This window comes from Antrostomus carolinensis, unplaced genomic scaffold (genome assembly GCF_000700745.2).
Source record: "Antrostomus carolinensis isolate BGI_N321 unplaced genomic scaffold, ASM70074v2 scaffold9183, whole genome shotgun sequence".
NCBI classification, from domain to species: domain Eukaryota; kingdom Metazoa; phylum Chordata; class Aves; order Caprimulgiformes; family Caprimulgidae; genus Antrostomus; species Antrostomus carolinensis.
Genome location: NW_010303104.1, coordinates 1 through 61,571, shown reverse-complemented (window position 1 = coordinate 61,571; position 61,571 = coordinate 1). Strand labels below are relative to the sequence as shown.

The following is a 61,571-nucleotide window of genomic DNA, read 5'->3' as shown; positions in this document are numbered from 1 at the left end:
GGATGTCCAGATTGCTTAATTGGTCCCTATCAAAATAGAAAGGCAGTTGGTGAAGCTACCCTGGGACTTTAGACAGTTCTCTCTAAGGGCCCAATTTACTCAACGGTCCAAGTGACAAGTTGGGCTTTCAGTCTTTTATTGCTAAATTGTATGCATGAAAATAGTAAATGAAATTCACCATTCTCTCCTGCACTTCCCTCTCAGCTGTGTTCCTGAAGCCCTGAAAGCATCAACTTTGTATGCTAATATTACCAGGGACATACCTGTGCCTTGGAAGAGTTTTTTAAGCAATGGTAGGTTGCCTCTTCCACTGAAGTCATCTGCCTGATCAATCAGAGCTTCTTTCACAGCATCATAGCCATACAGCACCACAACCTTTTTTGGGCCTAAATGTATTGTGAAGACAGGACCATACTTCTTGCTGAGCTGTAGGAAAGAGGAACACAAAGAACACCACATCTGAATGTTAATCATGTGAAGGTTGTAGTGAAAGGGTCTGAGGGGTGGTGTGGCATTGACCCTGCATTGCTGAGATGTGGCATTGATTATCAGCAGTGCAGGGATCTTTCAACTAAGAATTATAGCCAGAGGGAGAGGAAATTGTGCAAGAAATAGGGGATGTGAATGGAAATTGTGAGGTGTCAAGCCCAAATCCCAGAAAATAAAGTAGTTCTTTGCAAAAGTAAACTAGCTGTAGTCCCAGGGGTTTTATGTTGGGAAACTGAATCACCTAGTGCTCTGAAACAAAGTACAATGCCCGAGAGTGCTCCTGATTCTCAATGTTGACAAGTACCAAGGCAAAAAGGAGCTCATATGGGTATGTGTGTGTCCAATGATACACATGGTGATGTCAGCCGTCACCACAATTTTGCCCTGAGGAATCCAGTGACACCCTGCCTTCCCGTCCATCTGCCACCCTCCCATCACAATCCCTTAAGGACCAGGCACTCCCGCTGAACTCCTTCCGCCTATCCCCAACCAGACCTTGCAACATATAGGATTTGTTTGACAAATGCATGACATCAGCCAGGGGAGGGAACAGACAGCACAGTTGAAACATTTTTACTTCAACTGCATCACTTGCTACTTCCACTCCCAGGAGATCCCACCTATCTGCTAGGGAGCAGAGGTAGCAAAATGGAGCAGGGTCCTCCCCAAAAAAGGGCCAAGCCATATTGCCAGAGTGGTGAGGAGTTGGGCACAGGAGGAACATGGTGAATATTGCAATAGCATCGGTGCCTTGATTTCAGATCCACTGCAAATTGCAGTACTGCTGTGAGGTCAGCACAGGACTCATCGTTAGTATGATTATTGCAAATATATAGACTTAGACTTGCAATACAGAGACTTAGATATATAGATTGTTGCAATATATATGCTTCAGAAGCATGTATGTCTGGGAAATCTTTTGTGTCTGTTTGAGTCTGACATTTGGTCAATGTAAATAAAGCTTGTGAATTATGCTGAGGCAGTCTGGACTGGACTTTGTTTTATATGCAATAGAGAAAACATACAAAAGAAGGATTCAGTCTCTTACCTCTTTCAAGCTTTCAGGCAAGTTCTGTGGGTTCAGCTGGATTATGTTTCCAATAATGGGGAGCGCGATGGGACCAGGAGGCTGCTTCTCTTTTTGCGACATGCTTCTCCATGTGGCAAAGAGAAGAAGGCATGAGATGCAGACCAGCAAGAAAATAGTGGTCATTCCCAGGAGCTCCATGATGGGCTGAAGAAGAGAAGTCAAGTGTCAGAAGAGCTTGATGTTGGACCTGTAAATCCATGCTAATTTATATGCTGTGATACCAAAGCAGGTAGATTAAACTAGCCAATAGTGTCCTGCTGAGATATGAGATTACTTATTAATCTGCTGAAGATAAGAATGAACAAACTAGGGATGAACTCCTTGTTTGCATACTAACTTTTATGTCTCCAGCTTGTTTTCCTTTGAGTAATCATTTATGTAGGAAATAACGTTCTAATGCTGTCAAACAAACTCAAAATACAGAAATATTTGGAGCCTATCTGCTACGTATATGCCTAAACTCTAGCTATTTGCCCTTATGCAGAGGTTGACATCTGCCAGCCACTCTGAGCACAGTGGAGGGAGGTGTTGTGGTTGAAAAAGGGCATCACTCCAAGTTCCTCCTAAGCATTTCATCTCAATTTCTGTAATGCAATTATGAAATTGTAGCCAGGTGTCCTGGTTTCACTAGGATAGAGCTAATTGCTAATTTTCTTCTTAGTAGCTAGCATAATGCGGTGCTTTGGTTTCAGTATGGGAATTGTTAAGAGAAGAATGTTGATAAAGTGCTGATGTTTCTAGTTGTTACTGGAAGATGAAGGACATTTCCAACCTCCATGTGTTTTACTAGTCTGCAGGTGCAAAGGGCTGGAGGGGGAAGCATAGTAACTAGCAAACCCAAACTGGCATTTGGATATGCCAATGGGATATTCCATATCATATCACATCATGTTCAGTATATTAATGATGGTTAACCGGAAAGCTGGGAGATTCTCTTGGATCGCTCAGGCTCTCCGTTCCAGAATTGCGGTTTTGGATTGTGGTTTTTTGCCTCTGCTCTGGGATCACTAGTTGGGAACAGGCTGGGCATTGGTCGGCAAGTGGTGAGCAATTGCACTGTGAATCACTCATTTGAATATTCCATTGTTGCTATTATCTTTCATTTTTATTTCAATTATTAAATTGTTTTAATCTCAACCCATGAATTTTCTCACTTTTCGGCTTCTGATTCTCTTCCCCATCCCATCTGGGAGGGTGAGCAAGTGGCTGCTTGGTGTTTGGCTACTGGCCAGGCTAAACCCACCACACCAGGTTACACAGACAGCTTTTAAGGAATATACTAATATACTCAGCTTGTCCTAATCAGATGTTTTAACCAGACAAACCATGCTGTCTACAGCATTTGCATGGTCACAGGCTCTCCCCAAACCACAGATCCCTGCAGCAACCTGCAGCCTCCTTCATTTCATGAAGTTTCTAGAAACTAGTTGAAGACCTATAGGTGTGAAGATTCATGAAAGGTAAAGGCACCCTGAACAGAGCTCATTAGAATGATGGGTTTAATTAATGTTGAGTATTCAATAAAATGTAAAATCTTTACTTCAATATTACGCTTCCTATTACTTTTTCCCTACAGGAATACAAAACCCTATAAACAGGGAGAGAACTGTGTGCATTTTCTGACAGAGCAGTAGAGCACAACGGTGATTCAGTCACCCAAGGCTGAAGAGCTGACCCCAGGACTCTGTTGCCAAATCTTATCTGTACATCACACATAGTGTCTGTAAAGTGCTATCAATCAAGTGTAAACACTGTATGGAGACTCCTACAGCACCTGGCATCTAGTGTGCCTCCCCTGCCATTTCCCCACTTTCCACTCAGCCCCAAGTGCAAAGCATGGCATTAGGCTGTATATTTCCTTTTTATGTGCCTTTATGTAAGGAGTCATTGGTCGTCTCCTGGCGCACATTCAAACACTGTAGCTATAGCAAGATGACTAGAGCAAGCCGGGGAAGCTTGGAGGAAACATCACTGTACAATAAGATGTGGAAGGGGCTAGGCATTCAGGCTTGCTGCTAGCCAGGCCAGCATGGGTGGATGATGTCTTCTTAAAACTAAGTATGGGAAGGAGTCTGAATAACAGATACACCTTTCCTAAACTAGACACATAATTACTAAATAGCCTAGCTCAGGTTTCAGGAAATCTGTAGTGCAGTAAACCAGTGAAGTAAGTAGATGTACAAGGTAACACAAAGGAGCTTAGTAGGTGCAAAATTATACTTATTTTCTGACACTGCTTAAGTGTCAAGAGCATGAATTACTCCTTGGTTATTAAGGTTAATGAATGTTACTAAACTTGACTTTTGTGAGTCATGTAATAGTCCTAATAATAGTCCTATAGCAAAGTTAATTCAAATCCAGTGAAGTCTGAGTAGTGAAACAAATAAAGAAGGAAGAGGACACGGGATGTAGAGAACAGATGCTGGTAACAACTGCAGCTTAAGGAAGGGAATGGGAACATTCCTGGGATGAAAACCAATTAGTTTAGTCACTGAAGGAAATCTTTGTGTACTAAAAAAAAGACATTAAATTACCCTTAAACTCACTCTGAATGAGAACCAGTGCCAAAGGACATATTATTTTCATGTTCATCTCTGATTAACAAAGGTCAGATATTTTCCAACTATGAAACTGGTGCTCAAAGACAATGCAGTGGATAAAGCTGGCAAGAAAAATGGAGTGAGCCAAATGGAGTTGCTCTGCAGCAAAATCTCCCTGGACAGTTCTATTTGAAACAGCTTGCTTTTCTTTTTCCTTTTTTTTTTTTTTTTTTCCCCTTTCTTTTTTTCTCCTCTCCCTGTTGCTGAGAAGCTGTTTGTTTTACAGCCCCAGATCCCCAGCAGAGCTGAGAAGTCCCCATTTCTATGCTCCTTTGATGGGTCTTGCCCCACAGAAGAGCTTTTCCCCATCAACCCATGGGATCTGGTCACACTCTGACCACTCTCCTGCTCTTCAGCTCAGACACCCAGGTCTCTGCCCTGCACCTATCGATATCAGGTGAGCATCAAATGGGTGTCAGCATCCCCTGGCAGTGCCTATTTCTCTCCACACACTAGAGAGGGAGCTCATCCAGACTTTCAGACAAATAATGTCAGATGAGACAGATCCTACCCAAACAGCAACATCAGGGACAATTTCAGTTCCTCTGAGCCAGTGAAACAGTCTCTGCCACCCACCAACACTTAGCCCATCCTATTACAACTTTTGAGACACCTAGCCAAAATGATACTGACCCTTTAGGTGGTGTGACACTGGAAAGAAGTGTTGAAAACTGGTATATCCTTGTGTATTCTCATATATTCTTATATATCCTATATACAGATATTCTTTTTTACATATCTAAGTCTCTTATTTGTCTCTCAGGTAATGGTAATGTGCTGTGAAAGGCATTTTCTTTCCTGCACCAACTCATTGGCTTGGAACTTGAGTCCACATTGGTTCAATCGGTTTTTGAGTACTCAACTCCAAATGAAGCTTCAGGAGACATACAGATTTACCTGTCTGAGGGCTAGGGATCTGTTTTAAGACAGGTGACTTATTCTCTGCACATATCTCATTCTCCTAATGATATTTTTTATCAGCAACAAATTCTGGTCCAATGAGCATTGCTCTGAATATGGCACACCAAGGGTATTTAAAAACAGAAGTGGGCAGATTAGTGAAATTGAAAGGAGCCTTCTAGGCTGTGTCTGGAGGGATGACTATATCACTGAGAACAGTCAGTTTTATTGTCATCAAGAAAAAAATGAAGTTGTTTCATTTTCTCTTCCTTTACTTTTGTTGATAAGGTGTCTTGTGTTCCTCTATAGGCAGCCCTGAGGGTGAACAACTGCTGTGAAGCCTAATGCACTTCATGAACATGCAGGGCTTTGCTCACAGTATCACTCACACATATGGACATGGCGTTTTTATTATTTATCTAATCAGTCTTCTGGTGGGAGGTGGTGAATCTTTGCATCACTTGTGGGGTTTTTTTTCCCCTTCTCTTTCGTTAACTGTCTCTATTTTGATCCAGTTTTTCACACTTTTACGCTTTCAAGTCCCTCCCCCATCCTGCTGCAGAGGGATACAGAGTTTCCACAGTGGAAAGCTGGATGCAGTCTATTAACTGGTGTCTACTCCCTGCCTTCCAGATACAAATAAAAGTAACGATTTTCAACATTTATTTCGCTAGAAACATTTACAACATCAGAATATATACCTTCTGGCTAATCATGCACTGGGGACTGTGATGGGTATCAAAGGTTCTAAGAACAGCTTTACATAGGATGACCCTTACATAATTACATGCATACCACAAACAAACTGAAATGAGATCCAGTTTCTGAAAAGGACAGCTTCACCCTTGACCGCCAGGCCATGGGATGTTGTATGGTAAGTTGAGAGGCAAGGATGTGCAATCAAATTTTTAGCATCAATACCCTTAATAACATGCTCTAACTTAAGTTCAGGTTTGAAGTGGTCAGGCAGTTGGACTAGATGATCACTGGCTGGCTTCAACAGGCTTTGTTGGGGAAAGGCCTTCCTCATTTCATGAAAACTGTAGATCAAAGTGCAAAACTATCAGCAATATTAGCATCTCTTTAGATAGGTCAAATTTCCCATCTTTCCTTAGCCTTTACAAGGACAAAGCCTTTCTACCCTTTCTCTTTGCTAGGAGGATGCTGGGAGGTGCTTGGGAGAAACAAGATGTGCAAAAGAAGTGAGATGTGGTAGCCCCTGCCTTCCTGCTGCTGTGAGGGGCAGCCCTGCGACAGACAATGCAAGAGGCTCTGCAACTGATGAAGCCTAGAAAACTGATAGCACCCCTAGAAAATGTCCCGTACTCTTTGGGTTTTTGGCAGACCGAGGTCATGGAAGAGGAGACCACACCAGAGTTTCTATTCATTTTGTTTTCCTCCATTGTAGGCTGGATATTAAGGGGGCTCTATGCCAAGTAGAATGCCCAAAAAAGCAAATCAAGTATTAGGCATTATTAAAAAAGGAATAGAGGACAAAAAGAGCTCTTATACCACCATACAAGCCTATGGTGGACTTTTAGCTGGAATTCTGTGTGAAGCTGCAATTCCAAAAGGATGGAGTAGACTTTGAAAAGCCTTAGAATAAGGCATTTAGGATGACCTAAAAATCAAAAAGACTAGTTAAATGGACTAGTCCTTCCAGACGGCTCAGGAACCATTGGATACTGGAGCAGTCTGAAAACATATTCCTCTGTAGTTGCCATGCTTGTATTCTGTTCCTTGGGAACTAATTTTTATTACTATTGTCACGATCCATCCTCAGGCTCCTATGTCCTTATGTTATAACATGACATTTCACTGAACTTTTTTGTTGAGCACGTTAGCAGAATAGACTGTGGAAATAATTTTGCCTGTTCTGTTGTGAATAACAACATCTCAGCTCCTAAACTCTTACTACTTTCAGATAGGACTTTCCTCAGCCCCTCCTAGAAAATCATAATATCAACCTGTGCCTTATTTCTGGCAGCAATTTGACAAAGAATCTGCTGTGATCAGCAGGTGTTAAGGTTCAGGCATAACTTCAGCATTCAACAATTTGTGTAACACGCATATTTGTAACATGCTACACAGATAGTACTAGAGATAAGATACAAACCACATCATTAGTTTTCAGATCACACAAATGACATTTGAACAGCCAGTTCAAAAAGCTTGGTTAAATATTTGTGTATGAACTCACCAGACCCAAAACATAACTCAGCTGAAAAAGGATGAAGTCAATGAAGTTCATTAGTCATGTGCAATACACAGTGAATTGCTTGTTCAGTCTCCAAAACTGCAAGGAAATCAAGCTGATAACAGCCTTCTCATGACCTGTACTGTGACTCCACCAACAGTAAATCACTATGTTGCTTCTATAACCCATCATCTTTGAATAAAGCCAAGATGCTTAGCTCTAGACCAGTCAGAAAAAAAGTCAGGAAATGGGGAAAAGTCGGTCCCAGTGCTATACACGGAAAAGAGAGGCACAGAAGTGAAGGCTGCCAAATTTCAAATAAGATGTCTCAGCTTAGCAGAGCTCCTGAGATTGCTGCTCCCAGCTGCCTGCATGGGCAATGGAGCTCCTCCTGAACCAGCTGCAGAACCACTATGGTGTGCAGCATGTCATCCAAAAGGTCCATGCCCTGTGACACGAAGAAGTGAAGGGGCAATTTTATCAACTGTCCCCAGCTATAACACAGTCATCATGAGGCAGAGTGCCCACCCTGCCTTTTCAATCACTGAGCAGGGAATTTGCAGTACAAATGGGACCTGAACCCAGGCCTGCTGAAACTCAGGCTAGGGCAACTAGAGGCATTCAGCAACTTTAAAAAATTATTTATCATTATTGAAAAAGATCATGGAAACATGTAATTTGTTGATAGCATGTATGTTCTGAAAACAGTGCATATCATAAAGAAAAATTATGATGGAAAAATTGACCATTTAAAATTCGAGAAAAATTTGTCAATCATCAAGTAACAAAACCTTTTTTTACACTTTGTGATATCAAGTAACTACAGTGATAAGGAAAACAACAGATGAGAAATAATGAATTTAAAAAATGAAGAAAAAAGTAACTGATGCTCATGCTATGTGTTATAATGTATGCCTTCACTATGCCTTTCAATCCTGACAGAGACAGAAGCACAGAGGTAGCAGAGAGGTTTGGGAAGTTAAAGGAGGAAAACAAAGAAACAGAACAGCCCTAAGATGTGACCTCCACCACAGTGGCACAGCCAGCACTGAACCGTTCCAGCAGGAGGATGTGGTGGAAGAGGATTCTTCACTGTGGTGACACCATGTCCCTGTTGACTGTGTAGAAAGTCAGGCTATAGCAATTTCCTCCATATTATGCAAGAAACCCCTAGTGCGATACAACAGCAGTGTCTGCGGGAGAACACGCTCTTGGCTATTCTGCTCATCATCCTGGCCTTCCAGGCAAGTTCCCACAGATGGATTTACATGTTTTCTTACCATTTGGGAGGCTTCAGTTTTTGAATGGAGAAAATTCCAGAAACCAACAGAATTTTAACTTCAAATTTACAGATATTTGTATCTGTCAGTCAGCTTTTCTCCTAACCACGCCAAAATACAGCAAGTGCAGTAAAAGTGTAAATCATGTTTCCCTACTCTAAATAGTAACTGAGGAAATGTAGAATAACTTGAGAAACAAGGACTGTGTCAAAAAACTGAAGAAAGTGAGGGAAGTGTGTTTAACATACTACAAGACAAAGAGAGTGTGCAGAGAGCCCAGGGCAGGGTGGAGGGCACTGCCTGGGAGGGACCTTTCTGTGTAGAAGTCAGTGCCAAACTAGTGAGTATGTAGTGGGGCTGTGGGCTATAAGGACAGAGACAGATGAGACAGGGAGGACCAGTGGTTGTCTTGGCCAAAGAGCCCAAGTCATTCCCTGCATGAGGACCTACATCAGCCATATGGTGACACAGGAAAAAGGAGAATTTGCAGGGTCAAGAGGGAGTTTCTGGGATGTCTTTCCTACTCATCACAGTGGAAGCCAGTTATGAAATGTTCTGGCAGCAAATTGTGAACTGACACCATTCATGAACTGCATCTCACGAGGAACAAGAACTTGCATGAACTCACAAGCAGTACCTGGGTAGCAGATGAACAGACAGTGCTTTCCTGGCAGGACACAAGCAGCAATGGCTTGGCAGGCAACATAAAAGATGAACTTGTCAATGAACCAAAGCCAGAGTTCACTCAATTAAAACAAAACATATGTGTACTTCATGCTGAAGTGAGATTTTCTAAGCTAATCATTGTATTGGAGTTTCATTTAATGTTTGATAGTGGTTGGTTCAGAGTCCCCAGGGACCATTCTCTTCTGTGGCAGTTGTTCAGTTTCAGGTCTTGATTGTCTCTCCCCATCCAACAGCTAAAGCATGTAACAAGCTCTTCCAGTTCTCTCTCACTACAGGTTTCATGCATGGAACCACTGGGTGAACAAGGTTCAGGTAAAGCCTCTTCTGCTGCAGCTCTCATCCCTGCCTTCCTTAAGTGTTAGATGTGGCCCATCCCCTCCTCTCAGACATTGTCTTCTCCTGCACACATCACCTCCACTGGAAAAGATGGTGCCCAATGTTTTCTTTCTCATAAACACGAAAGATGTCTCCTATCCTTTGGCTTAAGCTCATTTGTAATAGTGGAAGAGAAGAACATCAACTATGAGAACATCAACACTTGAGAGGTGTGAAATTTCAATGAGAAATTGTAAATTTTGAAAAAATCTGGCTGTGTACCTCTGCCTTCTTCCTATGTGACTGTCAAATAGTTATTAACTGAAGTAAAGATCCCAGTACTGCTGAGGCCACAGATGCACAGTGATCCACATGAGGTACAGTACAGCACATTCTGTTAATATTCAATAGCTCAGATGACATAGCCGCTGGAAGCAAAAAAAAAAAGTAGAAATAAGAACTAAGCAGATACATTGCACAACCTATCTGATATTTTGCAACAACCTGGCAAGAGGGATATTCGATTTATCAGTGCAAATGGGTTGGTTAAATGTTTCTTAATGAACTCAGTTAAACCAGGCATCAGCTGAAAGGATCTAACATCAGACTTTCTAAATAGCTTTCACTGAAAATGAAGAGTGAACTCCCATGACCTCTTTCAACGTACCATGACCTCTTTCATTGTACCTTTCAATGTAAGGTACATTGACTCTTCAGACTAAAAGCTATTGAGGAAGGACTATTGTTTATTATTTGATCCAGGAGTACTTGAAGGGACCTATATATCAAGTGAGGGTGAAGGTCTGTCTGAAAGTACTTCAGCCTTAATAAAATAAAACTAAAAAAAAAAAAAAAGAAGCACATCACCATCTTCTTTTTACATAATAAAGTGTTTTCCCTATGTCTGAATTGAGTTCCCCCAAGCTCTAGTCTCAGTACCTTAACTGGATTCATCCTTATGATATTGTGTCTTGTACAATAAGAGGCAGAGTAATTTGTTTTGCATGCCATGGGTCATCTGAATATATTTTGCAGACTGCAGACTGCTGCCTTAGGGAAAATGAGACTTTAAGGCAGAAAATCATCAGCCCGACTGCTAAGTGCAGGTCCTGAATTTTGAATGGCTCACAGACTACATACTTGCATGCGAAGAGGAGAGGGGCATGTAGGTAAAATATGACCCCAGAAAAGCAGCTTCAAATAGTACAGGTCCATTGTCATTCCCTGAAGGCGATGTGTCAGAGGCAGAGATCTTGAAGTGGTGTTGGCAGGAAGCCTCAGCACAAAAACCTGGTCAGTGAGCAAGAACTATCTGGGTAGCAGTTAGACAAGGTTAAAGAAAATATGTAGCAGAATAAAGGCAGGATGAGGACGCATCCTATGAGCAGCAGGTCTCTCAGGAGGGCAGTGGCTCCAGTTCTGAGAGTCTGCAGGGAACTATGGGCTGTAGAGGAGGAAGAAGTAGGGAGAGATACAGGTAGGTGTCCAGTCAAGGGTTCATATTTAATTCCTTAGACCCAGTCACACTCTGCTACTGGAAAGCAAGGGATTTACAAAGGTCAAAGAGGCACTTCTGAAGCATTTCTCCTTCTGCCATAAAATAAAATATATCTTGTCTAATATAAAGAGCAGTTGAAAGTAATGAACAAACTTAGATGAGATGAAGAATGTACAGCTATCTGCATAATTTATAAACATGGTATACCAATTTTAAAAGGATTTAAAACTACTTACCTCATCCATTGTTTTTTCATGTAATTTTTGATTACTATATATGGTAATTTGCCACTTACTTGTGTCATGGATATAAAGCCTGACTCTATCAGTGTGATAATCTGATAAGTAGTAATCTGAAAAATTGCTTATGGCTGTGTTAGGTTAAGTAAATTCTCGGCAAAAAATAAGAAGAATCAAAAAATAAGTACAAATTGCTTTCTTTATATACCTCTCCTCTCACCCCTCTCCATTTTTTTATCAACTCTCCACTGGAAAAAAAAAAAAAAAGAGTCTTTTCTTATATTTAAAAAATTAAAATTACAGACTCCACAGCCTAGATGACTGTCTACATGCCCACTAGAATTAATGGAGTCAGACAGGCACGTCTTGGAGGGGTTGAGTCATGGGTGAGATTAACTACACCCTTTAAATGCTCATTTATGATCACTCCACTGATGACTATAAAACTAAACCATCAGTATTTGCATTGAGATATTTTTGGTTCTAAAGGTAGAGTTCAAAACCTAACAGGAACCAAGTAATCATATCACTCTGAGGGTAACTCTGCAGTTAACCACTTTTTCTCCATTTTAGTTTAGCAGCAGTATGTTGCTGCTGGGAGTAAGGTCTAAAGAAAGGTAGACCAAGTCATACACCCGCAGCCAATGGACCACAGCAGAAAAAAAAAACTTTAAAGAACCCTGCCTAGGAATTTTCTTCCAATATTGTCTTGTATTGGTCTGGGAGAGCTTGGCGTGATGTCAGTAGGCTGCTGTGCTACCTCTAGTTACACAGAGGAAGGCCTTCCTTGCAGTGCATCAACATCAGACCCATCAGTCATGCTACAGATATTTGCTTTCCTGATCCTTTCTTGCTCCCTGAAGGTTCTGGATATATTTTTATTTCCCAGACCAAAAACCATAACTAAGAAGCCCCAGTGCAGGTGGTGCTGCACAAGGATATGTTACATTTTTCCCCTCTTAAATGAGAAGAAATACCCTCAAGGATCTGCAGACCCAAGCCCTACATATGCATCAAGATAATCTCCAGCATGCCAAGACATTTCCGGGGCTCTGATTGCACTTCTTATAAACCTAAAGATTTGTTTGATCTATATAGGAAAGTCCTGTGTCATTGTGTAATCACAGATCAACACAATGCTCCCAGATTGAGCAAGAGATCTGGGTAGCAGGAGAAGAGAGCAAGGATAAGTGGAGTGGAAGGACTCCTCATACTCTTAACTACTCAGAGACACAAGTCACCAGTAACTGTCACTTTGAGAGCTGGGCTCCAAATATCTTGTAACCCTTGTGACCACGGCATTTGGGTGGAGTCCCTAAAACAGGGAGAGATTAGCTAGGGGTTGTCTGGGACATTCCTCTGATCCTGCTCTATTGTTAGCTGATTGTATCTCATGTCCAAGGAGAGCTACTGAGGTTCAAATCATCATGACACACAAAGAAATCCCTCCAGATCACTACTCACCAAGAAAAGGTTCGTGCTGTAGAAGAGAAGGTGCTGCAAACTTGCTGCTTTCTCAGATGCTTTGCAGAGCCTCTTTCTTCCCAGGCCTCTGGCTGAATATATTATTTGCCCCAGTGATGGCACTGTGCGGTACAACCTAACTGGCCACATGCAATCTGATGACATCAGTGGAGGAGGGTCGCATGGACCATATCTGACATAGCTGTGCCCGCAACATTGTGATGTATTCAGCATGTGTACAGCAAGACTACAGAAATTTGGACAAATCTGTGTGACATTTATCTACAGCTTGTGCTAAACATCATACAGTCCTTGCCAGAGAAAATGTACCAAGAAATTGATTGTACTGCGCTCATTGAAGCTGGACGACTACACGGATGTTGTAACACCTAAAATCCATAAATTTTTATTTCTGTCATACACACTGCTCCTTAAGACAAGCAGGTCAGACAGCAATTTACCTTCAGGCCAGTTCTCAGTGCTGCCATCTAATGCCAAACAAATCTTTGTCTCCTGTTCAACCCAAGAATTACCCCCTTAATCTCATGGACTCATCAATTAATCTCATCAAAAGTTACGCAAGTGAAATTTTTGCTCAGCTCCCTCACACAAGCTCAGTCTTCTCCTCATCCCCATCCAGGGCTGTGACTAGAGGGCTGAGGAAAGCCTTGTCCTTCCTCCCAAACTCCACCTTTTTGACTCTTTGACTGTCAATACAGAGCATGTTGGAAGCAGCCAGAAGTGTGTGCCATATGCATTCACATACTCAAATGCTCCCAGCCACTATCTAAGACAGGCTTTGGCATAGAGGGAGCATTGGTCTGACCCAGGCTTGACTGCTGGATCTCCTTACACTCTTCCGACACACATTGCCAGCTGTGTGTTGCTACACAGTTTAGGATGTGTTTAATTCTCCTAATGACAGAGCTGATATAGTGGAAGGACAGAAGTGTAACTCTCCAGAATTCTGGTTATGTATTCTAGTTTTCATCCAAATCCACCAACATTTTTTTGAAAAACAAAAGCAAACAAAACAAAGCAGCTCTGTTTGTTATCATAATTGTGTTTCAGTAAACAAAATCACCCAGTTTTATTCCAAAGGTTATGTACTCATATGTTAACATCAAAAACACTTTTTAAAAGTGAAGGGAAGTTATGTCCTTGCAGTACAGTTGTGGAGCTACAGTTTATGGGAGGTGTCTGGGTTCCTGATGCATTCTCCTTGCCAGAGGAGAAATAGTGTGGAACAGTGTTTGTAAACAGTATCTATTAAACAGCCCATTGAAAGGCTGGTAGGTGCACTGTGTCAAAAAAACCTCCCACCCTTGGTGGAATTCTCTGTGTTAACTGATACTGTGTTATTCTGAGAAATGAACAACTTCTGCTGCTTGGCTAGTTTGTTAATAATTTCTGATCAGAATGGGAGGATGCAGAAGAAAGGACGTTCTTTTGCTGTTTGGTTCCACCAGTGATTGTGTAAGGTGTTCAGGCTCCTCCCAAGTGTTATGAGATCCCAGTGTCCTCTTCCGGCTGGTGCTGGACATGCTGGGATTTTCATCTGCCACAAATCAGAGATTTGCAGAGGTTCAACATCTTGCTTTTTCCTTTTTTTTTTTTTTTTTTTTTTTAATAATGCCAGTTAATGCCACTATCATCATACCATCCAGTCTCCTTGAAAGTTGTTGGACTCCTGTCTATTCCCCTTTTTGCCTCAAACTCATAAACCATCTCTCTCCATTTGTCTTTCTTGGAGAAATAAAGATCATTCCTTTCTACAGCTGAACTTGGGTGGGATCACCAAGGTCCAATACGTTGCCAGCAGCCTGTGGGAGAGGAGGGTCTAACTCTAGAACCATGTCATAAATATGGCTGAAGGAGTCCTCCTCTGGGGCTTTGCTCCCAAAGTAAACAGAGTCATAGTCCTGGATGTCAACATGCACTGCTGCAAGCCTGGCAGCCTCTGATTCCCTTTGGAGAAAGGAGAGAAAAAATGATGCTTACCCCCACCCTTCTGCTGGGCTGTGATTACACCAAGTGCCACCTCATTACCCCAGAGGAGCATTCAGCATCAGAAACTATCATTTACCTGCTCTCAGCACAAAGCAACACATGATTCCTCCTTGGTTTGGGAAGCCGCAGGATGCTCTGGAACTAGTGTGTGCCACACACTGCCTCAGTGTTGTGCTGGGCTGACTGTGGGTGTCACACACAGCATGAGGTCGATCATGTGGAGCTGTCCTAACCTCACCGCAGCAGCCTTGCACGCTCTTTTAGCTCGGGGCTTCCTTTTTAAGGTCAGAGGTGTTCTGCTGTAGACAAGTCTCTATGTCTGCCTTCCATACCCTGCACTCAGATTTTAGGAGGTATTTTCCATGAAAAGCACAGAGAGAGACAAGCAAAAATCTTTATAGCTGTCCATTAGGTTAAAGACTTCCTCAAGCAGGCAGCTCCGCAGGACTTTGTTTCATGCCCATGCCTTAGAAAATACATGTTGAAATTTAGCATATTTTAACATTTTGAAACTTTTAATGAAGAACACTTGTGGTATATCTGCAATGGACATCAGATCTCTTTCCTGCTTAAGTGAATGTCCGAATTCCCCATGATGTGGCTGAGACTGGTGTTTGTCCTACGGAAGGAAAGTATTTCCCTTTTGGAGCTGTGTGTTCCGCAATGACTCTGTGAGCTAGTGAGTGGAGGAGGCTGGCACCCATTTTCATGTTGATTTACATTACTTTTACATAGGCTAACAGGAAACTATATAAACTTCCTAGGAAGCAGAGAGCAAGTCTCTGTGCCTTGGGGAATTTGGCGAAGGCAAGTGCAGCAAGTGGAGCCATTCTAGGACAACTTGACAATCTGACAACAAAGTATCAACTCCATTATTATACTGTTGGCATCTGAACAACTCTCCTTCTGCTCTTCCTCCTCTCACTGAGAATTTGGAACAAACTTTGGGCAGATAAGGCGAGAAGCCTCCATCCAAGTGTTTTGCAAAAATGCATGGTTTCAGAGTGCACTGGGGATGTGCGTGTAGGAAGGCACAGACCTCCCACCACACTGGGTCCAATCCACCAAGACCTATGCAGAGCTCTGCACAAGCCAGGCTCCCTGCCTGCTGCTCCTCTGCCGTAATGCTGAGTCTGTGAGACAGCACAGTGATGCCCAAGGAACCACGAATCTGCTCTCCTACTGCAAGCAATTACCACAGTAATATATGGCTCTGTGCTGGCTCATTTGTCTTCCTTGGACATATGTGTGGTGTAGAAGACTCCTGAGTCTTGATTAGACACAAGAGAGTTCATCTAACTGTTCTAACACAGCCCTACCCAAGACAGTTCTAGCTCCTCAAAAAATGCCAGCCCAAGCACAAAAGGGCACTTGTATAAAATTGTCTTCCCTTTCCTCCTCACCTGTTCCTCCCACACAAATTAGTTCTTTAGCAACACAACTATTCCAGCAAAAAAATCAGTATTGGCTTTGACTGAGGCTGTGAGCTGAAGGCTGGGAAACTTCCCTGGGGTAAGAGCAACCCTTGTGGATATTGCTAATCACTCACCAGTGGGACTGAATGTCCAGTTACAAAGCTGTGCAAAAAAGGAGTAAGTGAATATTATCACTTGATTGCTTGTATTTCCTATTTGACCATCTCTAATGTTGGCAGAAAATGAAGGTCTTCTGGTGGGGTTGTGATCTCAACAGGCTTTCAAACAGCCAACCAGTCTGACAAGGTTTGAAAAGCCAAAATCACCAGGGATACTTCCTAACTCCGTGAATTTTAGAACCTGTTTTCATTTCTCCAGGCAACAAAAACAATGTCACATTAGCTTTCTAAGAACTGGTGCCTGGATGTGCAACTTTGCCCCACAACAAACTTGCTAGCAATAAAAATGGTCAAGCTTGCACTGACTTGCATAATAATTGCATAACAAACAGTAATTTTTACATGTTAAATGAAGTTAGTAGCAATAAACAGTTCCTTGAAAAGAGGGTTTGTATGTCTATTGTGTAAATTCTTTAGCACTGTGTTTAAGTTTACACTGCATCTTTTTATCACCTGAAGGCAATAAACTGTACTTCTTTCCTCTGCAGTGGGATTCGGTCTCCAAAAAAGTTGCAGGAGCCTAATAGCACTGAGATTGATACTCAGCCATCACACCCAGTCAACAGGTTCAAAAGTCACTGTAGCAGAAGACGGGACCGGGATGCTGACAAACCAATGGGCAGACAGACAGCGCAGCATGATCAAATAAGTCTCCTGCCCTCAAGACCGGACTAAATGCATAAGCAGGGAAGGAGAGAGATTCCCATGAAGCCTGAACACAACTTTCATATGAGAAAATGTATATGAAGAGAAGAATAGATTATGGGCACTTTTCTGTCTAAGAAGGAAGTCCCATGACCAGCACTGCAGATGTTACACTCAGAACATGGTAGAATATTTCTCAGTCAAAATACTGACTGAATTATGGAGAAAATAATGACCTCCTGATAAATGGCAACATCCACACTTGAGGTGGGGGTTTCTTTCCACACGTGAAAGAGAAAAATTGGAAAATGGGTCTTCCCATCCCTAGAAATGTCAGAGTTATAGACTGTTACTGAGTTTTCCCCCAAAACACTCTTACCATCCTTACCTCTCTACTGTTCAGTGAGTGACAAGGTTTCAGTGGATTGTACATGTGCAGGTTGGTCAACTGTGCTATTAAAGCTTCCCATATCATAATCCCAAAACTAAAGACATCTGATGCTCAGGAATAGAGCCCATCATGCCTCACTTCTGGAGCAGCTCCGTCAAAGAAATGAACAGGTTATTGGTCTAATGTGTTTAGGTGTACTAGAGAGCTGGGGCAAGGCAAAGCAGCCCATGCTTTTCACTGTGGATCCAGCGACCTGAGTTCACACTTTGCATTAATGGCTATGGCTAACTGATTAAGTAACGGAAGAGAAGTGGGGTGACAATGGTGCATCATGGGACAAATACCTAAGTTACTGAGGTTAAAGGAGGCACAAGGCACGGCAGCATTTTTTTTCCATGTTCAGAGTTACAGGAGAATTCAATTTTTGCCAGAATGTCCAAGTTTTCTGCTAGACAAAAAGCTACAAGATGGTTTCTCTGAAGCAAAGAAACAATTACTTCCTGCTGTTTGGACAGGTATAAGGTAGAATAGGGAAAACACGACTTTAAGATAAAATCCTCAGCATTTTCTTAGGAGCTGTCAGAAATGCATGGATACTGTGAAACAAGATGGTGACTAAAGCTGTGGATGGATAAGGTAGAGTTTATGGCAGGAAAATAGGCAGAAAAGAGAAGGGAAGTAAAACATAACAATGCCCTTAACACTTGGCTGCATAATTTTGTGCATGTAAGGCTCAAAGAGGTTGTCATCTGTCCCTGGATATGGCAGACAGACTGCTCTTCCCCAGCAACCAACTTTTGCCATAACCTTTCAGAAGACAAAGGAAAGAGAGAGGGGATTTAAATCCACAGTATTTATCCACTCTTCAGCAAAAGCAGCAAGAACTCAGTAGTTATAACTGTGCAGGGCTTGCTGGAGAGTTTATCTGTGTTCTGTCACCAGGAACCAACATCACTGCTTCCCAGTTCAGGGATGAGTAATGATGGAGTGACCTGCCTTGACACTCATCTAAGCTAACCTTTCAGAAGTTCAGAAAATCGATATAAGCTTTTTATACAGGCATCTCCAGAAAACACTTAGACACTTCTTGCCCAGGAACTTCCCTTGGCATATGATGAATCTCTGGGGTGATTGCATTGCCACCTGATTAAGAAAAACGACTAAAGTTTTTGTAAACCTCCATGTTCTAATGTAACTAAAAATGCATCCTTCAATATGTGACAAACCATCTACGATGGTAGTGCTATGCTCCTTAACGTCCATCTGTGTGTAATTTCCTGCTCATTTGCCGAGGGCGGTGTATCATCCTCCTGAAATGAAGATATGCCATGGCAGAAGCAACCTGCTCCAGGCAAGTGAGAAGTTTGACATAATCCATGCTAGGACTTGCAGCAACTTCTATTAGGGACCCTGGGTTGTCATCAGGAGGCTGGGAGATCTGCAGAAGGGTTACATGAGAAAATTAGGGAGAGAAGTCAAAGGGAAAATACTCGCTAGCAAGTTGTTGCAAAAAAAAGCAGAGCTTTACCTCCACATGTGCCCCTCACAGCAGTTTCCCATCTGCCAGGAGTGAATAGTAAGATGCTGTATTTTGCCCCATATCTATGTGATTTGCACACAGGTGCGATGCGCAGAGGTTCTTGTGCTAGATCTGAGTGAGCCACGGGCAGAGACCAAAGCTGTGCAAGCTGAGGGAACACACCCAAGTCAGCATAGAATCAACTTGACTGCATTCAGGAGAATAAGTTCAGTGTGGCAGAGTGGGGATGATATTTCACCCTTACCTGATGGGATTTCAAAACACCCTCCCCAGACACTGTGAACAGTAGCACAGTAATCACAACCGTATGCTGTAGTAGTGCTTGATGAGGGCACCGTCTTGCCAAAGACTGAGAAGACACAAAATTGGGATGAGATCTCTGACTCACAGAGTTTACAGCCCATTAGCTGCCAAACAACCCCTTTTTTCAATAGTTCACTCACTACATGCAGCTCTTTCAGTCTCTGCTGTGGCTAAATGCTTTGTAAAACACTTTACAGAAGCTGGCAGCTCTATCCACTGCTGTTCCACTCCTTGAAATGCATGAATGGCAGAGTAGCCAACAGCCATTACCATGAAACACTTCATGCAAACACTTACAGCTGCATGGCAATTTCCCTACTCAAGTTCAGACTCAGCAGCAGGAAGACTGCAAAGATAACAATCTTGTTCCTCTGTCTACCTAGAAAGCTCCTTTCACACATTGCCCAGGATCCCAGCTCAAGACATGAAAAACCTAGACATCAGATAATATGTCAAAGAAAATCTTTGTACAGAGAAATTACTCTTTCCTTCACCACCCTGGTATAAATAATGTAGATCTTCTCTTGAATACAGAAGAATCACTCCTGATTAATGTGGGAGTGAATAAGAGCAGAATTATGCAGTAATGCCTTCATCATCTGCAAAAAGACCTCTCCACGGTATGATAACTGATTTTCAAACTTGGCCTGGCAGCCCCCTGGGAAACGACAATCTATGATACAGTTCTGATGTGATTATGAAAGTCAGTTAATTACAGAGAAATAAGCCCATTGATAACAGGTTGAAAATCATTCTGCTGTGGAGTTACACCTCCCTTGCTTACAGAAAAAGTAAAAAGCACAGAGATAACTAGTAGCTCCTTATTAGCACAGTGAATATTCCTTTTCTGAGATCTCCAGCTCTGCTTTCAGAAGGAAGAAAAAATGACCTTTCTCTACCTGCTTTGTGTTCTGACCAGGTATTTCACAAGGGCTCTGCACAAACACAGCCTTTCTAACAGGAGCAAATCTTCACTTTGTGCATCCTTGAGCCTCTCATTTCAGTCACCACACACACTAATGTATGCACACTTGCCATTATCAAAAGCCACACAAAGGGAGTAGCAGAAGCTTGCAATTGCGAAATGTGAGAGATGCATGTAGAGATAAAGCTTAGGGACTGACTAGTTCATGACATGATGTGCCTGGAGAGCACTCCTGTAGTCATAGAGCTTGGGATAGACCCAAAGGCCCTGCGCTGAACTCTGTACCTCATAGCCACATCACTGCTGCTGTGGGACTGCTTTTATCATCACCCATGGGGGTCTCCTTTCCCTAACTCACTCCAGAAATAACTGCTCTGGTGTTTCTACTGTGTCTGAGAAAGGAAGAGAGTCTTCTGTGTGGTTGTACCTGGAGGAAGTGCTGGGGATAACTTTAGCAAACATTACCAACATATTTTATGATCTCAGATAATGAGGAGTCAACAGGTTTCATCAGCAAAAACAATGCTGTATCCACCCAAGGCATAGGAATGGTATCTAAAAATGACTCTGTTTTTATGCTGATAACCACTAGTGAGAGATGAAGTCAGTAGCAGTCAGCTACGTAAAGCCATCTCTGTGTGATTATAACTAGAAAAATCCCTGGAGAACATCAGGCATGCCTAGGCAAAAACATAAGCTCCTGGAAACTCTGAATCTGAGCTCAGAGCTGATTCCAAGGGAAATCACTAGGGATAGCTCTAAGACTTGCTGAGATGTAAAGAAGGGAGATCTCAGTGCTGTCAGCAGTAAAACTCTATCACAGAAGAAAATCCTACCGACAAGCTTACACACACTTTCTTGGAAATACTGTGGTGAGATGCCAGAGCATTCCCTTTACCACGCAGTAAAGATTTACAATGTTGGCAAAGGACAAGATCTATCTCTAAACATGCTTAAGGTGATTACCATGATGTAGTAGCAGCAGAGGGCACCAGTCACAATGACATCTGACTCTCTTATCTGCCTTCCAGGTCTGACTACACAGCTGTCCCCCGCAGGCAACCTATGCACGGGAAGTCAAGCCAAAGACACCGCTCACTTGGTGACACAGAGTGCTGGCAAAGCTCTCACCAATCATGCCTGCTGCACTCACCAGTGTAGTAGTCATGGGGAAGCAGGGCATAATTTCTTTTACCAGCAGTATGTTCTCATAGTGTGTGAAAGGCCATCTTGATCATACGGCTCATTCTGAATGACACCAACTCACACAAGCAGTCATCCTGTAAGAGAGCCTGAAAATCAACCACTAGTAGCAGCAAGATGCTTATGGAGAAAAGGACAGAATTTGAATCTTACCTGTTATGGCAACAAGGAGCCAAGCTCTTAGAATCATAGAATTGTTTTGGTTGGAAAAGACCTTTAAGATCACTGAATTCAACCATAAATGTAACACTGCTATGTCCACCACTAAACCACGTCCCTAAGCACCACATCTCCGTGCCTTTTAAATACCTCCAGGGATGGTGATCCCATCAAATCTCTGGGCATCCTGTCCCAATGCTTGACAACCCTTTCAGTGAAGAAATTTTTCCTAACATCCAATCTAAACTTCTCCTGGCACAACTTGAGGCCATTTCCTCTTGTTCTATCTCTTACTACTTCGAAGAGACCAACAGCCACCTTGCTACATCCTCCTTTCAGGTAGTTGTAGAGAGCAATAAGGTCTCCCCTGAGCCTCCTTTTCTCCAGACTAAACAACCCCAGTTCCCTCCTCATAAGACATGTGCTCCAGACCCTTCTCCAGCTTCGTTGCCCTTCTGTGGACACGCTCCAGCGCTAAATGTCCTTCTTATAATGAGAGGCCCAAAACTGAACGTAGTATTCAAAGTGCAGCCTCACCAGTGCCAAGTATAGGGGGAGGATGACTTCCCTGGTCCTGCTGGCCACACTATTTCTGATAAAAGCCAGGATACCATTGGCCTTCTTGTCCACCAGGGCACACTGCTGGCTCATATTCAGCTGGCTGTCAACCAGCACCCCCAGGTCGTTTTCCACCAGGCAGTTTTCCAGTCACTCTTCTCCAAGCCTGTAGCATTGCATGGGGTTGTTGTGACCCAAGTTCAGGACCAAGCACTAAGCTTGCTAGACCTCATACAATACTGTCCAGATCCCTCTTTAGACCTTTCCTACCCTCAAGCAGATCAACACTCCCACCCAACTTGGTGTCATCTGCAAACTTGCTGAGGGTGCACTCAATCCCCCCATGCAGATCATTGATAAAGATACTAAATGGAGCTGGCCCCAATACTGAGACACCAGTGACTGGCCACCAACTGGATTTAATTCCATTCACCACAACTCTTTGGGCCTGGCCGTCCAGCCAGTTTTCCACTTAGCAAAGAATACATCCATCCCAGCCATGAGCATCCAAGGAATATCTGTATCAGTCCTCAGATTTTTAAATAAAGCATGTTTAACTCTCCACTGTGGCTGAGTCACACAATCACTTCAACAGAACACACTCTTGCAAAAAAATTACTCCCCAGGAAAGTAACTTGTTCAGAGCAATCTCCCACCAAAAGGACAAGCCCCCTCCTCCTCTCCGTGGTGTCCTATTTCCAGCACAGCATGTTCTGTCAGCTGAAGGAAATAGGAACAGGGAAACTTAGCCCATGCAATGAGGTTGCACTGAGTATTTCTGAAAGCAGCCGAAGCCTTTAGACAATGACCTGTTTGTGACACTCTTTATTCTCATAATTTCTGAGGTCTTTCAGGAATTGATCTCACAAGATTTCAGTGTTTATTAAGTCTTGAATTCTTAGTGTTGTCCCATCATCTGTACTGTAGTCAGTACAGTACTCCTTTGGCAGTTTCTCATACGCTGGGTTAACTGCTGAAGCATAGATTCCCTTTTCATGATTGATAACACCTGTTTTGGGAGATTTTTCACATAAACTGTTAAAACCAAGCAGAACTTTCATCCAGAACTCATCCAGATTGTGGGTGAGCTGCTAACCTATCCCCAAACTTGCATTTCTGGATACCCATCTGTATGACTCTGAAAAACCTTACAGAAAGACCTTTTGTCATTAGATGCTTGGATCAATTAATACATCCAAATATGATCCAAATCTGATCCGTTACTCCAGCAAAGCCCCTGACCTTTCTGTGGGTTACAGCCCAACCTGCTCATTCACTGCTCTCTTCAGCCCTTCCTGCTTCCAGTACATGCATTTTGCAAAGCCTCCTGCATCCTCCTATTATAACATCTGTTGATTTCCTCTTGAGACACAAGTACTGTTAAGAAAGTTTTCTTGCCAGAAACATTTGTCATGCATGCTTTGAGAACACTAGTTCATAACTTTGCTGTCAAGGTTTCCCTGTAAAACAAAAGGGAGAAGAAACGTAACTAAATCTTGACCATTCTTAGTTATTATTTCTGCTTAATTCCATCTACGCAGGCAGAAATACCAGAACTCCCACTTTTAAATCACATAGCATTCATTAGCCTTTGAGACCTAACGATGCCAGAAAAACCAGGTTTCAGAACTGCAGATCCTGGGAAGGAGAAGGCTTCTAAATGGTGTTTCATTCCCTAAATGAAAAGCCTGCTTTGAAATGCTGCTGCTAGAATAGGTTGAGCATACTGAAACAACCCAGGCTTAAGTAGGATCCCAGTGGTGTAAATCTATTGCTTTTAGGTTAAAATTTAAAACCCATTTTTCTTCATGTCTGAAACCAATCTGATTTTCTGGAGTTCACTATCAAGTCTGTTAAATGGGCACTTTTACACTGGGCGAAGTGCAGTGGCCAAATGAAAATAAGGCAACACTTACACGCTTCCCATAAACATGTGGGAACAGCAAGTCTGCTCCTGACCTTTTGTGTTGGGTTTGTTTGTGTGTGTGGGGAAGCCATTTTTTTGGTAGCAGGGAAGGTAACCTTATGAGAGTGAAAAGCTCCCCTGGCTCCAAAAGCTAACCCCCACCAGCCCAGGCTGGGCCAATGAGCACTAGAAGAAACCCTCTGCGAATCCATATCTGTGAGGGGAAGGACTGTCCTGAAAAGAAGGTGTGGTACCTGGAGGAGAGGCCATTGACAAATAAAAGGACGACCATCAGCCTAAACAAAGGGAGACCACAGAGAGGTTCTTTGCCAGAAAGAAGGACAAAGATCCACACATCCAGTTCAAGTGCATGGAGCAGGAGAAGACAAGAGGAAAGCCCCATGCAGCCCATGGAGATCAACGGTGAAGCAGAACCCATGTATAGGCCATGGAGGACCCACACTGGAGCAGAGAAGTTCAGCCTAGGGCAAGTGTGACTGAAATTGTCACCCCGAGCCAGAGCGGGCAGTGGGGACCCCCAGAGTGGGAGCTGGGAGCTGAGCCTGAAGAGGTCAGTGACTCCATGGGAAACTTGTGCTGGAACAACTTGTTCCTGGACTTCCATGCCAGGAAGAGTGGCAGAGGTGAACTGACTGAACCCCCATTCCCTGCCCCCTGTGCCACTGTCGGGGGAAGGTGGAGACATTGGGAGCAAAGTGATTTGAGCCCGGGAAGAAGGGAGGGGTGGGGGAAGGTGTTGTAAGATGTGGTTTTTTTGTCTACTCAGATGGTTTGCAACGAATTAAATTGTTTTTTCTTCCCCAAGTTTGAGTCTGTTTTGCCCGTGACCATAACTGGTGAGTGAGCCCTCCCTGTCCTTCATTCCTAATCCCGTGTCCCCTTTGTTGTGCCTCCCATCGCATCTCACCGGGTGGGGGGAGTAAGTGCAGGACCGCGTGGTCCCACTATGGGTCAAACCACCACACCTTTAGTTTCACAGGGCCAGAGAAACCAGATCTGCTTGGTTTAGGCCTGACCAAACACAACTTTCCTCCCATTTGTAGTGACCAGGCAAGTGCTGGACAAAGCCAGACTGTTCAAAGCTTTACACAAACACTTTGTGAGACTTGACCATCAGAGTACCAGGCTGGCTTTCTCAGCATGTGTATCTGCTTTTCAACAAACATGTCCTCCAGATAGACCACCCTGCAATTTTTAGGACAATGATTAATGCTGATTATTGATTACTGATTAACACTGATTGCTACTAGCTATTAGTAAATATAATGTGTGTAGCAGCCAGTACCATAGACACCATGCTCTAGAACATGCAAAAAAGATATTTATGAAGCTGACAGGTCTGGAAAAGTGACTAAGCAGCTTTGGCAATTACCCTTATAATATCTTCCTCATAGATGGGAGAGAACTGGTTCAGTATCTCATGTAGCTTGTCCACATCTGACCCTAGAAAAAGAATATAAAGGCTAGAGTTTGTATTTGATACTACCCCAGCCCTGAGGGCAGGAACAGAGCTCCCTTTGCTGTCATGGCTGTCGTATCTTTGACACAAATGATATGGCCTAGCTTGTTGCTGAACGGAAACAAGAAAATCTGGCTAAGAGCTGCAGGCTGCAACCAAAGAACACTGTATTATAGATAAGGTATCTAACAGTCATTTAAGTGAGATGAGAGTCATCCATATGCTTCAGCCCCACCAGAGATGGTGGCTTTTATATTGCTGTATTTCCAGCACAGATGAAAGGACTCAGAGGCCGTGCTGACAAGTCTTCAGGAAGACCAATGTACCGCTTGCACATGAAACAGATCCCGAAGAGGAAACAACTGGAGCGGGAGGAACTATGTGTGACAGATGTTAGTCTGCACATAATGTTGGACTGTTCATGTATGTGAGGAAGGTGCTCAGACAAGGTACTGAAAAGTTAATGAAGAGCTCTACAGACAAACACCAAATTGGGAAAGAAATGACTCTTCAGTGATGCGTAATGAAAGGATGTTCTCAGTCTAGTTCCCACCACTGACACAAACTGTGGTACTTACATTGAGTGTAAGGCATGCCTCTGCTGTATCTGGGCAGGGCTGGCTGGTCAGACTGCCCAGAAACTTCTGCTGTATACTGGTATATGCAGGCAGCCAAAAGCCTGAATTAACTGTAGAGTGAACCCTGACTAAGTTAAAAACAGCTTAAATATTTCTAGCATCAGAGGCTGACCTCTATTGATTAAAATGTCTTACAACTCCTGAATCTAGGGGCTGTAGCAGTGACCACCAGAGAGCAGAAACCACCACGGGCATGTTCCCATGCTCTGAGTGAGTACTGTGAATAATTACAGGAAATGTCTAGGCCCCTCCAAAGACTGAGAAGTTCCTCTGTGAAGAGGAGACTCAAAACCACTCCCAGATGTGGGAACAGATGGATCCATCAGTGTGCTCTGTAATGAGGGAATTGGACCAAAAGCTGGGAAAGGACCTCTTGACTCTATCTCTGTAGGGCTGTTCCAGGCTATGGTAAGTGTCAGGTTGTTGACATCATGCTCTCAAAATTAATTGTCATTAATCAGAGGAGTCTCTTATTTAATAGCTTCTGTAATGAAAGAGAATTAAACCAGGGAGCTAAAAGTGTTGTTAGCTCAGCTGGAAATCATTAAGACCTAGGTAAGTAATGATGCTGAGACAGATTTGTATCCCTCTGACTATGCAATTCACTAGGTAAATGGGATATATGAAGTCAAATTCCACTACTTAAAAACCAAGGTCTCACTGCAGAAAACATGATAAACACAGAGGTAGATCCGAGCCTTCCCTTGAAGGAGAGATACCCAGAACACAATGGAGTACAATCATGAGGCAGGATTGGTGGAGAAGTTTACCCAGACCCTGACTGCATCAAAGAATAGAGAATTTATCAGTCAGGTGTATTATGCTGCAGAGAAAATTGTATGTCCCACAGTTTCAGAGGAATCAAGTCTGGTCTTTGTGCCCTGTGCCCACTACAGATCCAAGAGGGGAAAACAAAGAAAAGGACAAACCAGTGATAACTGCAGCTGAGCCTAACTGCAAAGCAAAACTGCCCTGGACAATGCTTATCCTACTATCTTTTTGCATTCCATGGCCAGACCGGAGCCAGGGAGGAGGATCAAGCCTGTAGACCTTTGTGTCTTTTTGGAGGGGACATAAGATCGGGTCCTACAAATATTTATGGCACCTTCCACTGCCATAGGAGGCTCAGTTTGCCTTCCCCAAGAAGCACTGGTTAGGGTGGTTTCAATTGCTTTCCTGCCTTGCTTTGCAATTATTTCTTTACAAATATTTGGGTGGTAACTTTCATGTTCTTGAAGATATTGGCATGCATCTGTACAAAACATCCAGGAGACAATGTTCTGTTGTTTTCATTCACAACTTACAATCCACATTTCTTCCAGAACAGAAAAGCTACAGAACAGGACATAGCAAGCAAGGTGGGCCTTTTCCTTTTCATCATCACAATAGGATTTATCACTGCTACATTTGCAGGTATGCTTGCTACTTTGCCTCAATTTCCTTTTACAACTGTTAGCCACGCTGCAGCTGGAAGGAGTTTTCCCAGTAGTCCTCCCTCCTCTTACTGGGATCAAGGTTTATTAATATGAAGCTCAAAATTAAATAGAGAAACTATCCAACTGCCTCCTGCTGCATCCTAGTCTCTAGTGCACAGGACTTCCTCACAGCTGCCTTCTATTCCCTCCCCACCAGACAGTGCCACTCCAGAGAACTCCCTCAAACTGTAGCCAAGGCCACCACAAACTCTTTGCCTAGAACAGCTGATTTGCCTTGCTTTGTTGTACCACACCTCACCTCTTCAGTCTCTACATTTCTCTCTGTGCCACGCCATACCACACAGTTTCTGGATACAGAAGAGGACTAATTACAGGAGTAACTGAACTGAAAACTCATTTAAAAGGCCAATATTTCTCTATGATGTTCAGCATGTCAGAAGAACAGACCAATCACTATAAAGTCTAATTCCTGCTTTGTAGGTGATCAGATGCTGCATGGGTCCTCTTTGGGTCTACAGGAATTTTCCACAAGTCCTTCTATGCAGAATTTACCAAATTTCAGCTCCCACTAGTTTTTAGTGGATACTGAATGCTTAATACCTGTTGGCAGATTAAACAATCCTGTTCTGCTCAGGAGCCAACACTACATGAATCATTTCTATTAGCATTTCACAGAACTTGTGAACAGCCAGGGGACATAAAACATGGTTAGCTTCCAGGAAGGACACATTTTGTAGTGCAGTTTTTGAATGTGAGCAATGTATTGTGAGCATCCTTGTACTCTACACAATCACTTAGCAACAATATGCATCCAGATATCACTGAGTTTTGGAGACTACCCCATCAGACACAGGCTCTGGTCTTAACCACCACATATATCCCTAGCCTAAGCAGTCAATCTTTAGTCCCAGCCTTCATGCAACTGCTCCGGCTTGGCAATGTAACAAGGTCAGGTAGAGATCTTACTCTGCCACAGGCTAATCAAGGACACTTGTATCACGTTAGTTTCTACAAGTGTGTTTGTTTGTTTGCTTAGGCATGTGTGAAAGATAACCATGGGATGTGAGAGTAGATACATACGTTACTTCTGAGAATAAAGACTTCAAACCCAAACCCCAATGGTTTCCTGTATGTTGTCTCATTGAGCCCAGTCTGGAATGAGAAAATATATGTAAAGATGGAGACCCTGAGAATGTCAAGAAGACTCCAGGAGTTCCGGAGCATCTCTTACCACATCGAATCCCACTTATCACTTTCTCCTAGACAAGTTGATTCCACTATTGTCCTGGAAACACAGGTAATATGAGGGAGCACTAATTGCTTTTTCTCATGGTTTTCTGTTTCTGAATGTTATTTCCAGTCAAGTAAGCAAAAAGGAGAGAAGAAATCTGCAGACACAAGGTCTGCCATTTATAGAAAGGAAAAGACACTTCAGGAGCGATGTCTGCAAAATAGATCTAGCAGTAGATAAGTCTGAGGAGGTGAATTCACTGTTAGCAGTAACTAATAACCCATCTGCAACTAGGAGGTTTAAAACTAAAGATAAGCACAGCCTCTACCAACAAGTCCCTATCTAATTACAATGGGATCTCTGGCTGAACCTGCCAAGAGTCTTGCCTGGTGTCATTCTTCCAAGCACTTTTGTCTTACAGTTACCAAAGGAACACAACAGCAGCTTGGATTTGGGGAGCTGAGCCAAACAGTGCAGTTCATCCTGCAGGGAGCATACCAGGAAGGAGGAGGAAAAAAAACCAGCAAAGCCAGAGACTAATTAATCTTTTCTATAAAATCACTGGGGAGTTCAGTGGTTAGGATAGAGTTACATGTTTTACTGCTTCCACAAGAAATAAAAGTGACATTACTTACCACATGGTGGTCACAAGTCCCACCAGGATGTCTGCTCCTTCCCTTTCTTATATCTTGAACAAAACATCCTTCCTGGTTTCTCCCATTTCCAATTCCCTTCCTTCTTCCCTGTACAAACCCAAATCCCTCTTATCTCAGCAGGTGCCTGGGAAAGCAGTGGAAAATGCTGATGTCTGCTAGCAGATCCGCCAGAGGCTTAGACCCTGGGGTATCTGGTAAAATATTCAGGGCTTACCTCTCTTTTGAGGCATGGCTTTGCTCTTATTTCAATTTTTTTCACCCAGTCTTGGTGGCAGCCCAGCTGATTATTGTAAGAAATGGAGATGTGAACTTTGCATTGATACATGAAGAAGCTCAGTGCCTTGTTTCTTCCCGCAACAGGTAAACAAATCGTGGCAGGCCCACTCACTGTCTGGTGGTGCTCCCTTGATTTTGTCAGAGGTCTTCCAAGAAGGAAGCCTATGAACAATTGAGTTTACTGACTTCCCACATAACTTTTTATTGGTGTTTTGTGTTGTTTTGTTTGTTTGTTTGGTTTTTAATGAGGTGATAAGTCAGCTATGCAATTACAGATTGAGCCTAATCACCAAGTACTGGATTTTAAAAACTGCAAAACTAAAGTTAAAAGGCTGCTGGATGTACAGTTTTAGTTGTGCTCACCAGAGAAGCTGAATCTGAAGCTGGATAGAGACCTGCCAAAGCCCAGATGTTAAAACTAGGGTATTAGGTTCCAACTCAACTCTTACAAGCAAATATTTGAACAACAGCTCTCTTAATATTCCTCTCACTGTGCTGAAGGTATTCAAACATTGTTGACCACTTGCATATGTATAAACAGGAAATTTGTTCAGTAACAGAGATAATTGCTGTGTGTGGATTGTGAAGCAAAACCAACTGTCTTTCTAGTGCAGGACACAATCCCAGAGGTGAACAGTAGAGAATAGCTCCAAAGGAGGCACTAAAAACCCAAGAGTGGATACATTGCTACCCTACTTATCTGACAATTTCCTCTTACATGGGTAGTGACTATCTCATGCCCTGAAGCTTGGACATAAGTAGACAGATGGACCTGAGCTAGAAAATCTGACTCTCTCAGGATTTAGAGGCAGAATTACCAAAGCCCATGACAGTTCAGATCTAGTTAAATTCTGTTAATCTCATCCAGCCTTTTACTTTGAAATTACCTAGCGGCACTACTCTCTGCAAGCCAAGAAAACATACCTTCCTTAAATGAAAAAAGTAAGGGTTTGGCCCCTGACCTACTGAACCAAATGTTGTTGCTAGTTATAATGGTAGCGTTGTTGAGTCACCTGTTGAAGTTGACAGTACTTAATCCAACTTGATATTTCCTGCTCTCACTGGCTGGGGTGTAATCCCAGGTTTTACGAAATTTACTGCAATTTTCCTCGGACCCATGGAGTGTTTAGGAAATCTAATCTCATACATTTTTCTCTGTCACTTAAAATGCTGCAGTCTTACTGTTTTGGCCTTGCCTGCCTCAGAGATCTGTCTTTGTTTTATATGAAATAGAAAAAGCTGAAGATCTCAAAGGTCTGCTTTCCAGAGAGAGATGCCAGATAACCTGACGAACATCTAGTCTTTTCCTGGGAAATCTCAATAGCAGGAGAAGCACTGGATAAGATGATATCCCCTCCAGACCAAGAGCTGGCACATGAATACCCTGTTCAGAATCTCCCATAGATTTGTGACCCTCCTGCCTCAAATAGAAGTGAAACGGGCACACAAAACCACAAGTACTGTGTATGTCAAGGCAACAGCCATGTCTGATATTGCCAAATAGATGACAACAGCCCAGTTATGACATTCTTCCTCAGTATTAGTAAGGGCTGTCCTCTAACAGAGCTGCTAGGAGAGCCCATGTGCCAGGAGGTGGCCAGCAGGAACAGTGAGAAAGCCTCACACAAAGCAGATCTGTAGAGCAATTTGCACACAGAGGGAGTTTCTTCATGCCCTTCCACCTAAGCATGAACTTAAACCAACAGGTGGTCTAATGCAAAGGCAGAGGTACTGAGTAAAAGCCAGCACACCATAACCAAGTGCCGGACTTCACACGTTTGAAGTTTGCTCTAGTACAGCAAAGGAAGAATGAGGACTCATTAAAAAATAAACAAATAAATAGTGATATGGTGTTGGCTCTAGCAATCAGAAGAAGAATGAGGACTCATTAAAAAATAAACAAACAAAAAAAAAAGTTCTATGGTGTTGATTCTAGCAGTCAGAGTTGTGATTGAACATTATTACCAGCTCTGTTGGAAAAGAGGACTAGTAGAGGAAACCAGGTCTCATCTTGCTGGTACAGGTACGGTCCAAGGTTGGAAAGAGATTGCTGCCCTCTAGTGCCTTGGAAAAGAATCTGCCCACAATTATTAGCCATAAACAGGCGTTAAGGGAAGCATGCCATTTCCAGGAATGAACAGGAAAGGATCAAAACAGTCAGCAATATCTGTAAAGGCAAAAATTAAAGACAGCTCTGAGTGGGTATAAATCCATATAGCCATCAATTATTTCAAATTAGCTATATCATTTTAGAGCACTCCTAGAATCTTGCCCATTTTTGTTTCCAGTATCAACAGGCTATCAACAAATAGATCTTCTACCTTCCTTTCACTGTATCCTGAGGCAAATGCTTTCACCAAGAGACTGGTAGTTGCTGAAGATAAGGTGGCAATGGCTAATAATCCGCAACACCTAAAACTGCTCTTGACACCAACACTGACAGATAGTACAGGGACACTCTAATATATTATAGATATTGAATTAGCTTCTGACTTCAGTTATAACTTCAGGTCAGCAGTAAGAACATCCTTCATGGTCTTCAAAATACACTTCATGTACCTCTGCCTTTGGTGTGCCTGTTCTGTGGCTAAAGAAAGCTTATTAAAATAAATGATGCACAAAATAATCTCTACTCACATCTGCTTTAAAAAAAAAAAAAAACCAAAAACCAAAACCTGAAATGAACAAACACTTAAACCACTCTGTTGCTTCTGATTTTAAAAGTGATAGCAAAACTCTGTGAGAAGCAGCTCAAAATTACTTCAGCTACCTTCCCCCCTCCTACCCTTCCAAAGCAATTTATTGCATATCCATTAAAATTTAAAAATTTAAAAATTGTTAAAAATCACCTCACAAAAACTGTACTTCTTCAGTCTCTGGGATGATCTGTCAGAAGAAGCAACACCTTCTTCAGCATCCCCATCTTACTGTATGGGGCAGTTAACCTTCCCAGTGTTTGCCAGATAAAGGCATATTCAGGCTGGAATTTAATTCTTTAACTGGTAAAGATCTTATCTCCTGCCACTGCTGAACACAATCAACACCTTATCCTTATTTTGTCCATTTATCTGGACAACTGCAAATCAGCTTTTGCTTTGTAAGGCAACTCTAACAGTAAGGGGAAGAAATTCAGGCCTTGTGGTCAAAGCTCAGAACCGACACCCTGTTTTTCTGAGTTCTGCCTCTAATTTTCCGAGTGGTTATGGAGAAATCTCTATAGATTATATTTTCTCTCTGTTTGCATACTTGACATATATTCTGTGATGTCTACTAGCACCGTTAGACATCTCCTTTCGAGATGTCAGTGATTTCTCACAGTTGTGAAAAGGTCTGGCTAACCTTTTATTAAGCCTTTAGACTACTATCCAGCCAAAGCTCAAAAGCAGGTGGCAATTTTCTGCCCACCTGAAGTTCCTCCTGTACCTGTGATGGTTTATCACATTACTCTGCACTCCCAGTTGTGTCACCTGCCTGTGTCCTTATCATATATATTTATATCCCTGTATGTATGTACCTACGTGTATGTGAATTGAGACAAGCTGGTGAGCAGCGAGTCCCTCCCTTCCCCCATGCTCTGGCCGCACCAGTGACAGCAGAGCCTATGTGAGTGCATGTGTCTGCCCTAGTAGGATCCTGGAGACAAGGCTGCCTTGATGCACCCATCCTGCTTCCCCATGCCCTCTGCAGAGGCCACTGCTTGTGTCAGCTGCAATGCTCAAACTTTGTTCCTACCACCTATCCGTTTAGCAGAGATCATAGACTTGAGGAGGCAACAGCAACTGAAATTGAATGGCAAAGCTGGTGCAATGAAAATGTTACTGATAAACCACAGAAACACATCAGTGTCCTCCAATAGCTGGAACTACTAAGGCTGGGCCATTGAGATCTGCATCCAGTCTGGATGTCCTGAGCTGCTGGCTGCAAGCAAACAACCTGTTGTTTTCATTTTACACGTCAGAGACATAGATTTAGGGACAAACTGCAGACAGGTAGTTAAAGGCAGGGGAAAGTACAGCCTATGAAATAATGACTGAAATAGCCATTGAATCATGGCCTTTGTCAACTGCCCACTTGCTGTTCACAGCGTGTTAACAAAGATGAGGTGGTAATGGGTAAGAAATTTAAAGAAAGTCTTACAGCAAAAGGCTCCAGGAAATTAATTCAGTTTATTGAAAGAAAGAGGAAGGATGTAGTAGGGAACTGGTCAGAGCAGGATCTTCACACAAAGCTACTGCAAGGAGCTGTCTGTTGCAAGAGGCAAAAACTGAATGCATGCAGAACTAGAAACATAGCACACATCTTTAACAGCAAGAGGGACTGACCAGTGGGACAAGTGACTCAAGCACCAGGGCGAACCATGCATTTTGGTAAATTGTGAGTGGATGTTTTCATAGAAGATAGTTTCCTAGGTCAAGCACTCCTGTATTGAACTTGAAGAGGGAAATGCTTCAGGGAAACCCAAATATTTGGATCTGTGTTATGCTGAGATCAGTCTAAGCAATCATAGCCACATCTTCTGGCCACAAAAAACCCATGACTCACTTAACCTCTAAACTTACCAGCCATGTCCAATTGTGCAATACTTATTCCTGTTTATAGAACAAATAAAGCAAACTAAGCACTTTGCACTACTACCTCAGCTGTGCAATTACTTCCTAGATACCATGTAGCTACTACTGTGTAAGGAAAGGCCAGCTGCTGATTAAACCTTGCTAGTTAGCAACAGGTCTTCAGGGGCCTGCTCTACCTTCTGCAACAGAGCAAACAATTCTGAGTGGCCAAGCCTGAACATGTCTGCTCTCTAGAAGGCTAAAATCAGCATGCTGCAGGCAAACAACTTTCTCACAATCTTTCTACAAAGGAGGAACCTCAAACCAGAGCTGATCTGCTGGATTTCATTGCTCTTATTCCATTTCCCCACCTGTAGAATGGGGAGTGACTGCAGTTTACTTCTGGGATGACCATGAAGTATCTGCCCTCTGTTTCCAGGGGCAGTGAGAATCATTGTATTATTGCAAGGAATACTTGGGGGTTGGGGAACAGAACGTCCAAAAAAGAGTGCACAGAAGTAAACTCACCCTGCAAAAAGAGGAAAGCGGGGTCAGTTATGAGATCTGGGCTGGCTGCAAAGGGCTAAATCCTCACTGTCACCGATGAACCCAAAAAGTCAGAGACTTCAGCAGGTAAATGCCTGCCCTGTCTCCTTGTTGACGGTTTCCCTCCATCTCAGGGCCTCCTTTTCTCCTTAAGGAGAGATTTTTTGGAATCTACCTGAGGATAAAACATGACTCCCTCTCCTCTACTTGTGACAGTCCTTTAGGACAACTCTTCTCAGTTCCTTTCTCAGTAGCACTAACGGTGTTTTACAGTTGGAGTGTCTTCTCCTGTGACCAAATGCCAAAAGAAAGGGCTGGGATGCCAGAATTTCCCGAGTTACTGCTGGGAATTTGTGAAGGCGATGTCTCCCATTTCAATCTTCCAGCCAATTGAGAATCACTGCAATTGGAAAAGACAGCAAGGAAGCTTGAGCTGGGAAAGAACAATTAAATTCCCTTGGACTGGCCAGCAGCAACAGCCATCCAGCCAAGACACATGCCATTGGCTGTGAAATCCCGTTAAGACATGGGACAGCCCACATAGACAGTAGTATCTATCACAAAGCTGAGTGCATGACACGCTTCAGGGAGAGCGGATCCTTTCATTTCCTAGGAGTGACCCTGCAACTGGATGCTGTACCTTAGTACCATGACTCATGGGATTCCTCTGTGCAAGTCATGGCTAAAGATGTAGGGGAAGAACCCATGGGCCATGCACAGGAAGGTGACTTTCTGCTGCATGCTGCCTGGTTGAAAAGGGTGCAGGAAGTGGGACAGGAACATGTGTACCCAGAACCCTTGGAAGACTAAGCACTTTACTGTCTGTATGTATTTGCTTCCTTTCTGGTGCCAGTGTTACTTTCATCCTCCTTACCTCTTTCCACAGCCTCTCCTGCAGTTGAATTGGACTGTTAATATCAACCTTCAAAGCTGCACAGTCAATTCCCTAAACCTCCCATCAACCTACTTGTATCCCAGGTCCAGAGGCTAGAGCAGAGGGAACAGATGCAAGAGAACAGCCATCAGCTTCTCCCCATATTTTGTTTTCTAGACAGATACTTGACTCTGCAGGTTATTATCATATGAAAACTGAGGCAAGAGGACATTTGCTGCACACAGGGGAAGAACAAGAGTTAGTGCTGGCACACTGGATATATTGCACAAGCTTGTTACATTTTTTGCCTTTTGTATTTAAGTCTTTTTTTTTTTTTTTGGAGCTTATATGTTATGGTCTCCGATCCCCTGGTCCTATTCCAGTGTTGCTACACGATTGCACGCCTCAGCTCCCACATTCACCACTTCTCATGGGCTACAATAAAATGAAGATGCACAAGTCTTAAATGTGCTTCCTCAATAACAGGAAGTGGTCTTTACCTTCCACATTTTTGCTGAAACTCTTTAGCTGCGGCAAGAAAAAGGGAATCAGTCTACTGTAAAGCGTCTAAAAGTTGTGTTTCCATGTCTGTGTTTCACATGAAACAGGAAGGACATATATCTAAGTAGCACCCTTTTCCAAATCACACATGAATGACAGAAATAACTATATTTCTCAAAGTGCAGGTGCTTCGTTTCTCTGCACAGCACATTGGGCTTATTCTTTCAAGGTTTTTGAGACATACAGCATTATATACCGAGTTAAGAAATGAAAGCTAGATATTCTTGCTCAGTTTTGCTTTATTAGCACAAGAAGCTTTCTTATCTATTGAGAAAACACACTGCAGGCTGATGAAGCTAGTACAAGGAATAAATTCTGTGAAAAATAAACCAAAATTGTTATGAACAAAACTATATCTCTTAAATTTCCCAAACCTCATTTTTGCTTTCATCTTCTCAGTGACTCTCTCAATTTAACCAAATCCCAAGAACTCGGACCTAACCACCTCTAAGCAAAACAGACAAAACTCAGTTATTTCTAAGGTGGAAAATGACAATTATGCTTAATTGTCCAAATGTAAAGATTCTCCTTAGAAGAGAATTAAGCCAATTAACCCTTCTCCACCATTTTTATCATAATACAAAGTAGCCTCTCCATCCCCCACAAAACAGAACTATCCACAAAAACAAGCAGTCCCAGCAACGAAACAGAAATCAAACATGAGCACTGCTAGGTCTGTACTCGTTGTCATTGTGCTAAGTAAAACTTTTGTCTGTATCTATGAATGACATCAAACTCTGCTGGCAGGGGCTAAAACAAACCTTGCTAGTTTTATGTAGCAAATATCTAGGTTTATGTAGGTACAAAATTTTAATCTCCTATGAATCAAGCTATTTGATTTCACATAAATGCAATAAGAAAGTGATAGAAAAACCTTCAGCTATGTTAAGAAAATGTCCTTCTTCTACCTTTATCCTGATTAGGACATTCACAATTGTAGTCAAAATATTTAACATTTGTTTAAATCAGATTTAAAACAATGCATAAACTTTAAATACTTTATTTTTATATGTCAACAGTATAATCTATTAAAAATAGGAAGGATTTTGAAAATGTGACTTGCTTATTGCTCCTGATACCAATTTCAATGAGTAAGATGAGTGAACCTGTGATTATGTTGTTTTGACCAGGAGAAGGAAAGCTAACAGAAACATGAATGCTGATTCTAAGCTTAATTTAAAAATCCTGGAAAAATAAACTTGAAACAAATTTGACATAGAGAGTTGCCAACTAGACTTTGTCTGCAAGATCAGTCATAATGAAACTTGTTTCAAAAGTCCAAATCAATTATGGGTCAGCTCTGATGGAGAGGGTGGCTTTCTTATTTTATCCATTTCTGAAAGTTCATTGAAAAGAAGCATATATAACAGGAGAGCATCACTAGCTTTACACGCCTCCAAAACGTCCTGGGTATCTGCTCAAACAGCGACGCTGTTGGGAATGCGATCTGGGGAAAGGTAGTAGTAAGGAAGCTTTTTGTTCTTGTTGCGCTCGGCGATAGCGTTGACGATCTCATCCAGATTCTTGCGGAATTTTGCCATAGCCTCTTTCACTGGCTTCTCCACGAAGTGTTCATCTGGGTACATGCCCAGAAACAGCTAATTGAAAAACACCAACAAGTCATGCTTTGAGAAAGCAAAGGCTCTTCTGCCTCAGCACTGTGTCATCCAGCAGAACAACACCCAGAGCTTCACAAATGCTACTTTTAAAATAGTACAATCAATAGTTAAGCTGGCCTATGCTGGCACTGCCAAGGAAAGATGCTCTCCCACCCTTCCTCCACCACTGGTTGCTTCTTTCCACCCCTGCATCCTTCTGTAGTGCTGGTTCGGGTGTCTGTGTGGCACCACCTCCAGTTACAGGGAGCACTTTTTTTCAGGCTAGTGGTCAGGCAGATCAGCTTCCCAAGCCAGATCTCTGTGCAGCCGCTCAAACATTTGTGCTGTTAAAGAAAAGGGCAGCATGGGAGAGGAATGAACAGCCAGGGATGAAAAGGACTGCTTCCTTCAGTGAGCGTGAAAGCTTCTGTTGACTTAAAACTGTCCTTCAAAGTTTAACTATACAGTTGCTTTAGTCAGCTTGGACTCTAAGGGTGCACTGAATACCACACTGCCAATATGCATACTGGTATATTACCTGCTGTAGGTAATTATTTTCCATGAGACTACCCATACTACTAGCTTCTCAGCTGAAGTCTGCTTTCTTCTTAAAAAGAAACTTTATTTGAAGTACCCTCTGTCCACCATCTTCCATGTAAAGATTTCAAAACATGTCCTCCAGACACACCCCTTGGGTGAGACAACCAAGTATCTACAGCCCTATTTTACATGAAGGAAATGGCTATAGACTGTGCCTGCCAGGCCTCCCATAGGCTTGTTTTGTTTGCACTCCACGCAGCCAGGCACAAACCACAACTGTAGTGTGCATGGCACTGGGGCGGATTTTCCAGAGACAGAGTGGAGTGGAGAAAACCCTTGACAGGCAAGGAATGGAGAAAACCCTTGTGCCTCTGCAGCCCTCTTCCTCCCACACCCGCATCCTTGGCAACACCATGCTTGAGTTTAGAAACTTTCATTTTGGCTGAAACACAGCTTCAGAGTAAAAATATGACTTCTTGCTCGGAGCTGGTTTGCATCTGGCAGAACAAGGGCAAACCCACACTACTGATACATCTCCACAGAAAGGCAAACATGGTCAAGTCAAGCACAGAGCAGCACTATAATCTCATGAGTCTGTGTGATCTTGCCATGGCCCTTGTGGTCTCCCCTGCACCTCCCCCACCTAGAGAAGGGAGGTCAACTTACTTCATTTTCCTGGAATTGGCTCAAGGCCCAGACAGCTCCGAGATGCCAACAAGAACGTCCTCTGTCTGGTAGACTCTCCACAATTTGCTCAATGGTGACGGTCCCCTTTTCTGTTGGAGGAGGGCAGCGCATTGTTGGTGGGGCGTTGGGAATCCAGGAACACCAGTCGTACTGCACAACAAAGCAAGAGAGCACAATGAAAAGCTACAGTGGCTGGTATTTAGCAACACTGCAAAGAAAAGCAAGAGTCTTGACACCACGGAGTTTGCTTCTGTAACATGAGCCCCTCAGAAAGAGAAGACACTAACTAAAGGACAGAGAGATGCCCTAGAGAAGGACTGAAGGAGATAAGGAAGTCCCTACTGTCTTTCTTAGGATCTCACAAGGAAGAGAGTTAAGTTGTCTAAATGGGAGTAGTTATTCTGCTAATAACAACACACAGGCACATGCCACACAGCCCAGATTCACCAGCCAGGCTAAGAACTTAGCTATTTTATTAAACAAAGATCTCTTCTGGTAATCTGAGGCAACCTCTGACAGAAAAAAACTATAGCTGATAAAATCTCCTTTTCTCCAGTTGCTTTTTTCTGCAAAATTTGCTGCAAGAACATACCCACAGTACTGTGCTCAGGCAATAAGAGAGGCAAAGGATGCTGGTGCATCATGGAATATGGCATGTGGATGTGGCCGTGGTGAGTGCCAGACTGGGAAGTCAGGATCACTTCTGGTCTGCTTCAGTGTTGTGGGATGATGACGTCTCATTTTGCCTCAGATATGACCCCGAGTTTTGCCATCACCTGAGATGCTGCACTTACCACAGCTCTTTCTTTTTCATTACATTCATACATATCCCCTACCCTCCCTGAGGGGAAGTCCCATTTCAGCTGCATGCCATGTTTACACTGTGCTCAATCTGTTCTCTCCAGTGCATAGCCATCTCCTCCCACCCTCAGCCCTCTCCCTCTGCCATTTTTTCCCTATGGCTGAAGACACTATTGCTGGTGGGGTGAATATCTTCTGCATGCAAAATTCCCCCTCTCATTCTCTGAAGGCTCTCTGCTAAACCCCAATAGCCTGGGCAATATTAAGGGATGGTTCCTTAGTGGTACTTGACAGACAGGATTTCCTGAGGGGGAGGTCGGCAAGTGTCTCAATCACTTGTGATGACAGGTTAGAAGTAAGTCACAGAGGTCCCTCGTCATGGATGTGGCACAGCAATAGCATGGGTTCACTCAACACTGGGCTCTAGACCTGCTCCAGGGCTCCTAAGCTGCAGGGGTGGACTGGACAGTCAACATAGAAAGTGATGTGGGATGTGTTTGGGAACAATCACCATAGGAAAGGGTCTCCCTGCTTATCTCTGAGATCATTCATGCCTGAAGCCAGAACACGTGCCAAAAAAAACCTCACAGAATATCTCAAGTTGGAAGGGACTCGTAAGGATCATTGAGTCCAACTCCCCACTCCTCGCAGGACTACCTAAAACTAATCCATATGACTAAGAGCATCATCCAGACACTTCTTGAACTCCAACAGGCCTGGCACTGTGACCACTTCCCTGGGGAGCCTATGCTAGTGACTAAGCACTCACTCAGTGAAGCAGCTCTGTGCAATACAGACTGACAGAGAGATTTGCTTCTGGCTGTGAAGTCTGCTTTCCAAGATGAATTGATGTTGGACGAAACAGCATTTGAAAGGTAGGCTGTTACTATAGTTTCAGGGTAGATATATGTCAGTAAAAGCAGGCAAGGATAACCCAGGCTACCAGTATGTGACACATCAGACATCACACAGGAAGCTCAAAGTTTCCAGTTGGCTCACAAACTCAAAAAAAATGCACAGCAATGCCCTTTCCATGCACTGGGAATATTAAGTACATTGGTGTTTTTGAAAACCTGACCACACATGACGAAAACCTTCATCCTCACAGATGTACTGCTTCCAATTTCTATGTATGTCAGTGGAGTTAATCATAGAATCATAGAATGTTGTGAGTTGGAAGGGACCCACAAGGATCATCAAGTCCAACTCTTGTCCTAGCCAGGACAACCCCGAGATTCAGACCACGTGTCTGAGGCTGTTCAAATGCCTCTGGAATATTGTCAGGCTTGGTGCCATGACTACCTCCCTGGGGAGCCTGTTCCAGTGCTCCACCACCCTCTGGGTGAAGAACCTTTTCCTAATGTCCAACCTAAACCTCCCCTGACACATCTTCCTGCCATTTCCCCTGGTCCTATCGTTGGTCGCCAGAGAGAAGAGATCAGCACCTGCCCCTCCTCTTCCCCTTATGAGGAAGTTATAGACTGTGATGAGATCTCCTCTCAGTCCCCACTTCTCCAGGCTGTACAAACCAAGCGACTTCAGCCTCTCCTCATACAGTTTCCTCTCGAAACCCTTCACCAATTTAGTGGCCTCCTCTGGACACTCTCCAGTAGCTTTATAGACTTTTTATACTGTGGCGCCCAAAACTGCACACAGTGCTTGAGGTGGGGCCACACCAGTGCAGAGTAGAGTGAGATGAGGGGATATTGAAAATCTGGACTCCTGTCCCACTGACTTCAATGAGCCTTTACTTTGTTGAGGCTTGTCTGTGCTGCTGCAGAAAGTAGAAGTGGAGGTCCTGCAGACATACAAGGCAGCTTTCAACTAGTTAATTCAGGAGCCTTGGTAAATGCTCCATTAGGCCAGCTAGATTGCTGTGCTGCTGGAACTGAGCTGTTGGAAATAGCCAGCTGCTTCAGCTCAAAAGGCAGATGGCACCTGCAGCTGCATGAACTGCAGTCACAGCATTGAGCTGCGCTGCACATGTTCCCTAAGCCACACCTGAAAATGGGATGTATGCTGCTTCGGCACAGCCACGCTGCCAAATTAGCACAGCTTACAAAAGCAACCAACCCATAGTAGTCACCTGTCCATGCACTCACAGCAAATGTAAAGTGAAGCCTCTTAGCATAACTCATTGCATTTCACTGCAGCATGTGCCACAGACTACCAGCACATACCATAATGAGGCAGATCAGGTGACGCCTGGAAAGCATGGTAGCTAGACTGTGCACCTGAACCCTCCAGCATTTCTGAAAGGGGTCTCAGCAATCCATTTAAATGCTAAAAAAAATTGTCCCACATCATAAAATCATTAAAAATAAATATACAAATTAGAACCCCTAAATTTCAGCTTTGGTACCTATTTAGGACTCAAAATGCCTTTCTCAGCTTCCAAAATACTTCTGTTTCCACAGGCTTCATGGGGATTTGCAGATAATTTTTTGCAGTTATTTTGACCAGAAGGAGTAAAGTAATGTATGTACATATAAAAAACATTTCTCAGACCTTGCCATGGTAGATGCACCTTCCAGCACAGAAAGAACAACAGTCTTCCCAGAAATTCCTACCTGACCAAAATTCACAGCTGCATGCTGGGCTGATGTGGTGAATATTATCACCGTGAGATACTCTGCTAGCTTCTCTCGTGTCCTGATCGTCTTAGGAAACCCTAAATAGGGGAGAAGAAAAGCTTAAGTAACCCAGCTATGAAGTAAGCCCATTACCCAGTAGTAATCAGCTACTCAAGAGGCATGAGTTAGAGGACCACGCAGCAGTCACTGAAGAACAGGCCATTCTCCTTCTGAATCTTGCTGTGTGGTCTTACAGGAGTTACTCACCCTCTCTGTGCCTTGGCTGTTCAGCCATAAAAACAGAGTGATCCTGCCTCACCTCATAGAGGTTTGTGAGGCCTCACCACTCTTTGCAAAGTATGTGGTGCTCCTTAAGGGAAAGGTGAAGTATAGTTACACCTTTAAAAAATACCGTATCCCTGTCCTCTCACCCTACCTTCCCTGCAGCAAAGAACCCAGAGAGTCCACAGGGCAAGGGCCTCAGATACTCCCTTTTTCTTCAGTATGCAGTGCAAGCAGGGAACGTTCATGCCAAGGAGCAAAGGATCCTGTGCTTGTATTTATAAAAGTCCAAGGCTCAGCGATCAAGTGCATTGTGAGAAAGGGTGCAGGGAGAGCTTATTTGCTGAAATAGGAAGTGCGGAAATGAGAACTTCTGAAAGAGAAACAACAGAATGAGGAACAGAAATAGTTGCATCAAGTTGTCTTTGAAGGGGAATAATCACATTGAGCTATATAAAGAATGAAGGGAATAGTCAGAGACCAGGGAAATATTTTGCTACCAAAGCACCCCCAGGCCTGTATCTCTCTTACACCCACTACATCAGTCCTGTGCTGTACCCCCTGTCACAGCCCAATGTGACCACAGGTCCGAGGATACCTAGAGACCTGTCAGTACCCTGGGGCGAGCTGCCCCTGCTCAGGCTGCCTGTGCCAGCTGCTTCCACATCTCCACCACCAACCTGATGCAGATGTGAAAACGTGAGAGGAGGAAGAGGCACATGGTAGCTCTGGCCAGCCACCAAGCCCAAAGAGGAGAGGACAAATCATCCCATCCTGTGTCCTGCAAACCTAAGCACACTGTGCTCATCTTTAAATGGGCTTAGCATGCTCCTAGTCAGAACAACCCTCCCAGGGCAGGAACAGGAACTGGAGGGGGAGCCCCAGGTGCAACAGCCTCCCTGATTTATCCTCCTTCCATTCTTTACAGACCCAGCCAAGTCCCCCTGGTTCTCTGTCCCAGCCCTTGGAGTAGCAGCAGTGCAGACAGGGATGCTGCAGGGAAGGCAGGTTTCCCACCTGTAGTGGCAGACCTGCCACCAGTGGTGCTTGTAGCGTCCCACCCCAGCTGTAGCCCTGGAAAGGCTCAGTACTTGTCCTGTATCAAGATGTTTAGGTCAAGCACAAAGTTCCTACTTTTCCTAAGAGATAACTAGTCAAACAAAAATTATAGCAACTAGGTGTCCCCCAACCCTTTGCTTGTCCAGGCAGGTAGAGCCCAGGAGGCTGTTATACATGAGTGCATACTGGTAATGAGTGGAAACATCAGAGTTTTGACTGAAGGTCTCACACACAAACGTGTGTGTGCAATGCCAAAGCCATCTACCCCAGATCACTGGCCAACAGGTATTTCCAAATGTAAATCAGTCAGGACAGTATGAAGAATCCTAATCCACCTGTATAAATCCCCGAAAACCTGCTTTGACAAAATGCAAGTGGAAGAAAAAAACATGTTTAGGGAAAGGCAGGAGAATGTTAACTCAGGTGGGAGAATAGAGCTGTGTTATGGGTGAGAGCTCCCACAGTCAATGGGTTGCAAGAAATGAGAGGCAGTGAGAGGAGACAGAGCAAAGGAAAGTATTTCTTGGAAAGAATTAGGAGTATCTTCTCTTGAAGAGAACAGAAAATCTCAATGATGACACAGATGCTGAACAAATGTAAAGTGCAGCAAGATACTCCTGGGGAGGTTCTTACTTGTTCTTATTTGGTGCAGGGTTTGGTGGAGAGGATTCAATGGGGTCTTGCTGCTCCTTGTGATTTCTATGTCTGCATGCTGGGTATAGCAGCACTTACAGACAGCCCCTTCTCTAACGTTTAAGGCATAAGCAGACAAGATCAAAGGACCAATCTCCAGTGCACAGAGAGATTACATGAGTTGCCCAAGCTCACGGTGAGAATACGTGGCAAAGGAAAGAGCTGTCTCCTAAGGGAGAAAGGGCCTGATCCAGGGTCTCACCCATAAAACTGAGCATCTTTGGGCCAAGAAGGGAGAGGGTCTCCAACAGTTCAAGACATGCTGTGCATGCAGCATTGCTGTCAACAGGGACTCAACAAGCTGCAGACCTGGCTGGGCCATCATACTTTACCTGAGGCCTTCACGCCCCTCATCCCATAGACATAAATGTCTTTGACGAAGGCCTGGAGCTCCACATCCTCACACACCACCTCGTCGCTCTCATAGTAGATGTGAATCACATCCTCTGCAAAACTGCAGACACAGGAACAAATGAACAAGACAAAACGAAAAGGAGAAAGCAAGCCTGCCATTCCCTGAAGACTTTCTGCTAACCTTGCAGAGGAGGAAGAAATGTGGAAAGAGAGAAGGACAACAGCAAGTCTCAATACTCTCCTACCTCCCTCCCTCCCACAAGCAGTGGGAATGAACAAAAGCAACTTTGATTCAGTTCTGACTGCAGCATCACTTCCTTCCCCAATAAAAAGATGCTGCACCACACTGCATCCCCTGAACAGTCCTGTGCATTTTTTTCTTTTATTTGAGGCTTTGCTCCTGCCCAGACCTCTGTCATCACATCTACATCCTTTTCTTCACTTACTACAGACTCCCTCTGGCATATCCACATGGCTCTCACACTGGGAACAGGGGTTCCCAAACTGTGATACCGGTACCATCTCCTGTGTGTTGGATACTCCTGAAAACCTTACAAATAGCTGATCCCCCACTACTGCACATCCTTTCCACAAAACCCAAGCAGTACACTCCAAAGTGGGGGTGGCTCAGGAAATTTCTCTTGGGGAGAAGAGGTCTAGAGTGTTTTCCTACAGCCATTGCATACAGCAACCATCTCCTCATGTTCAGTTCCTCTTCTCAAAATCCCACTTTCTATAAAAGTTTCCCAGGCTAACTTACCTCAGAAAGAAAGGCTCTTAAAACATTAAGATAACAGAAGTAGTTGTGAAAGCACTAAAACCAGGTAAACCTGATTTCCTGAAGATGACTGAATGACTAGTTAACTGAGCTTTTGTTAGCTCTGCAGGTACCTATAATATCTTGCTAAATATTTTGACAACAACCCATAGGGTTCCACATGACTGTGGAAGCTGACAGATGGGATTAAGAATTGTTATTCAATACAGATTTATCCCCTAATAAGTTACAAATTTACTGCAATTTGGAGACCTTTACAAATCTCTCAATGGTTTCTATTAGCCAAGCAAGTCAAGAGTTGTTATTGAGGCAAACAAACAATGGCATAAATGCCAAGAGTTTAAGTAATTTTGACTTCCAGAGGAAGCCAAAGGAAAATAAAAATCCTGCAACATGCAGAAATAAAGCTGCCCTGCATAAGCTCTGCCTTCACCACCTGGCACCTGTGCCAAATACATACAGAAGGTAATCCTTCTCTTAAACAACAGCAGTACTTTAGATCCCTTCCATACAAATATAAACTAGTATATGAAGTGTGGATGAGGCCTTTTGGGTTGGAATATCTATCAGTAGTTAGATCAGAAATACGAAGTTGAATATTAGAGAAGAGGTTTAAAAATTTGCCATGTGAGCTTCACTGTTTCTGTAGGGACAACCTTATCAGCTTTCTTAAGTTTAGGCCATCTACCCATGTGAAGCAATGCTGGGCATATAAGTTATTTCATCAAAAGAGTGAAGACTGACACCCTGCAGAGAGTAGGAGATTCATGGTGATTAGACACCTGCATGACCACGAGTTCATGGGTCAGGATACCACACACTCAAAAGGGTACAGCCCACACCATTTATAAACCAAATTATTCACTTACAGAGAATCTGTCAGCCAAGTTTGAGGCGGGGTAACATCTTCCTTCAGCTAGGTTAACACCCAAAACCAGTCAAAGTAAATTGAGTTGACTAAATACTATCACATATTTGAAAGGTATATCTCAATCAGCAAAGAAAACACAGGAAAGAGAAAAGGGACAAAAACCAGACTACATCAAGAAGACAACCACAGAAAAGTTATAACTTCCTTTTCCCTCAAATGGGCACTAACAATTACAGGAAATATTGCAAGATAACCCCTTGCCAAAACAGAGAGAAAACACAGGAGACAAAGATGTACCCAACACTTTAAACACTATGCTTGCATTATAAACTTCCTACTTTGTGTACACAAACGATCCAATTTTTAATGAACATTTTCAATAGCCATGTGACCAGAAACAACTGCATATTTAGCGAGCAATTTATGCCATGCAAATATACATTATTTGTTAAATAAAATGCCTCTGTAGAATAAAAAATATACGAATCATTTAATTCTGAGGCAGTGTTTCATACCTGAAAAGAAAATGTGTTTGTGTGGTCAAGCAGCCTTGCAGTATCTCTCCTGCCTCACAATTGCTGCCCTTCCTGACAAAACTTTGGCCTTGCAATTTTAAGGCATTTTAATAAATGTTTTGCTTGAATCAGTTAATGCCTATATTATTGAGTTTCAAAACACAATGTGTGTAAGCCAGGCTTACATTTCCACTCCACAAGAACCTTGACAAGCTCATGAGGCTGGCTCAGAGAGCTAGGTTCTCTCTTAGTTTGTGCATGGCTAAAAAAAAAAAAAAAAGCTGATTAAATTCCCTTTGCAGGGCTAAATTCCAACTCACTAAATTCAGTGAAATCCTACAGAAGAGTACATACTTATAAAGGGACTTCTGAAGTACAGAATGCAAGGAAATAAGGCTGAAAAAAGCAGGAATTAACAGTCTTTCAAGGGTGAGTGCTTGACTACATATTTTCCTTAGATGAGATATGCTGGATGGAAAAGGCACCATGTGACTAAACAGCCCAGGCGCTGTTCACAAGGCTGTGCTTAAGAGTAAAGTGAGCAGAGAGAAAATGAAGTCATGTTTCTGTGACAGTAACTTTATTAGCCATTTCCAGAACTACGATCTCTTACCTCTTTACAGCCTCCCAGACATTAATGCCATCATCTCGGTAATAGTAGTAGGGGATATCCTCTTTGCTGTCCATCCCTTTAGCTTTGATCTCCTCAGGGAAGCAGAGGGAGCTGTAAGTCAGCTCCTTCATTGCTTTCTGCACCATTTGTACGTGTCCTCCTCCACCTGTAGCATTTGCCTGCAGGAAGAATGGCAAGGCAGGAACAGTAGATTATGCTCACTTTGTGCTGAGACTGGCTTTCCAAATTCACAGGTATTCAATACCAAATTCAAATGGTATTCAAAATGTTGGTGAATCTGGTTTTCAAGGGAAAAAAACACATCTCCACACAAACAACTACCAAACTGCAGAGGTCTACTGCAACTGTGCATTTTGACTTCAGAGATTTCACACCTTTCCCATGAATCATTGTTATTATCTACATTTTGTCCATAAGTACAGCACCTGCTTAAAATGGAATACAATAATAAAGTACAGCAACATTGAAGTATCGAACCCAAAGCACTTTCTGCCAGCCCTATGCTCCAGAACCAGCATGTGTGTGAAGGAAGGCAGCCACCAGTGTGTTAGAACAGGGCTTTCGCTAAACCACTCACTGCTGCTACAGAGTGGTTTAGGAGAAAGTGTTTAGGGATGAAGGCTACCATTAGCCACCCTGGAATTTAAGCCAGGAGATCAATCCAGCTGGGTGGCTACTGATGAGGACTGGCCAGGGTTTCAGTATATGTCACATTTGGAAAACACAGCATGTCTACAACAAACAGCGCTGCAAAACTCTTTGGATAATCACTGCACAAAAGCTCCCAAATCTTGCTTTTCTAGCATATAATGCTAGTGTTATAGCAGTAACCAGCTTACACTTACTGTCCTCCAGCTTGTTGTTCATCTGCATTGGAACCAACAAATTCGGGAAGTCCAGGATGTTCCCTGGCAGGTTTTGGCCACACTCTCATCCCATATGTGTGGGGTATGGACATTATGCTTCTGTTCAAATGGATGGGAGTGCCCGCCAGGTCTCCACAGTCAGCAGTGGAGAACAGAGGACAAGGATGGTGCCTGGATTTATCTTTTCTCCTTGGGTGAAAAACTCTGGAACATGGAAGCTCTTTTAAGTCTGGTGCCAGAGGTGTAAGGGGGATAGAGCTCTCCTGAAACACAGGCTCAACTCTTCGGAAGGACTTACAAAACCTCCCCAAACTCTCCATTTGCTGCTAGCAAGTTGTTACAGAGACTGCTGCATGCCAACTTGTTGCAGTTCCTAGATGCAGCATGTCATTTCTGGGGGAGTCAAGGGAGGAAGAGTTGGGTACATGTTAAATACCAGTGCAGTCAGATTTAGATGTTCATATTTGACCTAAGAGCTGCACCACAGCCCACGATATACAGCTATGTTTCACTGACTCAGATCAAGCTGAGTTTTAATCCTAGCAGATCTGCTGTTTATGGCAATTCAAGAAGACAGGCTGGAATGTACACTCACTATTTGTGGGCTTAGAAATCTGTTATCTACATGTCTTTCTCTGACGCAAATTTCCTTTTGTAAGCACAAATTATTTTGCTCACCACCTTGTCTCAAGATGAATAACTGAGTACTTAAAGGAAATTAGGGACTTAACTGTGTGCGTATACGTGCAGGATTTCTGTGCATAGTATGTTACCTTGCACTCCTATACTCATACCCCAAAGCCCCAGCTATGAGTAAGTGAGATACTGACTCACTACTGGTAGTGGTTAGTTCTGAATTGGCTACTTAGGGGTAAAAGATAACATCTTTAGCGCAAGGCACCAGTTCTGTGCGCTACTTTCTCAGGTGATATTTGATACTTATGTTTTGCCCTTTAGTAGAAAAGCCAAGAATCAAGGCAATATGTGATGACTGAAGGATAAAAACACATATGGAACCATTAAGAATAATGAAGATTTACAAAGGAGATTGATTACGTACCTTGTCAAAAAGGCCACATTCACAGATAAGCTGTTCTCGGGCTTTGGTATTGATGGCTATTGTGAATCGCATGTGTGGCACCAAGAGCTGTGAGATGGGACAAACAATGAAAGAAGGAAAATTCTCTGACTGAATTCAACAACAACCAGGTGTAAAGTCAGAAGTCCTGGTGGCTTAGCTGTATGTTGCCTTGCAGGGCAGCCAGTCACACTATCTCAGATGAGCTATCACCAGGACTTCCTTTTGGTTTGTCAAACTAATGTGATAACCTCTCTGACCCACAAACATCCCTTCATGCAAGAACCAACCTTGAAGAGGGGATGTACAGCAGGCAGCTGCCGGAACATAGCTATGCTGAACACTTCTGAGACTAAGTGTGTCCGTAAGAGATGGGTCACTGTCTGATGGATGTGGAAATCAGATGAGCGAACCCAAATTTTAGCTAGGAGCCAGTCATACGTGGCATCTGAAGGAAGGAATATAGGATTGTCTGGCCCAGGCTTTTGACCAAGCTGAAAGATATAAAAAGAATACAAAACCCCAAGTCATTCATGTTTAAGATGATACAAGAAGCAATGTGTCCCTTTAAAGACCCTGACAATAAGCCTACCTGGATTGCAATGGGTACAATTTTATTCTCCAGATTCTTATACAGCAGGCAAATGGGTGCAGTCAAGTACTGTATTGTGCATGGGTCTGTTTTATTGGCATCCACACCATCCAGAAGCTCATAGTCCACAATGAAAATGTTTCCTTGCTGGGAAAAAAAGAGAGAAAAAAAAAAAAAAGGCAAGATGTGTTTTAATGGAGTGCAAACAGCAAGGCTCAGAACAAAGGTCAGGAAGTTTTGGTCAGAGGCTGCCTTGTGCCCTGTAGTTACAAGCAGCCACTAGCCCGCCCTTGCTCATGGTGGCTCAGGGGTGATACCACTGAGACAGCAAGCACCTTTACACAAACTACCTGACTCATGTCTGCAGAGTCTGATGGCAAGCCTTTCAGCAAAGAGCGACAATGTATTTGGCATTTATGCAGTGACACTAAGATGCAAACAAGTTTCACACTATCAGCTGCACAGACCTCTGTGCTTGTTGTACAAACAAAAGCAAGACACTGCCCTTGCCAACTCTTCTTCAGCATGTTAGCTCAACTCTGCAGGTGACAACAGGGTAAGGCCCTACCAGGAAAGGGAGAGGCACTTTTCCCCTCTGAGGCAGCTGGTCAATCCCTAACCTTTCACGGGAAACCACTAAAAAAGGACTGTTCACTTCCTGGTGACATCTCTTTAACTGGACCTGTAGAAAGGCATGGCCTGCAGCTCCAGGATAGCAGGAGAAAACAGTCAACAGAAGTGTTGCCAGTCTGCAGAGACAACCAGCCATACAGCATGAGGAGAGGAGATGTAGCTGAAGGCGGTTAAAAGGGTTTGGAGGTTAGAGGATATGAGAAGGAGGACATGAAGTCCAACCTGACCCAGAGCCATACCTTCACTTCCTCCTCCAGGGTCAGGTTCCTCTCCAGACTGCATTCTACCATATCCGTAGTCACAGGCAACTTCTTGGGTATCTCTGTGCATCTCCGGATCAGCACAGGATTGCATCCATTCAGGAACTGGTAGCCAAACATAAAATCTTCCTTCCAGTGCTGCATCACATATTCTAAAGGAAAAACAATCATGCAGCATCAATATCCTACTGCACTGTAGGATTCCTCTTTTTCTCACCACTTTTTGTTATACTGCATTGCAACTTTGACTAAGAAAGTAGCAAGAAAAGTATTCAAAAGGTGCCACAGAATTTTAAGAAAAATCACTTCAGTTAAATGGACAATGTAATCTTTGCTTTTCACTTTGAGAAGAATTAAATTTGTAATAATGTGTTTCTCCATATACAGAAAAAATGAGGAGTAAAATATTCCACCCCTATGAAAAATACTCTCTCCATCTGCAGACCAGCTTCTCAGGTCTTCCATGAGATCTTTAAAATCTCACTCTTCAGATTCTCAGGGTATGCAGTACAGAGGGATGACTCCAAAAAAGACAGCGGAAGAAGGAAAATAAGGAGCAATGTGGGAAGGGAAAGAAGAGCAGTGGCTGGAGCAGGTCTTTTAGCTGGAGCTGGGTGAGGTTTGACTTTTATTCAGTAAAACTGCACCTTTGTTGCTTTGCTTAACTTTTTTTTTTCCCCCTCTGTTATTTTAAATTGCTAATATAAACCCAGATTAACATCTTCTCTTAATAAAATGCTGGTTTTGGGTACTCCATCACTTTACTATTACATACTGGATGCTTTCTACAATTGCAGTGTTCTGTTTCGTCAAGTCATGTCACCACTAGCCTACAAGTTCAGAGTCAGAAAAAACATGATTAATGTGAAAAATCCCATCAGTGTCTTCAGGAGAATAATGAAGCAAGTAAAGTTTTCCACTATTGCCTATTTTCAACAAGGCAGAACTTTTTCTGAAAGCAATTTATTTTTTTCTACAGAAGGTGAAAGCATGAAAAAGAAGCCTGAAGGAATGCAGTGATAATTTTAAAAAAAGTCTCAAAACTCACAATGCTTTCTAACAGAGAGGAAAAAAAGTTAACTTTACTTAAAGTGGACATTTACATCATCTCTGTCAACTGCATAATGAGTCTGGAGCTGCATCTGAAGTCTACACCAAGCAATAAATAACTAATTGCCTTAGACAAAAACTACATGACTGAAAAATGCCTTGAACCACCTTCTCCATTAGCCCTGTTTCTGTCAAGGGCTTACAAATAAGCAGATTCAGAGTTGCATTACACATAACTGAGACCGATGCTTAACGTTTAAAACTCACAGAATTGGAGCTTTCCTCATGAGTATGGAAATGTTATAAATTAAATTAATTAAAGATCATATCTAAATCTTGTCTTAAAAGTACTTTAGGAAGCAATCTTATTAAATGTAACAAATTGCTGTAATTAGTTTTTCATAGCTCTGACCACCATGTATGTTTTATTTTATACCCAAGACCACAGAAATTACTCTTATTTCTGTCAACTGGTCCTTAGGAAGCCTGAAGAGGAACAAAACTTCAGAGCAGGAGGAAAAAGTATTTTCCTTTGCAGAGTCTGAACAGGCTATTCACATACATTTGAGGAGCCACAAGCTAACCAATTTGTAGTATCTATTATATCCAGTAACACAGTAAAATAATGTAACCACGGGCAATAGTAGAAGATTGCTCAAGAATCAAAGGCTTCCTAGCCCTGCTTTACAGAAATTACACCACATAAACTTCAAAACCCATGTCTGTCTGCAATCCTTTTCACTGGATTTTCAAGTAACTGCTAAGATTTCCATATTGAAAAAGGGTTAAAGAAGAAGTATTTCGTCTTTGATATGTTAACACTGCATCAATAGAGTTTTTAACAGTATGAAAGGTACTGCAGAAATTGAATGGCCCTGAATACAAAAGTGAAACTCTCACTCTTAGAGAGGGATTTTTGTTTTCTAGTAAGAAGATGTGAGCATGAAATGGCAAGTACAGCAGGACATTTAATGAAGTATGCGCAACTAATTCTGACACATTTTTGAGAAGAGATGACATTTTGGATAAATGCCACAAGCCATTTCAGGCCTAGCTCGCACTAACTTCCCGTAAGAACCATGGTTCCTTGGGTTGTGGTCTGATGGCCCATCCTGGCTGCAGCAGGACCAGGTGAAGAACTTACAGCTCCCAGGTCATTCCCAGCTCATTGCAATGCGTTCCCAGATCTGTTGGCCTAACAGCACAGGTTTTCATGCCTGAAACAAGTTCTGTCGAAGTTACCCCTGCTGGGAGAAATTTACTGCTGAAAAGCCTTTGAACTGCCCCATGCCATTGACACAAATGGCCTACAAGAACTGACTGAGGGGAGCTACAGGCGAGGTTAATGACAGCAGAACTGAGGCAGTGGTACCCTCCCCATGTTAGGACAGGGTCGAGAAGCCAGGAGTGTTAGCAACAGTGCAACCAGGACTGAGCACATGGCTGGGATGTTAGGCAACAGTTTTTGAACTGGTCTGTGTAAGAGGCAAGCCCTCACACTTGCCTTTAGCAGAGAACATTTCCACACATTGCCTCCTTGGAGATTTTCCGTGTAATTAGATGGCTGAAGTGTGACATACATGATCAAACTTTCAAAAATGCCTTCACAGCTAATATGCTCTGAAAAGCACCCCCACTAAGCTATCTCTAGGTTTAGGTGCAAAACACTTAACAAAAATTTACCCTATGCGACTTGCACATATATGAAAATATTTCTAAAAGCCAAAAAGGCCTATAATGCCCAACTGGCCTGACCTCCAGTATAGCTCAGGACAGAGAAGGTCACTGAGCAATTCCCAGTAATTTTAGTTTGTGTGATATCATAGCTTCATTTTTTGGTTTTGCAGGCTGCTGGTGAGATCAGCAGTCTGAAATTACAGTTTATTTGTGAAAAACCATGAGAGAGCAGAAGTGCGAGTCAGCCACTTCCATCCTAATCAGATATGTACAAGACAACTAATTAGTCATTCTACAATGCAAACATGAGTAAATGCTGATAAACTCACCGGAGATTGTGTTGCTGATCCTGACAAAGATCCTCTCAAAATCCGCAAAATCACTCCAGGAGGACTGGAACATGTGCATGAAACGGTTGACATAAAGATTCTCCATCCTAAAAATAAAACATCTCTGAAAAAGGTCATCTCCAGCTTCTTCAATACCCTTCCCCATTTTATTCCACCCTTCTATATACCTACACACAGTAAATTTTTCAGTGGTGGAATGTGGAATTGGTCATCCTACAAAATGAAATTTGCTGGCTGTACCTTTACACACAAGCCTGAAAGGCAGCTCAAGGGCCCAGTCCCTGCTATTGCACTTACTGAACTCCATTCTAGAGTTGGTCTTGGCAGCCTACAATGCTTTAAGAGCTATGACATATAAAAACCATAGTCAGAAAAACTAGTGCTTCACACATTATCTGTAGTTAGCATCAGCTGAGAGTGCTAAGATCAATAACACCAGTTCAGAAAGGGGTATGGTGACACAAACAGATTGAGTTGCACAGTCAGAACAAACACAACCCAGAATGAGTCCAGACAGCATTCCCAAACAGAGAAGAGCTCCTGTAAATATTTATGCGACTAAGGCCAGACTGGATCCCTACAGCGTGAGGCCTGGGTTTTTGAGAGCTTTCTATTTACTTGTTACATAAATGCTAAACTGTTGTTATTAAATATTTTTACTAGAAAGAAGATAATTAATTTTAAAAGGAAGTTGGCTTTCCACTAACACTTCAAATGTGCAAAGAAAAGCACACACATCACACGAAGGCAAGCAGGGCAGATAATGGAGCAAAGAAAAGTCACTGTTGCAGGAAATCCTCCCAAACAGAATGTACGGGAGGAAGACTCCCAGGAGGGTGTATTTATAATCAGTAAACTCAGACTGAGGCACCTTTAAAAAGAACTGGATTAGAAGTGGCTGAAGAGGACCAAAAGCCTGTAAAAACAGCAAGTGGCAATCTGGAGGGCTCTAGACCAGGATGACCATAAGGACCAGACAAAGGAGCTGCTTCTGCACTGAGCTCAGACAGGGTGCATGTAGAATGGACTGTTCCTGCTGCTACAGACGGCAGTCAAGTTAAGAGGTGCCTGAAGGCAGGCTGGGAAGTAAAACTCGGGCAACTGTCTAGCCTGGAACAGGAGATTACCCCTCCAGAGGTCTCTTTACACCTGACAGGGACACGGAATGATCGTACAAGGATCAAAGGGAGAGTAACTACTCAGCAGGAGTTTCTGGATAGATACTAGGTTTCTGAATCACAGATGAACTTCAAGAGGAAGCATGACCATGACCAGAAGTTAAAATGATTTTAAACAACATAACTCAGTAGCTTGAAAGAAGTTACTTTAGACTCTCTCATTTGAGAGTCTCCGCTAAAGGTCCTGTAGAGCCTCTGCCATCCTTCAGAACTGCCCTGAGATTAGGAAACACTAGGCACATGAACGTACGTACTGCTCCTTTCCTGCTCAGGGTACTCTTCCTACCTGGGCCTATTAGCCTGATCAAACCAAGCAGCCGGCACAGCACCTGGGATCTAGTCACAAACCTGCTGTGGTTTGACCCACTGAATGCCAGGCATACATTCATTCTCAGAGTTTACTTCCCAAATGAAGCAGTCTTTCACATTTCCTCCATTGGAATAAACTTCCAATGGACTTAGGAAATACAAACCTGTTTTCCCCAAGAAATCAAGCATTTCTCAGATGTCTCTGGCACATACTAGAAACCAGAGCAAGGAAAAAATGGCAAAGAGTTGCTTGTAGAACTTAATCTGCCCAAATGCAACACTGGTCCAAAATAGCTATGCAGGCCTGCATTTCTGGCACAGAATCCAGAGTGAGGGTTTCCATTTCCTAGATTGTGTAGGTCACATCAGCACTGGAAACCTTCAGGATTATCCCCACCTACACACAATTAATCTTGTAACCTTACATAATTATTGACTGCCAAGAGCATCTAAAGATCCAACCTTGCAGAAGGAATCTCCAAGTTTTGCATGTCCCAAGCAAAAGGGCTTTACCATCTCCCCTTCCACTACTCCCTACATCTTGTATAACTCTCACAGCTCTCACATTTTTACTTAAATGTGCTCCCTGCCCACTGCTACATCTTGCAACTCTACACCTGCCCTTGGATTTCCAAACACACCTCCATGCCTTCCTTCCTACTGCACTCAAACTGAGGGAAGACCCCATGCCTTCCCCCATGTATCTCCACTCCATTCATGCACATAGTTGTCCCAAGCTCCCAAAGCACAACAGGGTAGCTAGATAAGGGCTATTAAACTAATTCTCCAAAGGTTTTCACAGTTCACCCAACCAAAAGCATAGTCTAGATTTTCAGCCAAATGTGCCAGGCAAGAACCATTGCTGTTCCTCAGAAAAATCTCTTTTGTGTCATACCAGTTCTCCAGAATGGCTGGCTATCTGCAATAAAGTTTTAGGTTCCTACTTCATGGGGAGGTGCCCTCACAGCCAGTGACAAAAATAGATGTCCCTGCACTCTGCTGAATTGTTTGCAAGTTTTACTTGGCCGCAACTCAGGATCTCTGACAACATGCTACAGACTGACAGGACAGGATTGCCAGAAGGGGAATGTAGCCTCCAAATTGGTTGTCAACTAATGGCAAATCAGTCATCTCTGGCTTTCAGATACTGTGGCTCCTGTGTCACTCAGATCTCCTACATGAGCTGGGAAACAGCTGATTTGCAGTGGCTAACACCATGGTAGAACAACAGGTCCTGGAAAACACAAGATTTGTAAAAGTTTGGAATACTATGCCACTGCTAGGGTAACAAGAGAAGATTCCAATGACCTTGCATGGGGTTTGTATACTTTCACACCTCTCCTCTTCCCATAAAGGAGTTATTCCTTGCCTTTTCTGTGCTAGACTGTTTCCTGAGGCTGAGCCAAGCAAAAAGCTGCACAGCCTTTACTTTCTTCCCTTGCTTGGAAACTCTCCTTGGTTTTGGCACAGATTTATTCACAACAACACAACCATGATGTTTTTTTTTTTTTTTTTCCTTTTTCAGGATGGCCTCACCCCTGGATCTATTTCATGGTGAACACATACTGTTGTCTCACCTAATCGAATCTCAGAGCACTTCACAGATATGCATGGGGTCTCCTCCTAGCACTTTCTAGGAGGTAAAGAAAGTGAAATTATCCAACTTGATAGTTTGATAAATTCCAATTGATAATTTAACTTATCAGTTTGCACATAGAGGGAAGATAAACCAAGAATAAGAGACTGGCTGCGGTAATCTGGCCTGCATTGCATTAAAGTCCTGACTACAGATCAAGAATGATCTCTTCTGGTCTTATTTAAAAAATTACTTGCCTTTTACACAACACTATGTAAACTTCCAGTTTTCTTGGCTTCTTTTTCTTGCCTTTTTTTTTTAACTTCCCCAAAGAACTATTTCTGATGGCCATTAGCAAGTTCATTATCTGCTGATTAAAAGGCCACTGCAGGGCTGGGTTCTAATACCTGTCTGTGGAAGAGGAACATCAGAGTCTAGAGTTTTCCAAGGATCTATGGCCAAGGCCCCACACTCTTTAAAACTTCCTAAAGCTTTCAGAATCCACTGAATACTAAAGGGCTGCCTGAGGAATAAGGTATTTCATGAGGTGAGAAAGGACCTCAACTTCTGGCTTATATTAAAGATGAGAGATTCAGTTCTTTGGAAGTCTAAACATAGATATAAAGTAAGCTTTGGGGGCAGGAGCATCTGTCTATTTTTTGTACCATTAATATAACTCTTCGAATGACCTCACAGCCACTTCTCTGGTATAATGGCTAATATTGCATTAAAAAGCTTCAAGAGCACACACTCTACAGTCTGTTCCATCATTCTTCTAACATCCTAGTTTGCATGAGATAGCTAGAGACCCCTGGTCTTCAAAGCTGTTCATCTGCCTTATTCCAATTAGCACTGAAAGATCTAGGTCCACCCAGCCATATGTGCTCTAGAAACACACCCATCACCCTGTTGAGACCTGCTGGAGATTTATTCTGGATTAAAAAAAATAAAATAAAATAAAAAATTGCTGATGTTGCAAAGCATCATTCAATTGTGAAAAACAGATTCTAGTGTGATGAAAAGAGGAGGGAGGAAGAAATCTACAACAGAGCTAATACAGCCAGAAAAAACGTGTTCTTTGAAGCTTCTAATTTTCTAAATTAGGAAACAAACAGGTAGATTCACTCAGAACAAGCCATGGGATTTGACTCTGTGTTGGCAATGAAATTCAGCTGCATAAATGTAACACCAAGAATGCTCTGACATGAAACATTTCAGTCACCATCAGTTCCTCAGATGAACTCAGTTAAGCAAGTATTCACTGTTGTTATTAGAAGGCTGCAAGTTTCTCAGTATGGCTATTAAATTCCCTAGTACTTACTACCCTATGCTTGATGACCTAATCTCTATCTCATCACCCAAATAATGGGAGGAACACCTTTCCAAAATATTAAGAGATCAGCATATTAACAGAATCACAAATGTAGAAATTGTGGGTGCTCTTGGACCAGTCTTGTCTCATCTCAGACTATCCTACCATCTGATAGTATGGTGGGACATCTGGGATAGCATGATGTGACCTGGGCATGTGAGACAGCTCAGAAGGGGACTCACAGGCCAGAGAGGTCCTATTTGCCTCATTAACCCCATCCTATTTGAGAGCTCTGCAGGATTATTCAGGCTCATGCAATGGCCAGGACTCCCTTTTTTTCAATGACATGATATATGCAAGTGCATGGACAGTGACTTTGTTGCCCTGTTGTTCCAGGCAGATTACACTCGGATGTGGTTAATTGATGAGCTGTTCAGAACACCTTTTCTTCAGCAGGGTCTGCAGGGTGCATTGATACCATCTTCTTTTGGTATGTGACTGAAAGACAATTATTGCAGTCAGGGGACAGAAGTATCTCTAGGGGGCGACTCTGGGAACTACATCAAAAGCCTGAGGTATCAGGTGCCAACAGTCCTTCTTCCTATGCTTTTCACCAGTGCCTCCTCCATCCATCTACAGCCAAAACAGTGTCTAATGAGAATGCAGGGGCTCAGTCAGTTCCCAGCGTAAAAAGCTTAGAATATTGATATTAAAAAAAACCAAAAACCTCTTCAATTCTTTCCTACTTTGATTGACTGCAGATCCAGCTGGGAGAAAAGAATCCAATTCCAAGATTTTAATGAAACCTAAAAGGTGATCAGATCCTTACCCTGCCACAAAAGAAATTTTGCAAAACTCCTGAAATTCCCCACACACTTACGCTTTAGAGTAGTTGAGAATGAAGTCAACTCCTTTCTCATTGTCAAACTGGATGTCACGAGGCAGATCACTGTGAGAATTGGCATCGATGCTCAGGGGAAAACCTGGATGCCACTCCTTCCAGCTGAGAAAACAAGAGAGGTTGGATTAACCATATAACCTTACCAGCGTGAGAGCTGTTTTATTCCTTTACCTAGACTGCTTCTGTGATTCAACTCTATAAAGTAAATTTGCAGCAGACTCATTTGGGTCAAAAATACGGACTTATACCACATCAATGCCTACCAGTACCCTACAGAATCCTGAAGCACAATGGAAGGCATCTACTTGGCCACCCACCTTCACAAAATTTGAAGTAACTTAATATCTCTGAAATTTCCAAACACTTGTCACATTTGTTTCAAATGGGCAATAACTTCCAATGTATTGGGAGGGGACAGAGACACAGACAACTGTCCAATGCACACTCAGTCTTGGGGCTACATTTTTGCAGAACTGAGATCCAGCAGCTAAAAGTACTCAGGCACATATTTAGGTTCCTTCAAAAGGCAACTCTCCAAGAGGTGCAGATAGTCTTGATTCAGCTCCCCAGAAAAGCCTTACTTCATAATGGTCATGGCATACAATCTCTGCCACGTAAGTTCTTGCACTGTGCCTCATTTTTACTTCAAAACAAAAGGAGGCAATTTGTAAAGAATACTGTTTCAATGGTATTTCCAAATTGCCTGCCGCACACAGACTGCATTGTGCGTTATCAGTTATGCATCTGAATTGTAAATAGCTATTTCCCTGGAATTACAAATGATTTTGCCTTCCTTTTTGCATATGTAAATAAAATTTTCTGCCACACCTCTTTTTGAAGTATATTTTCCTCTGCTCTATTGCCCATAATTTGTAAGCAAGATCCTTTCTTTGTCAAATGATATAAACACACACCAAACCTCAATCCATCGATCCCGAATGGACCATCTGTCCTTCTGATCCTTACTCTCATGATAAGCAGATGCAACTGCAAGTAACTTTTGTTATTTTAACAGAGAGCATGTCTCTAGGAAAAGGAAATGTCTAATGCCTTCTGGAGTTACCCGTTGATAACAGACAGCATTTTCCCAGTGACCTTGATTAGGAAAAAATGTCTAGGACAATATGAAGGTGGGTATCCCAGCCGTGTTCTGATAGCACATTCCAGTCCACTCAAACAAGGCCAGACCTTCCACTGCACCCCACTGCAGGAAACAACTAAAACCTCTGGCTTGCTGCAGTAGCCAAAAAGCTCTGGGAAGAGCTGACATGTTCAGATCATGTTCCAAAACTGGAGTACTGCTTGTAAAAGGCAAATGAAAAATGCCTTCAAAAATTCCCTGAAAGCACAACTGTGTGCCAGAGGGTCAGAAGCTGTACCACTGAATTCCCACTTAAGCCTTCCAGATAGGCTTATCTTGTAACGCCACTTACACCAGGATGATCATCACTTCCAGTGAATTCCATCTAAGTAAAAACCTTATATGGCCAACATGATAACTTAGGCTTTCTCTCATCCAGCAGCCCAGTAATTAGAGCAATATGATAATCTGAATGTACTCTGTCAAACTCTGACCTGATGAGAATAAGCCCTGGACCTTCTGAGGAGCTATGGGAAACTCACCGGTATGTTTTCTGACGGGTCTCAAGCTCTTTGCGTCTGTGCTGCTTGAGAATCTGGATCTTGTCATCCCGGGCGAGCTTTGCTGTGAAACAGAGGGAAGAGACAGGGTTATGAGGTTCCTCTACCTATCACTGCCCAGGCCTTCAGAAGGAGAGCAAAGTTTCCAAGCCTTCAAACTTCTGATCTATACTTTTATGAAGTTTCTGTGGGAGATGCTTACACGATACAATTTAGTACCCAGACCAGGTCCCTATAGAATCTGTGGAAGGAGATAAATTCCTAACTTGGAGCCTCCAAGGAGCAATTAGCTCAAGCTAGGAACATCTGTCTCAACTGTATATAAAACCTGGATTCCTAGTGTAGATATTTGCTGTACATATCTAGTGTTAAATGGCCTGAACAGAGTCATGGGAATTAATTTTACATTTCAGCATCTAAGAGAATGTTCATCAATAAGAGAAATTACAACATTGTTCCAGCTAATCTTATCTGCTAAAAGCCATCTCCAGGAAACACAGAACAGTTTGGGTTGGAAGGGAC

General features: G+C 42.9%; 1 protein-coding gene across 1 annotated transcript; it reads right to left on the bottom strand.

Annotated features, from left to right (window-relative positions):
- Positions 1-37,434: 37,434 nt before the first annotated feature.
- Positions 37,435-61,113, bottom strand: ALOX5 (arachidonate 5-lipoxygenase; the record flags this gene model as incomplete). Its single annotated transcript, XM_010163977.1, has 12 exons — positions 37,435-37,839; positions 39,046-39,216; positions 42,438-42,538; positions 44,807-44,928; positions 47,606-47,784; positions 49,553-49,639; positions 49,861-50,064; positions 50,163-50,309; positions 51,035-51,207; positions 54,112-54,218; positions 59,388-59,510; positions 61,032-61,113. Coding segments are annotated over 12 exons (1,676 nt in total), but the record flags the coding sequence as incomplete, so codon positions are not given.
- Between the last annotated feature and the right edge of the window lie 458 nt (positions 61,114-61,571).